The 72089-nt window shown below is 37.9% G+C and overlaps 1 protein-coding gene and 2 pseudogenes across 1 annotated transcript; 1 reads left to right on the forward strand and 2 right to left on the reverse strand.

Annotated features, from left to right (window-relative positions):
- The first annotated feature begins 21425 nt into the window (after positions 1-21425).
- On the forward strand, positions 21426-24073 carry LOC113765657 (rRNA-processing protein fcf2-like). The gene is made up of 5 exons (XM_027309891.1): positions 21426-21798; positions 22019-22079; positions 23019-23096; positions 23346-23461; positions 23752-24073. The coding sequence occupies exons 1-5, from the start codon at positions 21515-21517 to the stop codon at positions 23858-23860; spliced, it is 648 nt and encodes a 215-aa protein (XP_027165692.1). The 5' UTR covers positions 21426-21514; the 3' UTR covers positions 23861-24073.
- A 982-nt stretch (positions 24074-25055) lies between these two features.
- LOC113766364 lies at positions 25056-34880 on the reverse strand (annotated as a pseudogene).
- A 14560-nt stretch (positions 34881-49440) lies between these two features.
- Positions 49441-50567, reverse strand: LOC113766365 (annotated as a pseudogene).
- Positions 50568-72089: the final 21522 nt, after the last annotated feature.

Here is a 72089-nt window from a genome sequence, read left to right on the forward strand (position 1 = left end):
TTTATTTTTCCGTTTGATCCTCGTACTCGCATAAGTCCAAGCTAAACACAAATAAATAACATTCATCCACCAATATAGCAAGTATATACTAAAGTAATGTATAACATACACAAATGAGGAAACACATCCTTGAATTCCAAGTTTTTACAACTCAAAAGGGATCACCGAATCCAAATACATTTAGGGCTTTCATAATCGAGGAGCTATACACACAAAAAAATGCCTAACTAGCTCAACTCGCCTCAAAACATTGTTCCAAAAGTTGTTCCTGTAAGGAAAACAAAAGTAACGTGGGTGAGCTTGCGCTCGTGTGGTACCACGAAGACACACAAGTACAAGCAGACTGCATTATAGTCAACCAAGGCACATAAGGAAGTAAACCAATATAAAAAGGATACAATTGGCTCTCAAGAACCACTTTTCACTTGCCGCACTTGATCTCATATTCGTTGACACTCCATCAACCTTTGAAGAAAAGGACAAGACCGTAGATCCCACTTTACCCCACATTCATTCCACCAATCATTCCCCTTGCCGGACCCAAACACCTCACAGTAACAGAGGGCAATACTCGAGTATACCACAAGGTCGAGAGAACAATATTCCACTCGGCTAACAGTAAACCCATAGTTGGTTATCGAATCGCCCAGGCCCTTGCCGGCTCGACTCGAATAACAACCAATGGGGTATGAGCTCGGATATCACAGTTAAGTCGTTGGTCATAGTCCCAAACGACGTTAAATCATGCACAAATACAGTTTCGCAGTTAAACAATAACAGTTATACAAATAAGGGAATGAGAGCGATGAAGTACACTCTCGTCCCAGTCAGGCCAACCAAGTTCACACAACAAGTATAAACAGTCATTTAAGCAACAAACCATATAATGGTACACTCACCGAATCAAATAAGCAAGTTCACAAGTTTGCTTCAGACGTAGGCCCCGGATCACCAGCACGACCAGTCGTTGGTCACAGCAAGAAACCACCATTGAGACTCGAACACAAGTCAAACTACGATAATGAGCTACTAGTATAATATAACTCAAAAGTAAAATGGAGTGGCAGTGGGTGTTAGGTATGAACAACCTCAAAACCTCTTCAATTCTACCTAAAATCACTCCCCACTCAAGATTACCAAATCTCTATAACATTGGACAGAATTTCCCCTTGGATTTTCACGTTTCCAACCTATCATTCATCACCAATATTCACACCAAATGATCATGAGAGCAAACACGGTTGGTAGGCTAGTCATTACACCTCACTAGGGTCACAATACCCTTAAATTTCAACCAATTACAAGCTCATGAGCAAACCATAGAAAAGCCCCAAATATATAAAGCCTAAACTGAAATTTTCCGCAATAAACCACCATTGAGATATAGAGGCCCTATATTACTCAATATAAGGCTATCATTCCATGGCTAGCTTGTCATATACTATATAAAACAAAAAAATCCTCAATAAATAGAAAAATTGGACAACTCAACCGTAATCCATGAAATAATCCACAAAATGACATGCTTCCCCACTAGAATCCCTTAATTGATCATTACTATCATGAAAGAGAAGATATCTTGACAACTCACCTTTGCAACTACAAGAAACAAGGTAGCTAGTGGTTCTTCTTCACAAGTGGCTCCACCAAAGACCTTAGCCTCACCTAACAACTCACTTGTGTGGAGAAATTTGGGAGATTAATGGTTGGTTTCCAAGATTAAGCAAGAAAGGAAGGAAAATTGAAGAAACTTTTCTCTCTTCTTTGTCTCCAAGATGCACGGCCAAAAGGAAGGAAATGAAGATGTTTTTGTGGTCAAAATTGATTTAGGAAAGGTAATATACTTCTAGTCAAAGTCCAACATCCATTAGGAGAGCGACAAGTGGCAATTTTTTGTGTTTATCTCCTCTTACTACTTACCAAGGGTTACTTATCTAGATAACCTCCAATTAGCTCATAATACCATGTAATAAAATCTATATATACAAAACTTCTCCAAATCACCCACATTTATCGCACCTACCGCCTTAGTGGGTCCCACCTCCACTGTACACCACCATTACCACAAAAAAAAACTTATTTTGGAAAAATGATTTAAAAATCATATTTTCTCACAAAATCCCCAGAACAGTCATATACTAAAGAAAATATAGAAAATATGCACAAAAGGACAAAATAAATGCCCAGGAAAATTCGGAATCTCACAGTCCACATGACCTTGCCTTTATTCCTTAACTAACGACTCAACTTAACACTTAAATTAACTCTTAACTATTGACTAAGAATGCTGGAAATTAACTAAACAAAGAGACAACATGAATTAAGCTTAAACAACTTCGAATCCTCAATGAACTTGATCACTTGCTTCACGTGAAACTTGAGCATGCGAAATCTTCATGGACTAGAGTAGAGGGGGATCCGGATCATATCATTGATTTCCCTTGAAAAGAGAAAATTTTCAGTTTTACACCTTTGATAGTCTCATCCCCATGTGTAGATTTATGGTGTGCTTCCCTAGGTCCTCATTCATCCTCACTGAATTCCCATTTCGAATTTCAGGAGTGACTTGTGTATGCACTCGCACTCGTGTTTCATTCAAGTGTTAAGTCACTCTAATAAGCTCACCAAGCAAGTCTCTTGGTCGTTCATCTCCTTACTTGAAGAAATCAGAAATTTCTCAAGTAATTCAGTGACTTATCCAAGAAGGCACAAGGAAGTGACGTATATAAATCTGGTTCACTTGACACAATGTGCTGATTTTATGAATTTATGATGCAGAAACAAGGCTAGAAAATTTCCAAAATTTTTGCACAAGGATGAACCCTACTTTGACTCGATGAAATCCTACGCGACAAGATGGAAATCCGAACTGATTATGGTGTTTATTGTGTGGATTTTGGACCAGATTGGACTCACAATGACACTTGAAATATTGCTGGAAATTGACACTAGAAAACCTAATTTGACTTGGACAAGAATGTTACAAAATTTGGAAGACTCAAATTAGGAAACTAGTGACTCTTAAAGTCCAAGACTGATTTTGGACTTGTATTGGACTAACAAGACTCGACTATAAACTAGAAATAAGACTCAAAAACAAGTTATTTGTGGTTGGACAAATTAGGTTTAGAGCTGGAGCAACAAGACTCAATTCGGCGGAATCTTTGGAAACCTAGAATGACACTCTACACAACGTGTATGTTGCTGGAATTTGAAAACTTTGGTTCATTGGTTCTTGGACTGATTTTTGGAAATCAAGATACTGATTTTAAGGAGCTTTCCTAAGGGTATTCAACGGCTAACACAAACCAAATGGGACAAGGAATATGTGACCAGAATTGGTAACAAATCCAAGTCAACTTTGGTTTCCAAGTCAAATTGTCTTCTTGTTTCCAAGGCTCGAGCTATGATCCGTTTGTCTTTCTTGCTTTCTTCTTTTTTTTCACCATGGATCAAATTCTTTTCTTTCTTTCTTTTTTTCATCTTTCAATTCGGCTGACCAGCTCAAGAAATAAGATCAAGAGCAACTGCAATTCACAAGTCCAAGAATATGAACTAGTGTTTCCAAGAACTTCAAGAATTGGAAACTTTGATTCAAGTTTTTTTCAAGAAACCCTTTTATGTGTTTCAAGAACCCTAAGATTTCCAAGAAAGTTCAAGAAATCCAAGATTCTTGGTCTAGAAAATCAAGAACTACTAGTACTTTCGCGGACTAGTGATCAATGGCATCAAGTGAAGGTCTGATACGAGCATGTGATCAATGGCATCAAATTCTAAAGATGATTCAAGATAAAAGAGTGGTTGATCCATTGAAACTCAACAAATCCAGATCCCTTCCTTGGTTTGGAGTAGTTTTCCATAGTTTGTCATTATTTTAACTTATAACTATTATGTGTCGTTTGCTTGAAAAATTTCGGCCATGTGTGTTTCGCTATTTCCAGCAAATAGTAGGTGGTTAATTAGTTAATGTTGAGTCGTTAGTTTCATACAATAAAGGCTAAGGTCATGTTGACCATAGTTATACCAATTTGAGTTAGTTAGTTTCCTATTCTAGTCGAGTTAGAGTTTTAGGAAAGTAGTTAATTGTTTTCAAATTGGTTTAGGCCTTTGAGTCTTGTAAAAGGCTAAAAATAAGCCTCAAGTGTCAACGTTCTTGATAGCAAGTCAGATGATGAATAAAATAAAAGGCTATAAATAAGCATCAAGTGTCAACGTTCTTGATAGTCAAGTCAGATGATGAATAAAATTTGAGAGTTTTCTCTTTCTTGTTCTTTAGAAATGTTCCTTGATACAAAGTGAGTCGTGTCTCCTTTGTTCAAGTTTCTCTGCTTTCTTTGACATCTCCTATAAACATCAAATAAAGGATGTTTATATTCTCCGAAAAATCTTGTCTGGTCAAGAAGGTCATTTTATCTGTGTCTCCAAGACTGATCCACCAGTCTTTTAGGATTCCTGAAAAATGTGCAGTAAAAACTGATAAGATTTCAAAGTGAGATTCTTCATGCAAGTTTTGTGCAATCATCCAAGCATGATTGTTGAGGCATGATTTTATCTATTTTGAGGAGTGTAGAATATCATCAAGGAATATAACCTTGGAGGATACCTTCTTACTCCTTAGATAGCTATCTATTTTGCGTCTCCATTTGTATCAAAGTGTTGATTATATCCTGAAGGATACAGGATTTCTTGCAATTTTCTTCATATGCTCCTAGATCAATTGCTTCTTCCTTTGGTGATTTCATAGGAACTTCTGCAAGTAAAATAGATAAAGTATACCATGTTGAATTGCGGCACCATTCTACCAATAAGTCTTGGTTTGCTAATTTGTTAAATTATGGGTCACAATTAAATTCAAGATTCATAATTTCGGTGGTTAGATGGGTCGAGATTTTTCCATCAACTTTTGTTCTATAACCTGATCAAGATAGATCCTTCCGCTGTTTGTACAATTTGTTTCTTCAAGAGTAGGAGTTTGGAGATTCGAGTTCGCATCAGTTGGTATCAGAGTTTCAGCTCTTGATCTAGGTTAATATCTTTTTCTTTTCTTATTTTTCTTTTTGTTCTTCTAACCAAACCCTACCCAATTCAAAAAAAAAAGTTCGTTCATCATTCTAGGGTTTGAATTTCGTGTGATCATCTTTGTTATCGTTTTTTCAATTCTTGTTTCTTGTTGAATCATCTTTGTTTGTGTTTTATTGAGTAAAAAAAAATTGGTACTGTAACATCGTAGTACTATTCATCAGATACTATAGCATCGAACTATTTCATCGAGTATTGTAGCATCGTTACTATAGTCATGCTACTGTTCATCATTGCTGTAGTAGTTACTATTCATCGAAAAAAAATTTTCTGTGACGCCCCCACTTTTCCCTAAGGCAAACCAAAGGGTATCAGCGGGACACCTGTCTAACTCTCGCTAGGACTCGGTACAATTCAAAAGTAGAGAAAGGAAGGGTATCTGGATAATACAAGTCCAAGTAGAGAAAGGTCACTTCCTTAAATAAACTTTCAAGTCTTACATCACCAGTTCTCAAAAGTACATCAACATTCCCAAAATATATAGTCATTATCATTCGACTAGCCAATTACATCCCATGATTCTAACTAAAAGTGATCAAGTCGGCTTTTCTCCCCAACTTGCAATCCGATCCTGTTAAGGAAAACAAAGTTAATGGGGTGAGCGGATGCTCGTGAGGCCAAGAAAACATGCAAAACACATAGTTCAGGTAGTGATAACATTTAAGTAAGAATTAAAGCTGTAACATTCAAGTAATTCAAAATTTTCAATTAAACACATTCAATGAGGGTACAGGATCTCTCAAGAGTTAATTTCCACTTGCTTTGCCAAAGTTCAATCCAATATCTCCTCGTAATGACACTCCGTCACCCGGGTAGGTAATTAAGTCCGTAGAATTTCACTTACTCCATTTATGGTTCTGAGTCGACATGAGAGGTACCTCCCACCCGAATCGGTGTGGCACATACTATCGCTCAGGGAATCGATTATACGTTTATGGTTTTGAGTCGACATGAGAGGTACCTCCCACCCAAATCGGTGCGGTACATACTATCGCTCAGTGGTCGATAAGACATCGCTCCAATCGACTTATACTTTGTTTATAGTTCTGAGTCGACATGAGAGGTACCTTCCACCCGAATCGGTGTGGTACATACTATAGCTCAGTGGTCGATGAGACATCGCTCCAATTGACTGAGAATGGTTTAGGGTTCTGAGTCGGCATGAGAGGTACCTCCTACCCGAATTGGTGTGGTACATGCTATCGCTCAGAGAACCGATTATTTGTTTAGGGTTTTAAGTCGACATGAGAGGTACCTCCCACCCAAATTGGTGTGGTACATGCTATCGCTCAGGGAACCGATTATAGCACTGAGATGGTATAAGAGACACCTCCCACCCAAATTGGTGTGGTACATGCATCCGCTCAGGGTTTCCGAGTTAGACATGTTTATGAACAATTACTGATCATATGTATTCCAGTAACAAGTATCGCATAATTAAAAGAAAGAGAGGACGAGGGCGTCCCCATGAGTATACACATAATAAGTCGAGGAGGTTCACTCCACTCGACATCACAACACAAATATGGTTTGCAATAGCAACACTTCACTTAATTCATATAGCACAATTCAATTATAGCATCACTTAAGGGAGAGCGAGTGTAGTAAAGTACACACTCGTCTCAACAATTTCATAATACTCAATTAACAATTAAAGCATTTATCAACAATTCATGCACTTGACACTCACCAATCAAAATAGGGAGTAAGTGCTCAAATAACTCTTAGGTGCCCGCTTTGAGATCCTCTTGAAAGTCCCCTTGAGTGCCTCAGCAAATAACAATTGGCTATAACACACTATTACTTATAAATCCCTTATTAACAAGAGAGATTGTGATGTGTACATAGATCAGGGCCCACGCAATGACCCAGTCCGAGTCCCATTGGGTCCAGTCACACGTGCACTGGCCAAGCTCTTCAAAGAATCCCTCCAAGCCCTTGTTCGAGTTGTCCAAGACCAACATGGAGGCCATAGAAATATTGAAGGATTAGAAAGAGACAATCAAGTAACTTACACCTTGATCCAAGCCCGTGAAGAATCGAGTGGGCCTCCTTGTGCGTCAACCGAGTAGGGTCTTAGTCTTTATTACTTAATTTAGTTGGATTAGTTGCTTAGTAGAAGGCATGGGCTGGCCCATCTTGGAGTCAAGATGGCCGACTCCCCTCTTAGGGTTTCTTTAGGGTTTTCTGTGTTACCTTTAGCCTATAAATAGGCTAGCTTTGTAAGATTGAAGATACAAGTTTGATGAATAAAGTTCTTAGTAATTTCGTTTTCTTCTTAAGAGAGAATTCTAGCCTTTAACTTGCTTTGGCAAGGGTTATTGAGCAATCTTGTGTCTTGTCCATGATTGTTCGTCCGACCTATCCCTTGGAGTAATCACCTTCATTGGAGTCGTCGTTCCACCGCTTTAAACCAACTCGTGTCGTCCGTGTTGATTTAAGGCCCCGCAAACCAAGCGTAGGACAACCTCGCTAGATCCTTGGGCAAACGTGCTACGTGTCTCGAAACAAGTTGATCGAGGAACGAATCAGTTGGTATCAGAGCTTAGGTGGAGGTATCTTTCGTTATATCCATTGTTTGTCCTTGTTTATCATTAGTTTCCTTTGTGTCCGCTGCAATTGTCTCAAAAAAAAAAAAACAAATGTGACCGAGTAATTTCTTGTTCCAAGTCGTGTCCCTTGTCATAAAATTCTGGTCGTAGTTGTTGTTCTTGTTGCACCATTGTTAGTCAAAAAAAATTCTGTTTTGCGTCGCGTTTGTTCTTGTCGTTTGAGCCTTGCTCCTAATCTGTCCGAAATTCCTTTGGTGTGTCGTTTGCATTCTGTCCGATTAAAAGAAAAAAAAATTTCGTGTGCTTCCTTGTGTTGCAAATCTGTCCGCAAGTTGTCTAGGTTTTGAGCCGTTGTTGCCATCGAATCTGGCCGTAGTTTTACTCGGTGTTTTGGCCCAAAATCTGTCCAAGTTGTTAGCCATAGCCAAAGCAACAAGCGAAGAGGAAAAAAAAAAAAGGAAGGTGACGGCTAGGGTTTTGTCTTGGCGGCTAGGGTTCCTTATGTGCGGTTAGGGTTTTCTCTTTTCCTTTTTGTGTCAAGTCTGTCCAAATCTCTTTGGTGTTATTCAAGTTGTCTTAATTAGTTTCTAAACTGATTTGGGGTTTAAACTTGTTGGTGTTGTGAATCTTGAAGGAAATTTACAAGAATTTTGGGTTACTTGAGGTTCTTGAAACTAATCTTGAAGTTCTTGAAAACTTTGATACGTATCTTGAAAGTTCTTGGTAGATTGAAGGAGAACTTTAGAGGGCTGACCAGATTGCTGGAATTTTATTCTTTTGGCCAAGTTGTTGAGTGGCTCCTTAAGTCAAAAAAAAAAAACAGAAACGAAAAAAAAAATGAAAAGAAAGAAACCAATTCGGCTAGGGCAAGGAGGCCGAACAAGGAAAGAAAAAGGAAGAACGTGGTTCTTTATTCCCAAGTCAGATTTGTTACATCTTTCTTCTACCCAAACCAGAAATTTAGAACCCAAGAAAAAGTGCTCAAAAGTTTTGGCCTACCTCTTCTTGGAAATCTTGATCACCTTGAGCCTTGATCACTTGCACCACCCTTTGAGGTTCTTGGGGTTCTTGATTATCTTGAGCCATAAAAACTTGCAACTCCCTTCGAATAAAAAGTTTCTTGTACGCTCTTGCATCCATACGAGGCTTCCTTGGTTTAGGAATAAATTTCTTGGGAGCTTCTTGAGCAGCCCGTGGAGGAGAGGCTTGAGTGAGGTTACTTACGTTTTCTTGGGAAGCCATTGACGTGAACAAGGACCAAAACTGTCTTGTGTGTCGCACAAGGAGGAAAGGGGGGGCCGAATTGCTTGTGTCTTGAGGGTAAGAGAGCCGAATTTTTTGGAGAAAGGTGCGGCTGTGAAGAGAGGGTTTATAAAGGGAGAATAGCCGACTTTTGGAAGGGTTTTAAGAGGGAAAAAAATTCTAGAAATTTTATGGGAAGGATAGGTTCCAAATCTGATTGGTAATCGATCTTGGATTGGGATTTGGAAACTAATTAAAGTTGTTCAAGGAAAGGTTTTCTAAACGGCTTCCAACACTAACTTGTTTTCCAAATCAATTTAGGAAACTAAGTACAACACTTGGATAACCCTTCCTATATTTTCTCATCCTCTTTAGGAAACTCTCCTATATTTTCTCATCCACTTTAGGAATCTTTCCTATATTCTCTCACCCATTTTAGGAAACTTCCCTATTTTTTTCTCATCCACTTTAGGAAACCTTTTCTACATCTTGGGAAATCTAGGGTTTTCTTCCTTAGCGTTATTTCCCAATCTGCCCGCCACCCATAAGCCTTCAAATTCCATCCACTCCATCTCAAAATCTCACCCAATTGAGTCGTACACTCTTACTTACTCTTGTGGGGAAAAGTTAGTGACGATTATTGGACTTGAGCAACATTTCTCAACTACCTAATCCAACAGGTAAAGGTATTTGGTAAGTCCATTACAACGCTTTGAGTGCTATACACGAGCGTGAGTGATACACTAAGGGAGTGAAGTGAGGACACATTTGCACTATTCCTTGTGCTACTAACCTTTTGCAGGGCGTAAGGAGAGACATGGAGCAAGATCAACAACCACCATCCAAAGACTATTCCCTGTTGTTCACCGCCATGAGGCATGAGCTCAAACGCATTAGTGAGCAACAAATGGAGGAGTTGCACACCCGGTTTGATGAACTCGCCAAGAGTCTCACCCCAGGCTCTCATTCTGGATCACACAACCGGAGTAGCCATGGCCTCAAAGGAGCACCCAGTGAGGACTACTCCGCCAATGAAGACGACGAGCAACCCGAGAAGCCTCGACGGGACACTCCTAAGAACGAACTCAAGGGGCTTAAGATTCAAGTCCCCGCATTCAAAGGCAAAAGTGACCCTGAAGCTTACTTGGAGTGGGAAGGCAGTATCGAGATGGTTTTCGACTGCTACGACTACAGCGAGGAACAAAAGGTTAAAGTTGCCACCGTGGAGTTCACCGACTACGCACTAGTCTGGTGGGACCAAGTGAGGACCAATAGGAGGAGGATGGGAGAATCGCGTGTCCGGACTTGGCGAGAACTCAAGGCACCGATGCGCAAGCGATTTGTTCCTAGCTACTACAATCGCGATCTCCACTCGAATCTTCAAACCCTCACTCAAGGCAACATGAGTGTGGAGGACTACTACAAAGAGATCGAGATGGCCATGATGAGGGCCAACATTCAAGAGGACAATGAAGCCACGATGGCTAGGTTTCTTAGAGGTCTCAATCCTGACCTTCAAGAAGCCTTGGAGCTCCAACATTACTTGGACATGCACGACCTTCTAGAATTCGCTATTAAGGCCGAGCGGGGGAAGAAATTAAGACGAGGAGCACGTACTTTCCAATCTTCTAACACCACTTCATAGAGGGGCAACCAACCACGAAAAGCGACCCCCGAAGTTGGAAGTGCGGCGACGCCAACCTCTTCTAACCGAATCCAAGGTAACGCCTCTAACCGTAATTCCTATTCTACCCCTAACAAGGTTTCCGATGCATCCAGGTCCACTTCGAAGGCACCGCATGAGACCCCTAAGACTAGGAGTAGGGACATCAAGTGCTTCAAGTGCCAAGGGTTTGGACATATTCAGTCTCAATGTCCAAACCAACGGGTCATGCTCATCACTCACAATGGCGAGATCGTGTCTGATGATGACGATTGTGAGGAGATGCCCAAATTGGTCAAAGACGACTGCCTGGAAGAAGAGTCGGCTGAGGAGGATTGCTCTCCTACACAAGGAGAAGTAGGGTGCTTGGTGGCACGACGAGTGCTAACCGCCCGAGTTAAGGAGGATGAGCAACTGCAACGCGAAACCTGTTTTACACCCGCTGTAAGGTAGGAGACAAGGTGTGCAGCCTCTTCATCGACGGTGGGAGTTGCACGAATGTGGCAAGCCTACTCATGGTTGAGAGCTTAGGGCTCCCCACTACTAAACATCCACACTCTTATCGCCTCCAATGGCTGAGTGAGGATGGAGAGGTACGTGTCTTCAAGCAGGTACGTGTTCCTTTTTCCATTGGAACTTACACTGATGAAGTTGTTTGTGATGTCATGCCTATGCACGCAACCCATGTCATCCTGGGGAGACCCTGGCAATTTGACAAACACGTCACATTCGACGGAAGGGCAAACAAGTACACACTCTTGCATGATGGCAAGCGCAAGGTCCTCACCCCACTAACACCTGCACAAGTGTATGAGGACCAACTTAAGTTGCAAAGAGAGTGTGAGCAAGACCGTCAAAGGAGGAAACAAAAAGCGGTCGACCCTGGCAACGACTCCACTTCTGCAAGTAACCCATCGATCAAGGGTCAAGTAAGCACACCTAGGGTTACATGTGACAAATCACCCACGACACATACCACTAGGAAGCAAAACATGATTATTAAGGCTAAGGATGTTAGAAAAGTTGTGAATTCTGACCAGCCTATACTTCTCATGATTTGTCAAAGATTTTAGCACCATTGCCGCCCCGTTGACCGCCGTGACAAAGAAGAATGACAAGTTCCACTGGGGAGAATCCCAAGAACAAGCATTTCTCGCCCTCAAGGACACACTCACACATGCACCTGTGTTAGCATTACCAAACTTTAACAAGACTTTTGAAATTGAATGTGATGCTTCTGGTGTAGGTATTGGAGCAGTCCTCATGCAAGACAAGAGGCCTTGTGCCTTCTTTAGCGAGAAGTTGGGAGGAGCTGCATTAAACTACCCCATGTACGACAAGGAGTTGTACGCATTAGTGAGGGCCTTGGAGACCTGGCAACACTATCTTCGCCCTCGGGAGTTTGTGATACACACTGATCACGAGTCACTAAAGTTTCTCAAGAGGCAACCCAAATTAAGCAAGAGACATGCCAAATGGGTAAGCTTCATTGACACCTTCTCATATGTGATTAAGTACAAGACTGGCAAGACGAATGTGGTAGCTGATGCCTTGTCACGTAGACACTCCTTGCTTGCCTGTCTTGATGCTAAGTTATTAGGGTTCGAAATGATTAAGGAACTCTACACACATGATCATGACTTTGGGACCATATATGCTACGTGTACTAAGAACCCACATGGAAAGTACTTTTTGCATGATGGATTTCTATTTTATGTGGATAAACTATGTGTGCCTAATTCTTCCATCCGTGATCTCCTGGTTAGGGAAGCACATAGTGGTGGTCTCATAGAACACTTTGGCATGGTTAAGACTCTTGCCATGTTACAAGAGCATTTCTATTGGCCTCACATGCGTCGAGATGTGGAGCGCATGGTTGGTAGATGTGTCACTTGTCACAAGGCGAAGTCTAAGACAAATCTGTATGGCCTGTATACCCCATTGCCTATTCCCCACTATCCTTGGGTAGACTTGTCCATGGACTTTGTTTTAGGACTCCCTAGGTCGCCTAGGGGAAATGATTCCATCTTTGTCGTGGTTGATAGATTCTCCAAGATGGCTCATTTCATTCCCTATCACAAAACTGATGATGCATCCCATATTGCTACTTTGTTCTTCAAAGAAATAGTCCGTCTGCATGGCATGCCTAGGACCATTATTAGTGATAGAAATGTCAAGTTTTTTAGTTACTTTTGGAAGACTTTGTGGTCTAAACTTGGCACTAGGTTATTATTCTCTACCACCAGTCATCCACAAAGCGATGGGCAAACTGAAGTTGTCAATCGCACACTCGGCACACTACTTCGGGTTTTGATTAAAAAGAATCTTAAAACTTGGGAAGAGTGCTTGCCTCATGTTGAATTTGCCTACAATCGAGCTGTTCACAGTGCTACCCACTACTCACCTTTTGAGGTTGTTTATGGCTTTAACCCGCTGACCCCCCTTGATTTAGTGCCCTTACCTTCCCCTGAGCACACAAGCTTAGATAGGAAAAAGAAGGCTGATTTTGTGCGCAGGTTACATGAAGCCGTTCAGGCAAACATTGAGCGGCGTACTCAACAATACCTCCAGCAAGCCAACAAGCATCGTCGCAAGATGGTTTTTCAGCCTGGAGATTGGGTTTGGTTACACTTGCACAAGGAGAGATTCCCCAAACAGCGACAAAGCAAGTTGTCTCCAAGAGGTGATGGACCCTTTCGAGTGCTCCAACGAGTTAATGATAACGCTTACAAATTGGAGTTACCCGGGGAATACAATGTGAGTGCAACCTTCAATGTCGCGGACCTGAGCCCATTTCTTGATGAGGAGGATCCAGATTTGAGGGCAAATCCTTCTCAAGAGGAGGGGACTGATGTGTGCATGGATCAAGGCCCACGCAATGACCCAGTCCGAGTCCCATTGGGCCCAGTCACACGTGCACGGGCCAAGCCCTTCAAAGAATCCCTCCAAACCCTTGTTCGAGTTGTCCAATACCAACATGGAGGCCATAGAAATATTGAAGGATTAGAAAGAGACAATCAAGTAATTTACACCTTGATCCAAGCCCGTGAAGAATCGAGTGGGCCTCCTTGTGCATCGGCCGAGTAGGGCCTTAGTCTTTATTACTTAATTTAGTTGGATTAGTTGCTTAGTAGAAGGCATGGGCCGGCCCATCTTGGAGTCAAGATGGCCGACTCCCCTCTTAGGGTTTCTTTAGGGTTTTCTGTGTTACCTTTAGCCTATAAATAGGCTAGCTTTGTAAGATTGAAGATACAAGTTTGATGAATAAAGTTCTTAGTAATTTCGTTTTCTTCTTAAGAGAGAATTCGAGCCTTTAACTTGCTTTGGCAAGGGTTATTGAGCAATCTTGCGTCTTGTCCATGATTGTTCGTCCGACCTATCCCTTGGAGTAATCACCTTCATTGGAGTCGTCGTTCCACCGCTTTAAACCAACTCGTGTCGTCCGTGTTGATTTAAGGCCTCGCAAACCAAGCGTAGGACAACCTCGCTAGCTCTTTGGGCAAACGTGCTATGTGTCTCGAAACAAGTTGATCGAGGAACGTATCAGATTGTACACTTGTACAATCTAAGAAAATGTCATGAAATAGAGCTTTGCTTGCTCAAAATTTCATGTTCAAAAGTGGTGTTTAATAACACAAGGAAAAACTGATTTCCTTCATGAAATCAAGTCTAAAACGGTCAATCAATATCAAAGGATAGGGAAGAGTTTCCAAAACTCATTTTCCAACAGGTTCGAAAATTCAGCTTTAAGGAACAATCTTTGAAAAATCTTATCTTGCACTCAGTAGGTCCATAATTGGAAAAATTTATACCGTTGGAAACCAGTTTCAAAGTACTAAAAGTTCCCAGAAGACACTTTTCCAAGATTCTAAATGAAAGACATTCAAATTTCAGCTTAAAATGGCTGACTTATACTTACAAGACAGTTTCAGTCTTAGTTTTCGGTAAACTTTAGGAATTCGGCAAAATTCACAGAATGTGAACTAGCCTCCGAAATTCATAACACAATAAGAAGTCCAATCATGGTTTCAAACACAACAAACAGAACTAAAATCGGGGCTTTGGGTGTCGAGATACATCAGTTCAAAGTTGGTCACACGTTATAAACTGTTCTGTCATTTTCCAGGTTTGAAAGGCTATCTTTGAAGTATCATTTGACCATTGATTTTGCATTGGAAATACACCAAACTTGGTACGATAAATCTTCCATGTGTGAACAACATTTCTACCAAGTTTCATGCAAAAACTCCCTCGGGATGGTAGTCATTAAAACAACTGAAGTTCAAGAAATGTTCCAAGGCTAATCTGCCTTCTCACGTTTCCTTCCTTTTTAAAAGCTTTGTTCCACACAATCAACCTCAATTAATTCAAGCATTGAAACCAATTTCCATAAACATCCAATAACCAATTTAGAGGTAATTGACATCAAGGTTTCGAATATAACTTTCCAAATCAGATTTGACCATTCGGCCAAGACAAAAGGAAAAGTTTTCCAGATTTAAAAAGCAACTTTGGGACATCATTTGTATATCAAAATGGTCTTAGATTGACACCAAAATTGGTACAATTCAACTTCCATATGAAGACTACTCCCCTATCAAATTTCATTTGAAAATTCATACGGGAAGGTAGTTAACAAAACTACCAAAATTTAAGGAACTTCCAAGACAAATCTGTCTTCTTGCTTCCTTTTTCCTTTTCAAACATTTTGCACCACGAAATTAGTCCCATTTTGGTTCATTTGTGAAACCACAGTCCAAGAAACATTTCATAAGCAGTTCATAGTTGGTTGACATCAAAATTTTCAAAGCAAAGCATCTCAAAAACAACCAAATCAGTTGGCCAGCAAAAAGTAGGGTTTTCCAGCTCTGCTGCAGTTTACAAATTGCACCATATCTCACTCAATACAACTTGGAATTGAGAATGGTCAGTGGCGTTGAAAACTAGATTCAAAAGGCTATATTTTATCAGAACAAATTGTTTTCAAAATAAATTCCTAAGTGAGAGAAAATAGAGCCACAAAATGCAACTTCTACCTTTCTCTCGGATAGGTTAACAGAACAGGGCAGTCAACTTTGATCAATCACTACAGATGCCTCAGTTCAAATTAGAAGGTGGATTTACACCGTTAGAAAACTACGGATGTCTAGTTTTGAATGCCACTGACGGCACTCAATTCTGATGTCCGGATAGAGAGATATGTTCATTCAAAGAATAGTGCCAGAGGACCACTGATACACGAATTTTCCAGATTTGTTCTTGCCAAAACTCAAATTTTTCTCAACCAATTCAAATGATTTTTGGTAGAAACTTTCTACACACACTATATAACACATATATATCAATTTCACAATCATTTGAGCAACAAAAATTCGAACTAAAGCCACGGCAAAACAGGACAGATTTTCGGTCAGCAGCCCAGAGGAAATTTCCTTCGATTTTCCTTCGATTCTCTATCCAAAATCATCTTAACCAACACTTAAACAGCTCAAACCAACAATTATATCATCATATCAGTCCATATATCCAAGGTGGGAATTCACAGAGCCCACTCCAACCATTTAAATCCAAATAACAACAACTATAATGAAGCTACAAGCTTCATAGCAATGATTAAACCCACTAAAGCTAAGATTAAGTGATTGGATGATTACCTCCCAATCCTTGAGAGAAACCAAAAATTTTTGCACTGCTAGAGCCCCAAGAAAACCGTGAGATGATGTCTTTCTTCTAGTTTAAGTGAATCTCCAAGAAATTTTGAGGTTGGATGCAAAGTTTAAGGTGATTTGGAGTAGGATTTGGAGTGAAATGGTGAAGAGTTTTCTTCTTCTTCCTTGGAGAGCTTCAGCCGGCACTTGAGGTGAAAATGAAGGGTTTGGTGTGTCATGAAGCTTCCTTGAGAAGCTTGAGGTTTTGCGGTTAAGATTCCTTCAAAAGTCAACTAGGAATAGTGCGCGCACGCGCGCGTTTCGTGTCCTTTTTCTCTTGGGTTTGTTTCACTTGTGCACCAAATCTCTAATGTACTTCCTTTAACATTATAATTATTCACTATTAGTAGTCTAGTATTAGTTTCTTAAATCTTCACTTAGCCGTTCCGGCTCGATATACACGAACTTCCAATTCGCGTGCGATAAAGCGAAACTCAAAAGAAATTCTTATAACGATAATATAAGTAACTAATACTAGGGTAATTAATCATAAAAATAACTATTTTAAGATTAACTCATGAGTTCTCAAATCTCCAAGGCCATTGCACTCTTAGGATCAAATACTACCTCGAAAAACATATTTTTGCTATTTCTCACTAAACAAGCTTCCGAAAATTAAATTTGCTAACGGAACGTTTTAAAAATATATGTAAAGTATAGTTCCATGTAAATGGTTTTAAAAGGGTTGAAATAAATTATTCGGAGAAATCGGGTGAATAAATATTTAAATAAGCCAGTAATATGAGATTAAAATAATTAAATTTTTGGGTCCTCACATTTTCCATACCTTGTTGTTCTTGAGTCTTGTGATTTCTTGATATTCTTGAATCATACAAAAACGGCTTCTTGAAAGTCTTGAATAAAAAATTTTCAATTCTTGGAATTCTTGAAACCCTAGTTCATTTTCTTGGGTATTTGCTGCTGATTTTTGTCTCTTGAAGTGACAAGTTGAATTGAAAAAAAAAGAAAAGAAAAAAAGAATCTGATTGATCCGTGAAAAAAAAAAGAAAAAAACAAGCTCTTGAATTGGATCATAAGCCATCAAGAAAACTGCATAGTGTTTTGGAAACCAATTGTGACTTGGATTCGTTTCCAAATCTGGACATAGAATCCTTGTTGGATATGGTTTATATTTTCCAACTGCAAAAATACAAAAATACACTTAGGAAAGCTCCTAAAAAGAGCATCTTACTTTCCTAAAGTAAATCCAAAGGTCATTCGAATCAAGTTTCTAAATTCTAGCCATCAAATACTATCGGGTAGAGTCATTTGTTGTTCAAATTTTCATTTGTAATCTATGTAGCCACACTTTGTCATGTTTTGAGTCAAATTTTCCAATTTTATACGAGTATAAATAGTCCAAATCAATCAGGTTTACAAAGAGTCAACTAGTTTCCTAATTTGAGTCCTAGGTTTCCTAAATCGAGTCCTCCTTGTATTGTGTCTTTCTTGGCTGAATTAAGCACGAAATCAAATAAGGTTTTTGGTGTCTATTTCCAGCAATAAGTCAAGTGTAAATTGTGTCTTAAATCTGGTCCAAAATCCGCACAAACTAGTATCAAATCTGTTCGAATTTCACCAAATTTTGTTAGGGTCTTCGAGTTCCATTCTCCATGAACCAAACTTGGGAATTTCCAGCCTTGTTTCAGCACTTTTGAGTCATTCAAATCAGTCCTTGTTGTGTTCAAATTTCAACTCAAGTGTATCAAATTCGTTTACGTCACTTTCTTGTGCATTATTGGATAAGTCATTGAACTACTTGAGAAATTTCTGATTTCTTCAATTAAGGAGATCAATGACCAAGAGAATTGCTTGGTGAGCCTATTAGAGTGAATTAAATACTTGAATGAAACACGAGTGCGAGTGCGAGTGCATACACGTGAGGATGTGTTGTGAGGAAACTTTCTTTTATTTTTTGCTAACCATTTTTTACAGGTCAAAGATGAATACCAAAGGTAGTTCACACCACTTTGATCCTATACATATATTGAAATCCATATTAGGGGAAATTGAAAGGAAGTTAAACAAATCAGCCCAATTCATACATAAAAGGTTTGATAGAATCGAGAATGAATCTATCAAGAGGAGGGGTCCATGCAATCTAACCATGATAATGTGTCAAACCATGAGTTTCAAACCCTCAAGGAGGGGATGGATCGTGATCGTGCACTAAGTGCTTATGAGAAATATAAACGCACTTGTGATGACCATAAAGAGAACTAAATGAGGACATGCCAAACATCTAAAAGAAACTCATCCTCAACTAAATCAGCTTTTACCTTTGAGGAGTTTCATGACCATAATCGCAACAGATCGACATATGGTGAATCAAAGGGGAAAAGACTGCTCAAAGGGGATGAAGTATGTGGTAGTATATGGGATACTTACCAATGCTTGCTTCAAGAAAAAACAAAAGAAAAAATAAGTTGAAATGACCAAATTTGAGGAACTTTTAATTGAAGCTGCCAAGTGGGAAGATGAAATTGAGTGTGGGGTAAAACTTGAGAATGTACTTGAGGTAAAAACCGAGGGCAATGAGTTAGAAAAAGACGTGAAAAATTCTGATGAGATGAGTGCAAAATTAAGTGAGAATGTGAGAGTTTATTGTTTTCCTAACAAACTTATCTTTCCTTTGTTTAGTGTTTCTTCTTTTGCACAAATTAAATGAAGTCAAGTGGAGTTAGTCATGCAATGTTCCATTCCAAAGTCACTTGTACAATTCACTGATTTCCATGGAGTTTGTCTTTTAGGAGTTAAATCTATTTGGTGTCGATTCATAGAACAATTCCAATTCAAATCTGTTCATACCCATGGAGAATTAATTCAAACTCATCATAAAGGGAGAATTCCAGATTTTGATTGTTATTTGCTAACTTTGGGTTATTCATCATCTTTACCTTATTTTGAGCATAATTTCAATCCTTTTTATGCAGATTTTGAAGGAAAGTGTAAGGAGTCAGCAATGAACTCTCAAGTTGAATCGATTGGTAGGAGGAATAATGAAGTGTCAAAGGGAGTTTTTGCATTTAACTCTTGTTCTACACCTTCTTACCACTTAACTAATAATGTTCCATTGCTTATATATCCAATTTTTGGTTCAAATCAAGTTGAGATTTATTTTGTTTTTATAGGTTGTAAAGCTATCCGAAATTTTTCAGCATTGATTAAAGGAGTCCAACCAGATTTTATGCTTGTTCCCACAGAATGTTGTGACCTTTCATGCTTATTCCAACATCCAAAAGCTAGTTGAAAAGAGTTCAGTTGGCCAACTTCAACTTGTGCTAGTTCGTGTGCTTCTAATGAAGTGGAATTCAATTGTTTGCTGCCTCATATGTTCGAAGATGTGAACTTATATGTCAAGCAAGATCCATAAGCTGTTCTTACTTGTTGATTCATGCTTCTAAGGATGTATAACAAGTTGCTTCAGTTTTATTCGTCCTAGTAGATGTAAATGAGGTTGTTTGTGATGATGATTTAAGAGCAAAGTGGCGTTTCCATCAGATTCGTGCGCATTGGTACATATCATGATTGAAGTTTTTGCTTGTGAGTTTCTTGCAATTGCATAAACGCCATGCAAACATGGCATGCTCGCATGAATGTGTTGCTCGAAGTGCTGCATTTTCTCAATCTGTCTATTTGTGGGTACATCGCTTTCAAGAGGAGGAGAATGATACAAACATGTGATTAATGGCATCAAATTCTAAAGATGATTCAAGATAAAAGAGTGGCCGATCTATTAAAACTCAACAAATCCGGATCCCTTCTTTGGTTTAGAATATTTTTTCATAGTTTGTCATTATTTTAACTTATAACTATTATGTGTCATTTGATTGAAAAATTCCAGTCATGTGTGTTTTGTTATTTCTAGCAAATAATAGGTGGTTAATTAGTTGATTAAATTGTTAGTTTGGTTGAATAAAGGGTAAAAAATAAAAAAATCCCTGTGGTAAATCTAATATACTGAAAAGCCTCCCGTAATTTCAAAATGTACAACACGAGACCTCATGCTTTGAACTAAATTGTAAAGGTAACGGAATCCGTTAAACTTAACGGAAATAGATGAAATGACAAAAATACCCTGATATAATTAAACAAAAAACAGCTCAATAAAATCATTTGTTTTATTCTCTAAAGAAAGAAAATTGAAAACTATGGGGTAGAACAGGTATATTTGTTAAAAATTAGGTGTAATTTTTTTTTAAAGTTCCAATAAGTCATTTTCGTTAAGTTTAATGGATTCCGTCGCCTTTACAATTTAGTTCAAAGCATGAGGTGTCATGTTGTACATTTTAAAACCACGGGAGGCTTTCTGTATATTAGATTTACCACAGGAGACTTTTTTGTTTTTTACCCTTGACTAAATGGCTAAAAGTCATGTGGACCATTATTGAACCAATTGAGTTAGTTAGTTTCCTATTCTAGTCGAGTTAGGGTTAGGAAAGTAGTTAAATTGTTTCCAAGTTTGAGTAGGTTTTTTGAATCTTGTAAAGGCTATAAATAAGCCTCAAGTGTCAACATTTTTCATGGTCAAGACATGATGATTAAAGAAAAATTCCAACAAAACACTTTGGGTGTGTTTGGATTAAGAAGATTGAAATAAAATAATTTGCTTCACAAATTTCAATCACCTTTTTATTTTTTCAATCACCTTTTTATCTTACATATATCACATCACAAAAAGTGTTACAGTAATTATCTCAAATAAATCATCCAAATAAACTCCTATCCAAACAAACTCTTTGTGTTTAGCAAGTCTCTTGTCTAAGAGATCTTTTCTCCATTACTTGAGAGGATTCTTAAATTTTCAATCGATTTATTAATTCAAGATCACGTTGAATTGTGACATCATTCTACCCTTCTAATTGATCTCGAGCGATCTTTGATCATTTAGAATCCATCATTTTGTATCCATAACTTGATCAAAATAGATCCTTCTGCTACCTGTGCAATTTGTTCCTTCAAGAGCGAGAGTTTGGGGATTCGAATTCGCATCATTTCATCCGCCCTCATTGCTTTGATGATTTCCTAACTATTTCACATTTGTTTAAATCACAGGGTTGCATGTATGTTTTGAAATTATAGAGGACTTTTTTGTAAGTTGACTTAACTACTTGGGCTTTTCTATATTTTTCCCTTAAAGAGAAAAGCGCTAGCGCGCACAACACACCTTAGAATCCCTAATCTGCCCATTTTTCCCTCCGTACTAAAAAAGCGTCCCTTTCTCTCTTTGTACTCCGGTTTTTTCTTTTTGGATCTGGGAATTGGAGAGAATGGCAGCAGCATCAGGAAACGAGAACAAGGCACCTGCAGTAATTGGTTTAGCGTGGGAACCCAAGCTACCTCGGCTTCCAATTCCAGATACAGCTTCAACTTCTTCGTCCAGAAATCGCCATAACCACCATCGCCATTCGCGGGCCAAAACTAGCACAGGCTCTTTCTCCTTCACCTCCCAACAGGACAACCTCATAGATGGGCTCTATGTTCCGCCTAACGACCCCAAAAAGCTCAATAAATTGCTCAGGAAACAACTCCAACAAACTGCTGGCAAGCATTGGTAACCCCCATCCCCATCAGTCCATTACCCTCTTCTTTCTTTTCTTTTAACTCCTGTATGACTAAATCGTACTGGTACGTATTTATTTGTTTTGTGAATATCTCAATTTTGAACAATTAGGATTTTACCCAGAGTGAGCGTCACTTCCTACTGCTATTATTGTTATTTTTATCGGTATTGGTTTGTGTGACTGAGTTGGTGATTTTGATTCCTGAATTAGGTTTGACATGCCTGCTCCAACTCTCACTCCCGAGTTAAAGAAAGACCTCCACCTCTTGAAGGTACTTTCACCCTTTGCCTCCTTCCCTTCCTTTCTAATTATCCTTCCTGCTTTTTCTTTTACTCGTAAATTAGAAAGTTTTCTTTTTTCCCACTCGTAAATGAGAAAAGAAAGAAAAGCAAGGAATCCCAATAAGAGGAAAAGCAAGGCATCCCATTTCCCACCCCATCTTCCAAGTTCCAACTCCATCCATTTTCTCTCTATCTTCAGGTGCAACTACCAATTTTTTGTTGCTTTCCTACAAACTCATACAACTACATCCTAGCAGCAGTTTTTTTCTTCTACCATGGACCCAAAAAAAAAAAAGTTCCTCCTTTTGGCTCCTGTCGGATGCCTGACCTAAAGGGAGAAGAACATGTCTTTGCTTCAATCTTTTTTACATCTCATTAGTGCAAGTGTCAACATCTACCAACATGAAAAGTTGTTCGCTCTTAGTTTTAGGTTCATAAAAAAACTTAGGTCTCTTGACATCTTCTTCCCAGCTTCTTCTTCCTCTTCTCTTGCTTCTTCGCCCTTCATTCAACACCTTGTTCTCCTTCCACTTTACTCTTTCACAAATAAATGGCACAATGCAGACGAAGACCTATATTGATGTTTAATATTCCAAAATGAGATCCCGTCTTTCACGAAAGAACAGTGAAATCACGGAGCATCACTGCTGCATCTTGTTTTGTTGTCTGAACATATGACAACATCTTGATTTTGACCTAATGCATTTGAAAACTGTCAGCTAATTCTCATATTGTTCTTAAGTCAGTGTGTCTAAAATCTCTTTCCTGTTATCTTCTCTGTCTACTTCTGCTAATGGTTTAATTGTTTTTCTTGACTCTGCAAACAGCTGCAAGTGGATTTAATGTTTCAGAGGAATGTTAAAACGCTTCTTTTTTCCCTGGTAATTATATTGAAATTCGTGTAAAAGGCTACTTGTTTGTGGTTTCAGTTAAGGAGTGCCATGGATCCCAAGAGACACTACAAGAAGGGTGACTCAAGATCAAAAACTCTGCCCAAATATTTTCAGGCATGTCTATAATGAGGCCCGTTCATCTTTTCCTTACTGCACATTTGCATACACTGTCCAACTACCTTGTCATTGTTTTTTCATCTTGGATTATATTAAAAGGTGTATTACAGGATATTCTATCGACTATAGTGTGGATATGCGGTCTAATAGTATAGATATCTGTACCTCCTGGTCCTGGACGCCCTATAATTGTACTAGTACTTGTCAAGGAACATCTATAATTGAGCCCATCCTATATTTGATCAGGTGGGGACTGTAATAGAGTCTGCTTCAGAATTCTACGCAGGTAGACTTACCAAGAAGGAGAGGAAGGCTACCCTTGCTGATGAGCTACTCTCTGATTCTAACCTTGCACAGTACAGGTATGGAAGGAATAAACAATATCTATGCCATTACACATCATACTTTCTTGTCTGGATTATTATTGTTGGTAACAATCGTACGCTAAATCTACACTGGCCACTGTCCTTGGACATGTTGCTGCTAACCAAGGAACGTCTGTAGTGGTTTTGTTTTGAATGATTAAGAGACCAAGAGACTAGTTATTTCATAAATGCCCAGCTAAGTTCTGCCAGACCGGTTGCCATCCTCCTTTTGTTTCGGTCTTTTATGGCAATTTTTCTAATCTTTTTAACCTGACAACATTTTTCAGGAAGCGCAAGGTTCAAGAGATTGAAGAGCAAAATCGACCTGCTGGGTTTGACAAGTGGAAAATAAGAGGACGGAAGTCCATGAAGCGTGCTAAGCAAAGAAGGCATTGATTGAGTTTTTATTCATCTAGAAAGTGAAGAACTATTCAGCTCCTGTCATTTTTGTGGAAAGGAAGAGAAAACAAACTTGTACGAAATTTTGATAGATTATATTGCTACATCCCTTGTAGAATTCGCATTGGTTTTGGCCGACTGATGAGATACAAAGTGTCATATTTTCATGCCTAGCTTATTTTGGTATTTGCCAATCCAGTTACGGGTTTCTTTCTGGGCTCAGATGTTATGTTGATTCATCATTATGTGCATTCATGGGAAGTGAGACTCAGGATACAACATTGAGTAGACTTAATTCTCAAGATGAGTTGTTCACTTTTTAAAGAAAATCACGACCTCAACGGATATGATTGATGAGGCAAGTTTGTTTGGATAAGAGTTTATTTGGACGATTTATTTAAGATAATTACTATAGTACTTTTTATTATGTGATATATGTGAGATAAAAAGGTGATTGAAAAATAAAAAAGTAATTGAAATTTGTGAAGCAAATTAATTTTTTTGAAATTATCTCAATCCAAACACACATTCAGTTTTACATAATTATCAAAATAACTCTACCGTATTATTGTTACTATCTCAAAAGAATAAAAGAGCGAGGCATGGACAATAGTCAACGAGCTCCAACACATGGAGCCTGCGGAGTGCCACAACCTACTACATCAAAAGCCTGTTAAGTTCATAAATGATTAGCATCAGATTTAGCACTCAACTATGGAGCGCTTCTGTAAAATTGCAAGAATCTCAGTTGTCTTCATTCACCTAGACATAATTATGTCTGATGGTAAGTGTATCGGAATTACAATTGAAGTACATCTGAACAAACAGCACTATGTTCCTTGTGCTGCAAACTTGTATTTAATGAAGCTATGCAGCTGCATGGGAGTTTAAAGTTTTAATCATAGTCCCAAACTCAAGGCAACGGCTCCTATCCTGTGAATCACCAAGCTGAGACAAGTGAAAGTACGCATCCATCCCTGAGATAGTAAAACACCAATATTCAGAACATCAGAGCTACAGTTTGAACTTAAAAATAACACGAGTAAAATAGCAATTTACAGCAAAAAGAAGCACAATATTGTATAAGAGAAACTGGTAATGCAAAACACAACCCTGTCATTCTTCAGTAAACATCCTACCCTTCTTAAACTTGTAAAGGACAGGAACTTTAACCATAGTACCTTTTAGTGACTTGAATGCATTCTGACAACAGGGGTGTTTGGTCAGCTGATATCCCTGCACTATCACATTCTTAACATCGTCTAATCAAACATTCCTTCATCATAACAGCTTAAGCCGTTACAGAGTAAATCTCAAAAGTCCTAAAGCAGAACTGCAGGACTACCAGCAATCAGCAAACTTAAAACCAGTTGAAGAGCTACCAGTTGCAAAAGAATTTAACAGTTACACACCGTATCCCTCCATAGATATAATCTGTAAATCACCACCAAAATACCGAGCGTACAAGCGGCTTATTGGAAGTCCATATCCATAACCAGCCATAGTTGTTGTATCGAAAATTCCAAGGTCCACCTGCTCATCAAGGGGATTCTTGGCAGTACCGTAGAGATATGTAAAAATTTTAGCAAGGCCGCTTCTTGGAATTCCTCCCCCTTCATCAGAAACCTGTGTGTCAAAAAAAAGGTCAATGATGGATGCAAATGGAACTATTTTGAAACACAAAGGAAGAAGAAAATGTAAAAGGACATGCCTTAATGGTAACATCCTCTATTCCCTCAGTGACGATTATACGAATAGGGGGTGCAACCTCATCGGAATCCATAAACTGCTCTTGAACAGCATGCAAAGAATTCTTAACCAACTCAAAAATCACAAGATGCAAATGTGTAGGTATGTAACTGTAGCCAAAGCAGAATGCATCAATCAAGAGTGCAAAACAAACAGGACCTCAAACATCACATTTCCGACTCGTACTACAAAATGCAACATACTGCCATAATACAGACTTTTGAGATAAAAGGGAAGAAGACCATGAAGTTAGGAAAAAGGGATCTGGCAGAAGGAAAAAAATCCAAGCAGCAAACGTGAAAGACGTGATCAAGAGCTAATTAGTCAGAAGCAAACAACTTACAGAAAGGAAAAATTAGGATCCCCATAAATATTAAAATCTGGAACACTGCTGTACTCCTGGAAACAAATGCAGCAGGCATCCTCTCTGACATGTCAAGCATGAAGCAACCTCCACAGTAGACATCTTTGTATGTATATATCCTACACAGTCAGGAGGAGGATTGGGATCATGCAAAGCCACGTGCTGCCCTGAGTTGAAGCATATTAGGAACAAAAGAAAAAAAAATCGATTTCAGTATAAGTGTGGTCAAAGATAGAAGAGAGAATGATCATCAAATGCTGCCAGAATTAGCCATGCAGCAGCCAAATGAGACAGAGTAGGCATGTAAAAATTAGGATGCGCGGCTAACTAATGAGCATGCGGATCCCAATTCTTAACATATAAAAACGGTCTAGAAACTGGTGAATCTCATCTAGATCCTGTCCACCTTGGGTTTTAGATAATTCTTCAACTGCTGGGTGCCCAAAGGCATCGTGGGAACGACATTGTTGTGACTCACCTTAATCATCTTGATCATTTGAGTGAATTCAAGCTCATCGTTCTTGTCTTCTATCTCCAAAAAGGATCTAAGATCACAAAAAGAATCCAGATACCAATCTCACAACTAAGGTGGAAAAACAATGACATTATTAAAAGCGGAATAATTTTGGGGAAGATCTGAGTTTGGAACTTATGTCGACAAATGGAAATTGATCACCAGCCTGATTATGTTTCCAATTCAGATCATGATGCCATGACAATGACTAGTTATGAGCAACAATATCAGTTCAAAGGAATTGAGCTACATTCAAGGACTTACTTGCAAAGCCACATTAGTAGTAGCTCCTTGTTACTCTGGCATTAAATTCTTATTCTTACAGAGATGCAGTATGCTCCAATAAGACAGAATTAACAGCACATTTCAAAATCTTTCCTTCAATGCCTCAAAGAAACAATAGTGGGGTAAGGTTGGGGTAAATGTATTTCCTTTCTTACTTTCTTTTTCTTCCTTTTAATTTTTTTTGGGGAATAGGCAAGGCATTAGGTTCATAATCAAAGAAGTGTAGTAGATAAAGACATAACCTGATAGCACATGGCGTTTCTTGTAAGTCGCAGGTTGCGATATTTCCTTGGAAGATTGTCCTGGTCATAGTATTGTTATGTATAGTAGGAAATGACAAAAGGAGCTTGAAAGAAGTCAATACATCCGTACTTGGAGCCAATAGTCATATCAAACAAATTCCCATCATTTTTCCTACAATTGAACGGTAGCAACAGCAAGGGGACAGTGATGGGAATATACAACTTTTTTTTTTTGGGGTAAAACATTTTACTATTACTACTTCTAATGGAGAGTAGTATCAAGTTTTTTTTTTTTTTAAGTTTGCACAATCTAATTGATATAATATGTATAAACAGTGGAATATCTGAAACTCTTGCATCTGAAAAGTGTAATTGCTTGCCGTTAGACATAGTTCATTGACGGTGAAAGTCTTGTATCACTTTATATGCTATCTTGTTCAGATGTATAAGTTTGTAGCCTGGAAATAGCTGGTTATAGCTGGCCTTAGGGCTGGAATTGAATTGAGTGAAGTAGAATCTGATAATCAGGAGAATCTGAATGTCTTGAATTTAAACGTAAATTCAATTAAACCTTAATCTTTATGCTCGAGTTGAATTTGATACTATATTTGTTAGCCTTATATCCTCCAACTTTCTCCTAACCTTGTTTACATTGTTGAAATCTAATTTTAGGACTACATGTTTCATTAAGATCCTTCTGCTGCACCCCTGTTTGTTAGTTTATAAAATTAAAAAAGGGAACTGATTCTTGTGAAATTTCTATAGAATGAAAATCTCTGTCTAATTGCTAATTTTTCAGTTTAAAGTTTCAGTTGTCAAACTTGAGTATGAAGCGTTAAAGAATCTAAACTTGCCTCGTGCCATTAGGGATAAAATGGATACACCCTTTTTTTTATTTTTTGGTGTTGGGTTTGTTCACATTCAGACTGAAGTCAAGACTGATAATCAGTCTATCGAGTGAATAGTTCGAAAACAAGATACATCTGGTAGCAGCTCTACTTGTCCTACAGTCCTTATTGAGCAGGATCACCATAGGGAAGATAAGTGCTAAGTTAACTGGTTGATATACATTCTATCACGTAACCATCCAGGCTTGAATATATGCTGTAGAAAAGAAAAGGGACCCCCCGAAAAAGAAAAGATGAGGCATAAAAGGAAAGGGAAAGGGTACCTACTTTGAGAACGGCAGGTTTAGAGGATAAGCCATAGGTGAAGGCCGGAGCTCAAGAGCCCTTCTGGCAATCCTAATGGGGAGGTCGTCGTGGAGGAATTGAACAGAAAGGAGGAGGTTGCGGGGGGTGAGTCGGGAGCCGAATTCCGTCATGTACCTAAGACTGACTCTCGGTTTGCTTCATTCAACCATTTCTATGAACTTCTTCAAGCACCCCCTTTGACACCGTCTCCTGGAAGCTTCTTGGCCGCCATGATTAATATGCCTCCGAAGCCCCAGGGATCCCAGTACTTTCTCCCAACCAACCCAAACAACTTTTTTTTTTGGGGGGTTTCCCCAACCCTCCCAACAAACAATTTCTGATGTAAACGAAACAAAGAAAGAAGAGGCCCCCAGGGGGGATGGGGGGCTCCCCCAATTTCATCAAACAATTGGGGAGACAGAGAGAGACGTCATCCTCCTCCTCCTCCTCCTCCTACTCCTAAGAAAGAAAGAAGGAAGTTGGCAAAATTAAACATGCAGCCGGCAGAGTGAGAGTATTGAGAAGTAAAATAAATAAATAAATAGCAGTAGGTAGGGGAGGAAGAACGGAGAGGGGATACGGGGCAGGAGCGGTCGTCAGAACGACCGCTCCTGAACGGTCTCCTCACAAGACCCAAATGTGAGGCGAGAAATATTCCACGTCAGGAAGCCTTCAACAGGCCCCAAAAACGACGGCGTTTCAAATAAAAAATGTTTAGCCAAAACGGGAACATGACGGACCAAACGGAAGAGTTTGAAATTTGAAAATCAAGTTCAAAATTTGAATCAGCCGCATAAAACAAAACTGAGAGAAAAGAGGAGGTATCCTGCTGAAAGTAGCAATTGACAGAAAAGTGGGTGGAGAGAGCTGGGGTATGGTGTTGAGTGAATAAGGAAGAAAGCAAACAAAAAAGTGGAGAGCCACACAAAACAAAACTGAGGGAAGAGAGGAGACGTCCTGCTGCAGGTAGCAATTGATAGAAAATTGGGTGGAGAGAGTTGGGGTATGGTGTTGAGTGCATAAGGAAGAAAGCAAACAGTGCAGTGAGAGTGTTGTATGCATTTTGAAGCTGGGTATGAGAGTGTTGTATCCATTTTGAATGCGTGCAAGGCAGGCGGCAAGGTAGAAGCAAACAGAGGAAATTAATCATCTCACGAAGCCAGATTTTGTCGTGCAACTTAATAGCATAAGCAACTGCGCTCTCCGAATTCGGTGAAACATAAAGCGTATGGTGAAGACCAAGGTAATGTTACTGAATACAGTCTGTTAAATGAGTAATATGTAGTTGGTCTATGCTCATCATGCAATCTTAGTTTGCTCCTCTCCTGACCATGCAGTGTGTATAAAATGAAGACGTAAAGTTCATTGAGGTGAAGCAGATGAAAAGACATATATGTGAATAATAAAAGGGTGTACCTGGTGTTGTAAGTTAATTACATAATGTAAGAAATATATTACAATGAGTAGAAAATACTTTGTTTGGCCCTCAAAATGTAGAAATAGTAGAAAATGCGCAATTGGCTTAGGCGCTTGTTATTAACGAATGATATAAGATCCAGTGAGCTAAAGAACCTAGAACCTAAATATAATCAGCAGAGTGGATGTACATACAGTTAAAATAGACTTACACCGTGTGACCAATACGTTACAGTCTATATAACTTAGTGTACATGGAGTTCTATTAGTACATAAATAATGCCGTTGTCTTAGAATAAAAGTAAGGTGATGTGATTCATTAATCGTATTGATAAGTGTAATAATAGGATTTGGTATACGAGTAATGTGTGATTCATAATACATTATGAATGGTAATATACATTTATCTTGTCGTTTATGTACATACAATTCATGAAGTGTTACAAATTATGGTGTTTGATGCATAATTGGTAGGAGCAGAAATAATGAATTGCAGCAAATTGACAGAAGATAGGATCCCTGAGTTGGGAATGGAGTTTAACAGTGAAGAGGATACGTACAAGTTTTACAACAAATATGCCTTTAAAATGGATTTTAGTATACGCAAAAACTATCTGAATAAAGATAAAGATGGCGTGACCACGTCTAGGAGATATAGTTGCTACAAGGAAAGTGTGAAGTGCAAGTACGAAGGTGATGTGATGCCAAAGAGGACACGAGCGCCGACGAAAATGATCTGAATGTGGAGGAACGTGATAAGATTCAATTTGTGAATGAAATGGGAGAGGCAGTAATCGCAAGAGGATTTAAAAAATGTACCAGTGGGAAGAGAAGTAAAGTGATGCGAAGTTGGGTCGATAAATTTGACAGATTAAAAAGAAAATCTAGATTGTCAAGAGCTACACAGACTACGGTAAGGATCCAATAACTATTATGGTAAACATTTATGCTACAACAATGTTATCGTAATTCCCTATCTACAATCCATAAGTACCATTCACTATAAAATAACATTATTGTCGTGTCAATAATACAGGTCTCAGAATCGGAGCCGACATCGATTTCATTTGATGAACACATGTTTATGGGATGCCGTTCATCAATTGACTCAGTTTCGGTTAGTATAAAATAAACATGGCTTTAACTTTTATTTGGATGTTTCTTACAGCACAATTAGTTATGATGACGTTACATTGTGTGATGATTTTGTTACGGCTGACATCCCTCATGATATACTCTTTTTGTCTGTTTTATATAATTATTTGACCCATACAAAATTCGTAGATGCATTCAATGAGTTAGTCAGTGAATGGCCCTCCAAACACTGTTGCTCCCGAAATCGAGGAAAGTCTAACGGTATGCATACATTTAGTAGATAAAATAAGGTCCTTTTTTCGTATCGTAGAGCTACTTTTTCTTTAATTGTAATGGTGGGCACCCGAACGCTATCGAAACATGCATATTTTGTAGTTAACATATAATGCTTTAATGACATATTATTTTGTATTATCCGAAAGTCCACCGATTGGCTAATCAGGGGCCTCATGGCAGTGTCCCTACAGAATGGATGCACCCCAAATTTTTTATATTTTTCAAACATAACTCCGTCAGAGATATTTTAATGGTTTGAAATATCATTTTTTATAGTGTCTAGTCCAATTTAGCTTTGGAACTGAGCAATATAGGCATTGCTAATGAGTTGTTGATAATTGAATAATTATATTGTACAACGTAGGCGGAGCGTGCAACAATTTCAACACACTGTAATAAGGATGCATATCATGTATTTTCACCATCACCCCAGGTGACAAGCTTTTATCATTACCCCATATATATATGGTGTCTTGTTAATTGGATATTTCGACAGCGTATATCATTAACCGTATGTATCATTAACTATATTGACTGATTTGTCATCGTTACATATTTCAGGAAAGAAATAGCACCTTGGGATTGCGACTAACTATTGACATCAACTCCCCTCAGTTGCAGGTTGATGAATGATGTGTACCTACAATTTTTATGAATACAAAACAATTGGTTATTCCAAACAATTGAGTTTGTTGCTCTCCGTCCCCAAGTTCACCTCATTTACTGATGTTCGTACTTGTCCAGAAAAGATATTGCTCAATTTCGATCGGTTCCGTATTGTAAGCTTGTTTTAATGTACAATCTCTCAATGAATTATGCTTGTTGATTGTAATTCTAAAATTACTTCAAACATTAGGTGTCTAGCACCAGATTTGCAGTGTCTAGCACCAGATTTTTCAGACATGAAGGTGTCTAGAACCAGATTTGTGGTGTTCGTGGACGAACATTTACTAAATGCAGCCATGTCGTCCCTACCAGGGAATGCCGCATATGTACGTTACAAGAAGTTAATAAACTGTTACAACTTATTGATGTGCTTGTACAGGCACCTTGTCATGTTCGTCTATGTTAAAACTTAGATATGTGGCTTATAATTGTGTTAATGATGAGTATTACAGATAGTATTACAGGCACTTCAATAGGTATTACTCCTTTAGTACGGAAATGAAGTTACAATTGGCGTCTCGGATTGGTTCCACACGACCACATGCCAAGTAACAGTTTCGCAAAAGAACATGATATTTCATTGGGACAACTAATTTGAAAGTGGGGTAACTAATATTTAAAATGCAACAAATAGTCATAACGAGATGTACAGATTGAGTTACAACGAGTTACGTGTATGTTACAATTCATTACAACAATGAATTGGCAATCGGCAGCTTTTCGTCTTCTCTAGTTAAAACTAGTGATTTTACAACTAATGATATTTCCCGATATTACAACTAGTGATACTACAGTTATTTAACGTCCGATGAACCTTTCCTCTTCTCTTGTTTGTGCAATTGCTCTTGGCACCAACAATAATTCCTTCTCTCGACACATTAAATTTCTTAGACACTTAATATAGAGATGATCATTTCGAACCCTACAACATTACATGTAGCGAGGCCTTCTCGAACATCTCATTAAAATAGCGAGATCTTCCCGAACATTAAGCAAACCTGGATGCGTTTAATTGGCTCCCAAGACTTGGTTTAAAACTGAACACTGTATTGATGAGACTGTAATCCTTGTTGTAGGGAGGTTGAAGATAGCAAAAAATGAATCGAGTACACAGATCCATTGCCACTTTAATATGAAGAGAAATTTGAAGTGTGAAATTGAATAATAATACGGACGAAAATGAAAGGGGGACGAACAAACTGGAGTCTTGTCTGTGTAAGGGATATACACCTGCAAGGGGGTTCTTTTATAGTCCGCAATACCCTCTAATATGGTAAAATATCAGACCCCAACATATATGAGACCAACTAGTACATCACAGGAATGGAATCTGTTTACTCAAATACAGCGCATGGACCATACAATCTTGTTAAGTTCAATAAACATAATATTTGGATGTAGCAAGGTGATTATGTTACAAGGCTCCGATGTTACAATCTCGAATGCAGTTACATTTTTATCATACAAGCTTACTGTCACATGTGCTGGTAGAATTTACTTGACTGATTGCATAATGGTGCTCTTCTTTGTTGCATGTGTAGACTTGTGCTTTATCTCAATGTCAAGGCCTCCTAAAATGCGAAGAACATGTATTTCATATGATTTCATATCTATTGTTGTGTAACAAATTGTAAATCAATTTGTAACAGTTTTCAAACACACTGTAATTAATAGTCTTCAAGCACCACTGTATTAATTTTCGAACACACTTTAACATTCTATTAACTATTTTATAACAGTTTTCAAATACACTGTAACTTACCAATAACTATTTTGTAACACTCTTCAAACACACTGTAACTAATAGTAAAAATAACAGTTCTGTATTAATTTTTAAACACTGTAACACTACAAAAACTATTTTGTAATACTCTTCAAACATACCGTAACTTTCCAATAACTATTTTGTAACACTCTTCAAACACACTGTTGCTTCCTTGCTCAGTTGTTGTCATGGTGGCCCCTTGTTGCAATCCCTGACTGATGTTATCAGGCACAACTGATGAGGTATAAATTGGATTCTCCATGTCCATTACATCTTCATTCAGCTCTGGAAGTTCTCTGGTTTCAATATTTGTCCTCGTAATTGCATCGTTTTCTTCATACTGCGCTGCATTATGCTCATCTTCTTCAAACCATTTCTCATCAATTTCATCAGCATCATCATCTTTATCGTTGCCCCCTTTTTCAGCAGATTGAAATTCTAGCTCTTCTTCGGTATCAGGACTCGTGTACATTGTATAGTTCTCATGTATAGATTTTTTTCCTTTGTCCAATGCTTCAGGCCCAGAAGTGGAAGCTTTTGCTCTCGAATGAGAATACAATATTTCTGCAATCTTTAATATCCTTCATTGGTTATTAACAGCAATGTTATACAGCTCATTTAACTCAGCCTGTAGTTACATCACAACATTACCAATCCATAAATGAGCCACTTGCTCTCAAGAATGGAAAACAATACATGTATATACATATATGAACAACTTCGTTAGCTTGGCAGATAGGCTGATATTTGAAAGTGATTCCAATTTTGGCATTTTCAAAATGCCTTCCTGCGAGCATCAAGGTGACACACAGGGTTGGGGATTTCAGTTCCATTACTGATCCATTTATGTTCACGTCGAAGCAAACTTCAAATCTTGGGTTAAAAAATAAATTGGCCGATACATGGCAAGAGTAATTTAAAAACTCACAACTGCTATGGGTTCAACGATGTAACGTTCCATCTTATTCTTTGCGACACCTTTCCCACCCCAATTTAGCAGGCGGGCCAACATGTCAATGACCTGATCCTCAATCGATTTTTTTCAATTAAATATTAGCAAATAAATAATATAGAGGTACTGTATCATTGGTCACAAGGCAACTTGGAAAAGTAAGCTAATCATGGCCATCAAATTTAAATTCCTAACCCGATTCGAAACATGCATGCCATTGCCAAGTGTCTTCAAATCAACGCGTGTTAGGGAAAACTGGAACATTTGAACCAATATGTCCCTACCATTGCATTACACAAAATCTTACAATAATTAGTTGGTACAATAAGCAACTCTGTACAGCTTAATAAAATGATAGAAAATGCTGATATCGGACTAAAGCCTTGGTGAGAAACTTACTTGGGATTCTTGTTTGGGTCCCATGCGTAGGCAGCAACCCTTTTCTCATATAAGTTAACTGTCACATGTGCCGGCAGGATATACTCGGTCGACCTTAACATCGTGCTCTTCTTCATTGCTCGAGTAGGCCTTTGCTCAACTTCCTTCCCTGACACAATCGAAGACAAGGATTAAGGATTTCAGAGCTTGTGTTATAACTGGAGACTGTAAAAATGGGTGTTGTGCATGTAACTTGAGGTCAACGTATTTGTAATAACCAATGAACACTTTGTAACTGTTCATTAGATTATATATCTAATATATGCAAGTAAATTCTCAAAATACTCTCTAAAACTATTCTGTATCGTACATTTATTTATTAACCATGAAAATATAGACAAAAATATTTAACCAACCTTGTCGATTTCGACCATATGAACGTAGCCTTCTCGGAGTGTTTGCATCAAATGCAGGATTTTCATGCTGACTGGGATTTGACGGTTGTTCCTCTAGACAATTATCTTCACCACATTCACGGCTGTGACTATTATGCAGCTCCTGTTGTTGTTGATCTTCTATGTTCGCATGCAGCTTCTTGTTCATCTCTAAGAAATTATTGTTTACTTCAGCTGGACGTCTACTTTCAACACCCGTGACTGTCCTCATTGGTGTCACAGTGCTCGAAGATGGGCAAGGACCTTCATCCGTTTGCTCATTGTTATTTGTCACTGTACCTTTACCATTTCTGTGGTCCTCTCCCTCACTCTGTCCACTCACATTCATAGCATCATCTGTTGCTCTACCACCTCCTTCACCATCGCTAGCCTGAAGGTTTTCATTATGATCTTTGGCACCCGCATCTTCATTATCATCTTTCTCGTTTTCTTCACCATCATGTCCTTCTTCTGCAGATTCATATTCAGATCCTTCTTTGCAATCGGTATCCCGGTACATTGCCACTTTCTGGTCCTTATTTTTTTCCTCCGTATACAATGATTCGACCAGATCGCATGCTGCTTTTCCCTGCTTTCCCTGACGTGCCATTTCTTTCTCATATGCTTTTTTCTCTTTCAGGTACTCCTCTTTTCGCTTCATCATGTCTTCCTTACTCAACTCATTGTATGCTGCTCGGACAATATTATTATACTGCATTGTAATATCACCCACGTTAAACTCATCCACTTCTTGTGTCCTCACTTATATTCCATATACTTCTTTCTAAATAGTAGATTGCTTGCTTTCTTTATTATGATGGATATGCATACCTCTGTCACCTTCACTCCTTTCGCCAAAACCTTACATTGATACTCTTTCCTGCCCACAAAGTCCAGTGAAACAAATTTAATACTGCTGTTAAATAATGATTGCTATTTTCTATTACCTACAATCCGACCTGAATTTCATCCATGGATTCAACGGTGGAAGTGGTTCCGCAATCTCACTTGTTCCTGCTACCTCCATTTGCTCATCTTCAGCTGTGTTTGTGGCCATTTTTTTCCTTCTTTTCCCTGCCTTCTTCCCACTGCAATATGCCGATAAATTATCACCAACTTCACTTTTTGAGTGCTATACAAATTGTGAGACACAAACATTAGCCACTTACATATTAAGTGATTTAGATGAAGCCTCGGGTTCTTTGCCACCAAACTCTCTTACTGGCTCATCTCTACCACCTTGGCCACTTGAAGTTCTCGATCTTTTTCCTGCCATCTGAACTAAGAGTTATACAACTGCACTTCAGTTCTATTATGCTTCCCAGATTATTCTGAATGCATTACAAAGTAATAACATATATAATACATCATTCTCAAATCTCAATAACAATACTTTTAAAAACTTGTAACTTTCCTTCCACACTATGTTTGCCAAAATTAACAGTGAGTTAATTATTCTACGGGGCAAATTCCACTTATGATCTACTCTCACTCATTTATCATTTTTTACACAATCGACTTCTTCTTCTATTTCTTGTTCTACTGTACACATATGAGTTATGTATCAATTGTGAGTTACCAATTGAACAATTATGTAATATACTATTTTACAGAGTAGTTCTTATATTGTAATTGCTAAGTCACTGCGTGTTACACTTATCCAACTTCATGTTCAGTCACACAAGAGGAGCAAAACTTGTAATCTTTTTTTCACACTCAGTATGTCAAACTGAACACTATATAAATCATTTTTCGTACCTTGTTCAGCTTGTCGTCGGCTGCCCTACCTATCAACAATCGACTTCTTCTATTTATCCTGTGATTATACAAATATGAGTTAACTAACAAACAATAGCTAGAAAGTTCACAATATGTTCATGCAATTTTACACAACAGTTCTGTTACTGTAACTTCAGAATCACTGCATGTAACAGTTATCCAACCTGCTGTCCAACATGCCTGGTTAAAATAACTTGTAACCTTTTTGCCCACAATGCATCTATCAATCTCAATGTTATATGCATTCACGCAGCTTAACAATTTTACTCTGCGTCACTATTTATTCATATCAAATGTCTCCTTATACAACACTCTGATATATACTTAAGGAAACTATTTTTGTAACACTTTTTTTCGCTTTGTATGTCACCATCAATAACATGTACAAACCACAAACAAACAAACTATAATCCGCCCACAACCATTGCTAGCCAACAAAATCTGCAATAAGTTCAAAGCAATAACTAGTACAAATGTTATATTATTACCCAAGCAATTCCACATTCCATTCACACGATTTTGCAAACACTTGGCGTACTAAGTTTTCTGCACCTGTCCTCCTCAGTGTTGGCCACCAAATTACATACCTTATACTATTTAGTACCAATAAACATTCTGTTCTATCAAAATCATTAAAGATCAATTAACCTATTCATTTATGACGTTAACAACAACTCACATCGCTGCACCACCTTGTTAAGTTTCGAAAGTGATGTCATAACATTGTTGTTTTGTTACCTGGGTGTTTCCTACTTTTTCTCTTCTCCAGATGCCCCAACGTTCCACTTTACAATTTTGATTCACTTTTACCAAGCCCTTCCAGATTTCAAACCGTGACAACTCTGCATGTTGGATTGCTCCTTCATCACAAATGTATTTTTCCCTACTTTCCCCTTTCCCTAGTTTGCCCCAGCCACTTTCTTGCCTGTAGCCACTTGCTTGTTCTGCCTCCAGCCACTTTCTTATTTTCTCTTTTTGCTTCCGTTTTCTAGTGTTCTGTGTGACTGAAATTTGGCAATAGTCAGTGTGGAGGGAAACCAAAAGACTTTTGTGTTTGACGATGCATTTGTGTTTGACGCTTTGTTTGCGCGGGATTTTGTTGACTGGAGCTGACGCTTCATGACGGGCTCCGTTAGTAGCTTCATTTTCTTTTTCCCATTACTAATTGAAACACTGTCGTTTTTGCCGCTTCCCAAAACTATTCGACGTGGCTCGTTGTGGTCCTTTCGTCTACCATTGTGAGAGGACCGTTCAGGAGCGGTCGGCCTGACGACCGCTCCTGCCCCGTATCCACGGAGAGGACGTACTTTTGCCTAGTACTCTACTAGGGACGGCGTTGGGGGGCGGGTGCCAGCGGGCAACCGCCCCGTGGGGGCTATCGGGGACGAGGGATGGGCGAGGGTGGGGCGGGCGGGGGGAAATTTTTTCCTCCCGTTTAGAAACGGGGCTACCCTGTCCCATCCCTCGCCCCGCCACTCACAAAAAAAAAGTATATATATATAAATAAAATAAATATATATAATATGTAATTTAATTAGTTATAAACTTATGATAATGATATTATTAGTTAGATGTATTATATAATGTATATTAGTGTATGTAATATAATTGATATTATCAATTATATGAATAATTAGACATGTCTACTAATAGAATTTATTAATTAGTTATACTAAATTTACTAATACATTTATACTAAATTTCTAATTACACTTAATAGAATAACACTTTTTTCTCAAAAAAAAAGCACAAACACAATAATGAATTAGTGATTGTATTTGTACCAAAAGTGAAAACTTGACTATTTTAGTTGTATTTATTTCATCATGTTGAATTGTATTCAAATAACTTGTGTTTGATTGTTTTTATGAGTTTCAATTATAAAATTACAATGAATAAGAACTTGATGATGTGTTGATATTTTAGTATTTGATTATTTATTAAAATTTAACTATAATAAAATTTTATTAACCCCGCGGGGGCGGGGCCGGGCTAGGACGGGGGCGGGGCGGGGGACGGGGCGGGTGTCGGGGGGAATTAATAGGCAACGGGGCGGGGGGTGGGGGAGGGGTCCCCCGCCCCAACCCCGCTCCGTTGCCATCCCTATACTCTACCATTACTCACCACTCATGAGACAAGAAGTAGGAGAGATGGTGGCAGTGGGCGATTGGTGAGAAGGAAAACAGAAACGGCGATGATGATGAGATGGAGCTAAGGAACGAGGAGGCTCTATAAGTGACAAAACAAAACCAAACCAAACCAATGTTTTTAAAACTCAAACCGTTAATTGAATCGATAAAGTGTTGGGATCAAGGTTTAACCGATCGGACCGATTCAACCCTGGTTCAATAAATTTTTTAAAAATAATTTATATAAATATATATATGCACAAAATAAGACATCCAATGGACTAATTTAAAACTTTATATAATGAAAAGTTTAATATTTTCAAAAAACTTGGATTTTCAAAAATAATTTTTTAAATTATAAGTTGAAACAAATAAATTTCAACTCAATCTCAATTATATCTACAAAAAAAATAATTTTAAATCCAACCAAAAAGTATCACAATATTTTGAAATTATACAAAATTCACGTCTATGGGAATTAAACATTATGAGTTTAAATTTTAATTCACGTTTTTGAGATTTAGAGATTGCATCTTAAAAAAAAATTTGGACTTTGGAATTTGAAGGAATTTAGGAAAATCAAAAAAAAAGATGCAAACTTGATAAGAAGCAAAAAAATAGATGAAAGTGAGTGGTTGTGGCATTTAATAATTAGTTTTTAAAGTTTAAGAAAAACAATTATTTTTTAAAATTTTAATAGACAAAAACAAAATTAAAAGATGGAAGAAAACATCAATAAATGAAAACTAAAAAGGGTGACAAAAGAAAAGAGGAGAGAGAGAGAGAGTTGAAAATTATAAAGAAAAAGTTATGAGAGCACGAGATTTTGTAGGGAAAACGGAGGAAAGAAAGATGGAGATTTATTTTTGGGCAAATTATCCAATTGGCCCTTGAATTCTTTGTCTAAGTAAAAATAAACCCTTCATCTATTTTTTGCTGACTTTAAGCCCTCGAACTTGTAAAATTGGGCACCCGTGATCCTTTTAGCCAGTTTCTCCGGTTTTGCAACCGCGAAAGCCAATTCACACGAATGCCAGTGTGCTTGTTCAAAGGGCATTTTTGTCCGCATTTTCTAAGCAAAAAGGAACAACTCCTCCTTCTTCCCTCTTTCTTCCCTCAACAAGAATGGATGTAACCCATCTCGTTCAAATCTGAGCCAGCATATACAAATTTAGATAAAAGTCATAGTAGCTAGTAATAGAATATTGTCAACCCCAAAGATCTAATGCTACCTGCACAACTAGTAAACTTAAAAGAGGAAACTCGTTATGGTTCATAACATTTTCTTATTTGTAGACACCAAATTTTTGGCCTTTCTTTTATTTACTTACTTATTTTTTTTAATTAGTTTTGTTTTAATTTTTCCTAAGAAAATTATTTTGCTATTATTAATTACTTCATCGGGAAAAACGGAAAATCATCAATCAAACACAAAAGATTTTTATTAGAGTTTTATTTTATCTTTTATTTCGTAATTGATTAAAAAGAAAAAAAAAGAAGGAAAAGAAGAAAATTGTTCACAAAACTTCCTTTATTTTCTTTTCAGTTCAATCTTTAGCATTTATTTATTTTTGTTTTGTTTTTATTGAAATTTCATTATTTAAAAAAAAAAAAAGAGGAAAAGAAGCCGTACATGCAGCGGCATAAAATGGTCATTTTTCAGGGGAGTTTTTGGCCGGATCGAAGGGCTGGAAATTTTGGTGGGAATCAACCCTTCATCCTCACCTTTGAGGTGAGGGTTTAGGGGATATAGTTCCCCATATAAAAGCAAAGAGAAAGAGGGCAGCAGAGAGAGAGGAAAAAATGACGGCTGAGGGAGAGTTTGAGACCGAGTGACGGCAAAAGAAAATCTGGCGAGGGGACTGAGGGGAAAGTGAGGAAAATCGAGAGCTAGGAAGAGGGCAAAAGAGTAGGAGTGTGACGACTAAGCTTTGGAGTGAAGGCTAGGTCTTGGGAGGAAACTTCAAGGAGGCTACGGCAGTGAAGAAAACAGAAAGAGGAAGGAGAGAAAAGATAAAGCGAGGGGAGGAAACAAGAGAGAGCAAAAGAAAGAAACCGAGGGACTTAGTGACGGGGGAAAGAAAAAGGGCTAAGTTTTGAGAGAGAGTTTGGAGAAGCTTAGGACGGCGGGTTGAAAGAAATAGAAAACAGAAACCAGAGAGGCTAAGGAGGAGCTCTCGGGGGGCAGGGCAGTGGGAAGGATAGGGAGCAAGTGGGCCGAAAAGAAAGAAAAACAAGGAAGGTGGCTGAAAGAATCAAAGGAATCAGCAAGGAATTGCAGCTTTTCTCAGGTTCACGAATTCACCATCATCATCTGCAGAGCTTTGTAAGCTATTTTTCTGCCTTTACGTTTCAGTTGTGAAGTACGGATGCTTGAGGCTCTCTGTTGTGTTTTATCGCAGTTCCTTGGTGGAGTTCCTACGTTTGTTCTAAAAGTTACAGCTTTATTTGTTGATTGAGTGGAAATTTCTGTTTTTTTTTTTGGATAATTTTGAGGCTAACCGTGACTTCGTTGGAGTGGAGAAATCTGTGAAACCTTCGTTTGATGTTTCGCCGTGAGAATGAGTGATGTTTACTTTGTTTTTCTTGCAAGCAATGCTCATATTCCTTTTGTTTTGTGGTATATAAAATGACTATTCATACAGACTGTTCGGCTGGCCTATTATGTTTGAGAAAACAAGTAAATAAGATGAACTCCTAGCCTGGGCTCTGTGAAATGTTTTGAAAACGCATGTTCTGGCCCCTCTCTATCCTCAAATTTCCTTTGTTGCCTGTCCAAGAGTGTGTTCATGGTGAACCTAATGAATGTTGGGCTGTAAGTCTTTCTGTGTTTTTCTGAACATGAAGACCCGAGTAACCGAACACTGTCCAGATTTTTGTATCCTCTGGCTCTCGGATTTTCATGTTTAAAACATAGGATTTTACGGTTAAAAATGGAAAGAATGCTGAGTAATCTTGTTGTTTGGATCCAAGTTTTGTTGGTTTGGTCATTAGATGTGTTTGGATGGCATTCAAAACCCACCAGAAAATTGAACCCAGCATGCAAGAACCGAGTACAAGCAACAAAAGATGTTTTCCGGTCTTTGCAAATCTATTTGGGAGGAGGGATGTTGAATCTTTGTTCTCGTGTCAATGCACGATCTTTGTTGGATTGCGTTTGTGGGATTAGTTGACAGGTTTGCAGGTTTCGTTTGAGTTAATATTCATGGCTGTTTTTCCCGTGTATATGGAAGCCGAAAATTGCCCGAAATCAACCCATGAATGCATTCGAACTTGTTAGTTTTGTTGGCCGGAGTTGGGTAGTTTAGTTCGTATTCTTGATTCTAGTTCATGTTTAATTCATACTAAAGGGATGGGTAGTTCAGTTTCGTTTAGTTGGTTCATGTTCTTGTGGTTATTCAAAGGATGTTGCATGAAGTTATAAATGTTTATAGCTGCAAAGTTGCAGCAAAGAATAATAAGGCTTTCAAATCATTGTTTTCATTTTCAGAACTTGCTTAACCTCATTTAAGTTGTTGGCCCGTTGAATTTTGTAATTGTTTTTGGGTTTAATGTCGAGGCTTTGATTGATTTGGCTGAGATGTTAGTGGCATTAGGATGGCATTTGAGAAACTCAATAATGCAGCAGAGCTTGCCGAAAGAAATTGCAGAACTTTGTCATTTACCTTCGGTTTAATTTTCTGGAGTATAAACATCAAGATTTTAGGATAAAAGTGGGAAGAAAGCTTTGTTATCTTGTTGCTTTGATTCCAGTTTTTGGTTCGGTTGAAATTGTTAAGGGATGTTTGAATGAAAGGAAGTTTGCATTTGTTGCGGAAAGCTTTCAGCAGAAATGTTTGTTGCAGAATGTTTCTTCATAGTATTTGCATGAAACTTCGCATGAAATTCTGCCAATTATTTGCATTTTTAAGGGGTGTTCAGCCATGTTAATTGGAGTAATTTCGAAGCTATTGTATGAATCTGCTTTGCTGAAATTGCGGAACTTTGTGCATGAAAATATGCGGCAGAACCTTGCCAAGAGCTTCATCAGTTGCTGAAGTTTTGTTGTAAAATGTCTTCCCACGTTAATTTGCATGGAGTGTGCATGAAATGTTCCAAAACAATCGCACTTTGACCCTCCAAGTCTCTTTTTGTTTCACTATGGCCCAAATAATTGGAAAAACCAATCAAATTGACCCCTCAAATTTCTTTAATTTTTGCAATTAAGTCATTGCTTGCTTTAATTTTACGTGGGTTGATCACCTTCCTTTTAAACGCCTTGGATTGATTCAATTTCATGATTAGTCTCGTTTCATGTGATTATTTCTTGATTAAAGTGGTGCCTTGACCCTTTTATTGTTTTGAAGCTATTTTTCCTTCATTTGATAACCATTGCGAGGGAGGTACACTCTATCCTCTATTTTTGACTTTATTTGACCCTACGTGCATATATGTGTCTTATGTGTGCAATTGCATAACTTTAAGTGTTTATTTCATTTTCACTTTATTTATTTCTTTAGTTTGCCTAGTTTTTGCTTTAATTTTAGTTCAATTTTATCATTTGGGAGGCACTTGAATGCCAAGTTGTAATAGTTAGGTTTATTTTATTTATTCCTTCTTATTTCCCCTTTTAGATTGTAGTAGGCCTTCCCCCCAAAATGTAATAGTTAGGGCCTTAATTGCCTTATGTGTTTTGCATGTCTATGTGCTATGTGTTTAACCGCTTTCTTAGGTTTTGGCATCTAGATATGCATGCTTATGTGTTATATGAATTACGTGCTCACATGTCTACGTGCTTTAATTATGCACATTACTTATATATGTGTATGATGGATGCAAATGCACGTAACCGAGGCTAGTCCAATGCTAGTCATGGTTGTCCCCTCGAGCTCTTGCAAGTCCAATGCTTGTGAGAGAGCGTAGATATGGGCTAGTCCAATGCTAGACCCTTAGGAGCCCATCGAACGTTAGATCATGGTTGTGTGATAAAATCATTTCATCTCATGCATATTTTCACTTTGTAAGGTCTTTTATCATTTTTTGCATGACATCCCTCCTTATACGTATATCCCTTCCCTCATATTTTTCCTTATATGTATATTCCTTGCCCCTTTGTATGAAACATGACATTAGACTTGCATTTCATCTAAGTATTAGACCTAGGATTAGTACATTTGCTTGATTAGACTAGAAAAAACTCCTTGGGTATGGGATATGGACGAGTTTGGCTTTCTAGCCTTAGCACGCTCGTATTCCCTCTATTAAAGGGAACATTGAGTCACGAACATTAGTCCCCCGTGCCCGACATGATGCATTCCTTTAAGACATGTATATTTCTATAATTATTTTATTCTCTTCCTCTTCTTAGAGTCTCATATTTTTGCATTATTCGTGACCTGATACGTTCCTCGATCAACACGTTTCGAGACACGTAGCACGTTTGCCCAAGGATCTAGCGAGTATGTCCAATGCTTGGAACTGCGGGATCTAGAACCAAACGGACGACACGATTTGATTCAAGACGGTAGACGACACTCCAATGAAGGTGAATACTCCAGGGGAATAGGTCGGTAGAACAATCTAGGACAGGACGCAAGACTGCTCAAAACCCTTGCCAAAGCAAGTAAAGGGGTCGAATCTCTCTCTCAAGAAGAATCGAAAATATGCAAATCTTTATTGATAAAACGTCCACCCTAAAACCTTACAAAGCAAGCCTATTTATAGGCTAAAGTGACTGAAACCCTAAAGGGACTAGGAAAGGAAAAAGTCGGCCCATGGTCTTGGGACAAGATGGGCCGGCCCATGCTCTTACTTAAACACTAATCAATTGCTAAATAACTACTAAGGCCTAAGGCCCTATTCGGCCAACTCATTTGGAGGCCCACTTGACTCTTCATGGGCTTGGGTCATGGTGTAGATAACTCGATTAAAATCCTTCAAGCCTTCAATATCTCTATGGACTCCATGTTGGTTTTGGACAATTCGAACAAGGGCTTGGAGGGATTCTTTGAAGAGCTTGGCTCGTGCACGTGTGACTGGGCCCAATGGAACTCGGACTGGGTCATTACTTGGGCTAAGGTCCGTGCACACATCAGTCCCCTCCACTTGAGCAGGATTTGTCCTCAAATCTGGATGGAAATGAATGACACGAACAAGGGTTGGTATCATGGCTCCAGTGGCTCCTCTTGTTCGTATCATTCCCCCCCTCTTGAAAGCAATTTGCCCACAAATTGAAGCACGAATGGTGACAAGACGAGTTACATGCCTTCGACTCAATCTTGTTATGATGGCTACATATGTCATCCAATGCAAAGCCCATGGGCTAAGTTGGAACATAACCCTTGTCGAACCTTGAATCTCACAAACCATCTTCAATGTATGCTCAACTTGATCGTTTGTGGTCATGAGGTAAGGGTCCTCAAAGTGGTATGAAGTGTATCCCATGAAATCGAACTCCGGGTCGAACACACTTGCAAGGCACCAAGGCGGATTTAGTGATGTTGGAGCTTCATGTGGACTAAGAGCAAGACGAAAATCATAATGGTCATTGAGGTACTTGTTCTTTAAACGAACCCTTGGTACACAACGATCCCCAAAATGTGGAGTGTTCCCTTCAAGACGAGCTCGAATCAACTCCCCTTTGGTATGGACTGATTTGAGTTGATATTGTTCAATGAATGGATACCAACGGGGTTTAACTCTTGGAGTGCCAACTTCATGGAGCCTTGCAAAGTCTACAATTGATTTTGGAATGGAACACACCAAGATCAACTCAACTTGCCTTTGCTTGATCTGTATAAAAGTAGAAACACTAAACAAAGCGAAGGTAAGTTTGTTAGGAAAATAATAAGCCTTCACCGGGTTGTTCAAGATCAGCCCACTTTCTCTCCTTTCTTCCTTTTTACCACCCATCTCATTAGATTTTTCCATCTCTTTTTCTAGTTCAACAGCTGACCCTTTCATCTCATTACTTTCAACTCCCTCGGGTTGTACCTCTTCAGGCACAATTCCCTCATCTAGCTTTTTCTCCATTCTATAACGCTCAAGCTCACTTTTCATGCATGCTAGATCAATACAAAGTTGGTCATAAGTAAGTGATACAAGTGCAAGACGACGACTATTAAATAAGAAGGAATACTTATTAGTATGTCCGTCATATTTAATTTCTCGCATCGACATCCATGCTTTGCCCAACAACACATGTGTCACTTGAATTGGGACTACATCACACAACACCTCATCCACATATTTACCGATTTGAATAGGTACAAGTGTGTACTTAGTAACCCAAACATTACCATGAGTGCTCGTCAACTTGTATGGTTGAAGATGATCAATGGTTGGAAGATTTAATTTCTCAACCATGATAGCACTTGCAAGGTTGACTTCACAACTCCCATCAATGGCCAAGCTACAGATTTTATCTTTGACACCACAACGAGTATAAAACCAACCAAGCAACTGAGATTTGACGATGTCCAATTGCTCATCTACACCACGTAATGCCACTTCTTTGACTCCCTTAGGATCAGGAAGCCAATGTGGTGAGCTAACTTTTATGCGTCTTGTACTCGCCATGAATGTATGAGGGAACCTGCAAAAAGTTAGCAACGAAACCGAAGATATTGCCTTTCACGCTCCCTTACGTGTATCCACTCGCACTCGTGTATATGGATGTCACTCTAATGGACTTACCAAATACCTTTACCTGTTGGGTTAGGTAGTTGAGAAAGGCCGCTCAAGTCCAATAATTGTCACCAACTTTTTCCACAAGAGTAACCAAGAAGGTAAGACACAAATATGGGTGCAAAATGAAGTGGAAATGGACGACTTTGAAAAGCCAATAATAGCGGACAGAAATGGAAGTGCGCCAATGGGGACACAAAAGAAAGAAACCCTAGCTTCCTAAAATGTAGGAGTGGGTTCCTAGAATGTAGGAGAGTATTCCTAAAATGTAGGAGTGGGTTCCTAGAATGTAGGAGTATTCCTAAAATGTAGGAGAGAATGTAGGAGAGTGTTCCTAAAATGTAGGAGAGAATGTAGGAGAGTGTTCCTAAAATGTAGGAGAGAATGTATGAGAGTATACCTAAAATGTAGGAGAGAATGTATGAAAGTATTCCTAAAATATAGGAGAGGATGTAGGAGAGAATGTAGGAGAGTATCCAAGTGAGACAAGAGTAATCCAAGTGCTTTACTTAGTTTCCTAATTGACTTTGGAAAGCAAGTTAGTTTTGGAAAATTTATTAAACAACTTGGATGAAGCAAGCAACACTTGGACAGATTTGAAACAAAGAAACCCTAGCCGCAAGTAGAAAACCCTAGCCGCAAGGATAACCCTAGCAAGAGAAGGAAACCCTAGTAGCCGTCATGTTATTGTTCTTGCTGCCCAAGCGACAACCAACTAATGAGACAGATTTGGGAGCAACGTTGAAACACCAACAACCAGAATTTTTGATGCAACAAACGACTCAAACGCAAGAAACAAGTTGTGGACAGAAATTATCAACAAACTAGACACAACACAAAGGAGATAACACACCAACAGATTTTTGTGTTCGGATGAACAGTAACGTGAACAGTGTCGGATGAACAGTGTCGGATGAACAGTAGCGGATGAACAGTGACGTTTTTTTTTTTTTTTTTTTTTTGTAAAACAAGGCACAACGGACAGTTTTGGACTCGACTTCAACAACAAGACAATGACCAGAATTTCTTGACAACAAAAGCATGAAACGGCACAACAAAGCAACAATGCTAACGAACAGATTTTTTTATTTATTTATTTTTTGAAACAAGGCAGCGGAAATAAAGAACTCTAAGACAAAACTACGGATATAACGGAAGATACCTCTACCAAAGCTCTGAAGCCAACTGATATGTTCCTCGATCAACACGTTTCGAGACACGTAGCACGTTTGCCCAAGGATCTAGCGAGGATGTCCAACGCTTGGAGTTGCGGGGTCTAAAACCAAACGGACGACACGATTTGATTCAAGACGGTAGACGACACTCCGATGAAGGTGAATACTCCAGGGGAATAGGTCGGTAGAACAATCTAGGACAGGACGCAAGACTGCTCAAAACCCTTGCCAAAGCAAGTAAAGGGGTCGAATCTCTCTCTCAAGAAGAATCGAAAATATGCAAATCTTTATTGATAAAACGTCCACCCTAAAACCTTACAAAGCAAGCCTATTTATAGGCTAAAGTGACTGAAACCCTAAAGGGACTAGGAAAGGAAAAAGTCGGCCCATGGTCTTGGGACAAGATGGGCCGGCCCATGCTCTTACTTAAACACTAATCAATTGCTAAATAACTACTAAGGCCTAAGGCCCTATTCGGCCAACTCATTTGGAGGCCCACTTGACTCTTCATGGGCTTGGGTCATGGTGTAGATAACTCGATTAAAATCCTTCAAGCCTTCAATAACTCTATGGACTCCATGTTGGTTTTGGACAATTCGAACAAGGGCTTGGAGGGATTCTTTGAAGAGCTTGGCTCGTGCACGTGTGACTGGGCCCAATGGAACTAGGACTGGGTCATTACTTGGGCTAAGGTCCGTGCACACATCATGACCTCTCCAAAGAATCCGCATTGGGCATCACAATTAATGTGATTGGCACCACTCAAGTTTTGAAGAGAAATTTTGCCCCCCGATGCCCCCCTAGGTCTAGGGTTTGCATTCATATAGTACATCAAAATGTGATAAATCTTTTGGTTAAAAATAAGAAAATCCTTGACTAAATCGCGCAACTAGCCTTGGCTAGGTCGAAGGGGTGCCTTGGATTTGTATCCTTGCTTTCCCCTTCGGCAAATGTGACTCCCGAACCTTTTTCGTTGGTTTACGTGGACAATGAGTCGTTTAAAAGGGGTTTTTCCTACTTTTTCCTTTAAAAAATTCATTTTTAGGTGATTTGGTACACCTTAACTCTATACCAAGTGGCAACTCCGATTTTTATTTCAAAAACCCTTTTTAAACTATATTTTGGGTCAAATCGTCGCATTTTCAAGTCCCATTTAGACCCATATTTTTCATTTTCTTTTTAAATCAAAAATTCACTTTTTAACCATTCTAATTTATTTATTTTTCTTATGAAAAATGGGGCGCGACAGGAACAACTCCTCCTTCTTCCCTCTTTCTTCCCTCAACAAGAATGGATGTAACCCATCTCGTTTAAATCTGAGCCAGCATATACAGATTTAGATAAAAGTCATAGTAGCTAGTAATAGAATATTGTCAACCCCAAAGATCTAATGCTACCTGCACAACTAGTAAACTTAAACGAGGAAACTCGTTATGGTTCATAACATCTTCTTATTTTGAGTAGTAGTAAAATAAAAGCTCGCTCGAGGAAAAGGCTTTATTTTTTTTTTAAGTCTCAAGAAGATTAGTGTCATTAGCTCTCCAACCCAGCGCCCCTATTTAGCATTTCCTTGTACCTTAAAATCGAATCCAACCTTTGCAGTTTCAAATGCTATCTGAAATGATTTATGAAGGCATCCACTTTCTTGTCCACATGTTCCTCCTCCCCAAACGTCAACGTTTCAGTTTCACTCGAAGACCTCCCATCTCTCTCCCTCATCGTCGCCGGCCGCCGCCGATCTACCTTCTCCCGGTCCTCCAATACTGCCGCCGCCTATCTACCTCCTTCTTCATCCTTCTAGCAGGGCTACCATTTGCCCTCGGAGCCTCCACTTGCGTCTCCAACTTGCTCTTCATCATGTAACCATCATGATGATGACTCTCCAGCAAAGCTTCTTCCTCCGCAATGTTTTTTTGCTCTTGCTCTTCACGTGGGTCGGATTTCTGGGTCACGGCGTGAAATGGGTCGGGCTGCTCGGAGACGTAGGAAAAGAAGTTAAAGGACTTGACCCGATCGAGAAATGAGGGGGCTCGGACGAGCTGATTCTGGTTGGGAGGTGAGTTGGCGGCGGGGTCTGGTTTGTTGTGGGATTTTAGGCGTGGGTTAGGTTAGGTTAGATGGAGGGAAGAAAAAGGAATTGTTCCTTTTTGCTTAGAAGATGCGTACAAAAATGCCCTTTGAAAAAGCACACTGGCATTCGTGTGAATTGGCCTTCCGGTTGCAAAACCGGAAAAACTGGCTAAAAGGGTCACGGGTGCCCAATTTTACAAGTTCGAGGGCTTAAAGTCAGCAAAAAAATAGATGAGGGGTTTATTTTTATCTAGACAAAGAGTTCAAGGACCAATTGGATAATTTGCCCTTTATTTTTATATAAACGTGGTATAATAAAAGACTAAGTGGATGTGATTGTGTAATGGTTACTATGTTAGTCTTGTGTAGCAAAGGTCTCGAGTTCAATTCTTGTTAGCCACATTTTGCAAAACTTATAAACTTAAAAAAAATATTGAGGGAAACTAAAAAATCGGAAATTAGCGGTTCAACCCGGTTTATCGGGTTTGACAGTTTTGACCGGTCTTGACCAGTTCTTGGACAATTTCTACTGTAGCATAGAATTGGACCGGCGTCATGACCGGTTTGCGGTTTAATCGGTCGAACCAGCCGATCCGGTTCGGTTCTTAAAACACTGAACCAAACCAAACCAAACCTACCAAGGGCAAAGAGTGTAGCAAGAATTACGGACACGGACCTCTCTACCAAATATATGTTTGATAACATAAAAAAGGAATAATTGTGGAAACCTCCCCTGAGGTTTCTAACACTTGCACTGACCTTCCTTGTAGTTTGAAAAATTGCATTGACCTCCCCTGAACTTACTAATTCTTTGCAAATTCAGTCCAAACGATTAAAATATTGTGTTAGGGAGTGAAATTAGAATTTTGTACCAGATTTGCCCTTTATGCTACATTCCAATGAATGACAAAGTACTACAAATCAATTAACAATTAATAAACTTTAAGGGGTGTAGTTTATGGGCAAATACGCATTACCCATTTAAAGTACCAGGTCTTTATGGATATTTACATTTAATTTATGATAAATATATCAATGTTTGTAAGTAAAATTCAAAAAGTGTTACAGTAATATTCTTACAAAAAGAAAATTGGTAGGTTATCTATTTAATATAAATTAAATATTTTTTAAGAAATGGCCCATAAAGTATTAATTCTTTATGATTTTCATCCATTAAATGAATAAAGTATTGGCTCTTTATGGGCATTGTATTCTGAATTATTTAATTTATATTAAATACATAAATGTTTATAACTAAAATTGAAAAAGTGTTACATTAATATTTTTACGAAAGGGAAACTGGTAGGTTTTGTATTTAACAAAAATTAAATATTTTAAAGTAAATACAAATCTTTGTACTCTCAAATATTAGTAAGTTCAGGGGAGGTCAGAGCAATTTTTCAAACCACATGGGAGGTCAATGCAAATGTCAGAAACCTCAGGGGAGGTTTCTGCAATTATCCCCATAAAAAAAGTGCTTAAAAAGGTGGTGAAAGTGAACTTTTCCGTACATTCAAATATTTTGGGTATTCCATAAATAAAAATTCGTCTGTTAAACTTGTGTGTATTTATTTTTAATATAAGAATTTAAATGCTTAATTCTAACAAGAATCAACAGATTTATTTCAACTACCTTATCTTATCTACAAAATTTACCTTTATTTGTTATTTACGTTCAAATTCCTTATCTATAACTACCTGATATTCTCTATTCAACATGTGAGAACCCTCACTTTAAAATATAATTTCCCTAAACTACATGACTTGTCCTAAAATTTAAACCATTCATTATATGCCCTAGCATTGTATTTTACATGTGTTACAACAATTCCCTTGTATTGACCCTCATTTTAAAACACAATTTTTTTTTATTTACATGCCTTATTCTAAGACTTAGACCACTTATAACATGACATTGCATCATATTCCCTATGTGTTATAACATTTCCTATGCATTACATTTCATTTCCTTTTATTTGAATTAAAACAATTTCTTGAGTTGGTTTTAAATATTTCACCACTTACATTTTTTTTAATATAAGAATTTAAATGCTTAATTCTAACAAGAATCAATAGATTTATTTCAACTACCTTATCTTATCTACGAAATTTACCTTTATTTGTTATTTACGTTCAAATTCCTTATCTATAACTACCTGATATTCTCTATTCAACATGTGAGAACCCTCACTTTAAAATATAATTTCCCTAAACTACATGACTTGTCCTAAAATTTAAACCATTCATTATATGCCCTAGCATTGTATTTTACATGTGTTACAACAATTCCCTTGTATTGACCCTCATTTTAAAACACAATTTTTTTTTATTTACATGCCTTATTCTAAGACTTAGACCACTTATAACATGACATTGCATTATATTCCCTATGTGTTATAACATTTCCTATGCATTACATTTCATTTCCTTTTATTTGAATTAAAACAATTTCTTGAGTTGGTTTTAAATATTTCACCACTTACATTTTTGCCAAATGGCTTTTATTTGTGGTAGAGACTTTATATGAGAGATTAGAGGTGTTAAATAGGTATTGGTACATTTGGAATGGTTAAAACATCATTAGTCAAAGAATTAAGAGAAGTTGTTGTGGACAAGAAAGGGCTATTTGGCAAAACCCTAGCCAAGTATTTTGTTTGACCAAAGGTTAGAAGACAATTTAAACTAAGGTTAGCCTTTTCTTTCCTCATAGTGGCCGAACTCCTTGAGGCTTGTCAAGGAAGTGAGAGAACTCCATATTCTTGCATTCTAACCCTAGTTGATCAAGAGCAAAAATCAAAAGAGAAAGATCTTGAGTTAGTGAGAAACTTTCCTCCAACCCTAGTGCTTGATTCAAGCTTGGAGATTTCCTTTTGGTGGATTGATTTGGTGGTTCAAGCTCATTACAAGAGAGGTAAATAATCTTTAGATGAGAGTTTTATGATGATTTATCATGAACTTTCAGTTTTAATGGCAAACTACAAGATGTTTTGGTTGAGATTTGGGGTTAATCTCTTGAATGAAACAAGTAGTATTTGAGTTAGTTAGTATGCCTACTAAGTGTTTGATGAAATGTTTGGACTTTGCTCATGTTTGTTTATGAGGTATTAACATGTTTTAAACCTCTTTAGAGTTAGATCTACCACTTGATATGTTATTTAAATGAAAATCATGGGAGGGTGAAGGTTGAGTGAATATGTGAAAGTGTGAACTGTTCTTCTTTGCCTTGGCTGACCGGTTCTTGAAGGAAGGGTTTCTCCTTGATTTTTGTGGTTTTATTGTACCCTAATCAAGCCTAAAAAACATGGCAAGACATAGGTTAAGCTCATGTGTGAGTTGGAATAAAATTTGAGCAAGTAAAGTGGTGGTTTGGTCTATAGTGGACTGGTTTGGTTTTTCTTGATGACTAGACTAATATTGTTATTCTTAATCAAGTTTACGTGTTACATTTTGAACACCAATGGCCCTAGGTGACTTGACTCCCTGTAAATGAACATTTGAGGACTGATTTGGAAAAATTTGAACCAAAAGAAATGAAGATAGCACCAAGAACTCATGTAGTTTTTGTGACGCCCCCACTTCTCCCTAAGGCGAACCAAAGGGTATCTGCGGGACACCTGTCCAACTCTCGCCAGGACTCAAGTAATTTACGTTCAAGCTTATAGCGGTACTAGACGTCATAACCAAATAATATAAATGCAATTTGTGCGGAAGCGTTCAAGCTTAACAATATTTAACAATTATCCAATCCATACATCGGGTTTCCATAATACAACCCAAAATACACCATAGTTACAAGTTCTAGTAAAAAGAATTGGAACCCTGTTACAAAAGTCCCCAAAAGTACATAAAAGGAAGTTCCCTCCGAGTCTCATTCCAAGCCCAATCCTGTTAAGGAAAACAAATCTACAGGGTGAGCAAAATGCTCGTGAGGCCAAGAACACACAGGCAAGCATATTGTTGAAATAACAATCCCAATTTACAAGCCAAGCAATAATAATTCAATAATTAACAATTTACTGGAAAGATAAACAGAAACAACTCAAGGATACTGGAGCTCTCAAGAGATATATTCCGCTTGCACGATCAATAACTTCCACGAATTGACACTCCATCAATCGGGTAAATTTAGTCCGTAGAACTCCACTTAACCTGTCCCCTTTCACCTTACATACCCCTGTATCGGGCCCGCCTGTCATTTGTTTGTGGCGATACTATTCGAGTATGTCAAGCAAGACCTCTCAATAGGTCAAGCTTCTTTATCTCATGGCTCACCAAGATTCCCGACCAAACCCATGCAGGCTCGAGTCCAAGGTCGGCCAATGAGGTTTGGGCGTACCCATGTGCATTTGTGTGTCGAGGAGATTCACTCCAATGACGTATGCAGCCATAGCATACCATATCATGTATCAAGCATTGATATATACAAGCAATCGATGTATTCAAGCAATCGATATATTCAGGCAATTTGAGCACGAGTTAAATCATTTCGAATGAGAACGAGTGCGATAAAGTACACACTCGACTCCATTTTCCAAAATCTCAAGTCATCAATAACAAGTAAACGTACATTGAGTTCACAATAGTTCAAGTAACATGTACTTGACACTCACCCAATAGCAAGAAGAAATGGCACTCAAAGTTCAAGCATCCACCGAGGAATCCTCTTGAAGTTCCTCTTGTGTGCCTGAACAATTTAACAATAGACTATCACTGATAATCCCCAAGCGATGAGGAAGGTTGTACACTAGTACGGTCTAGAAAATATCTTAAAAATCGAGATTGGGTTCCCTTTTAAAATCGAGACTCAAAAGAGTTACAAAATTGAAGTAAAAACGGCTTATTATCCTTAAAATCATTGGACGGGAACAAGTACGTGCGAATAGATTTCAAAACGAACGACCGAAATCGGAAGAGGGCTGGCCACGTCACAATCCGGCCGGATTGGAGGCAGTGACCAAGCCTCTATTTTTTTCAATTTCCATCACCAATCTGGCCGACTATCCGGCCAAGAACTGGCCAGATTCAAGGCCGAATTCTAGTGAATAGTTTCGCGCGCGGATTTCCTTTCAAATGGTCACAATTTTTTATTTTTGGTGCAATCTTTGAAAAATCATAACTTACTCCCTGGTTGTCCAAAATTAGAAAATTTGGTACCGTTTGAAACATCTTTCAAAGTACTAAAAGTTCTTGGAAGACACCTTTCCATGAATCTAAGTGGAAGGCATTCAAATTTTGGCTTGAATTTGATAACTTGAGTTATCAAGACAGTTTTAAGTTGGTTTTTGGCCAATTTTGAAAATTCGGCAAAATTCACTCAATTTGAACCAGCCTTTGCAATTTGGAACTGTATTAGAGTTGCAATCCATGTTTAGATAAAAATAAATGGAACGAGAATTGACTTTTTGAGCACCAAGATATGGTGACCCAAAGTTACCAAAATTTTCTTGTTAAACAAGGGTTTCCCAAACTCAAATCATGAACTTTGGAAATCTAGTTGAACAACGAAACGAACTCGGAATAGCACCAAATTTGGTATGATTATTATACCATATAAGGGATATTCCTCTACCAAATTTCATGGATAAATAAGCACGGAAAGTCACTTAACAAAATCACTCAAGTTCCCAAAATTTCAAGGCAAAGCTGCCTTGTGCATGGAAATTTCTTTTTCTAAACTTGTGACCAAGGAAAATGCCTAAAGCATGTCCCATTTAGGATAATCAAATATAGTAAGGGTTCAAGACATATTTGATAGGTAAGTTACACCAAGAATTTCGAGTACAAGTCCCAAACCAAGATTAGTCAATGATTAGTCCAAAGTAAAGGATTCCATTACTGAGTCAGTCCAAAATTTTGGCCACAACTCCCTCAATTTATCTCGGAATTGAGCATGGTTGATGGTGTTGAAAACTAGATTCATAGGGCTATATTTTCTCAGAGAAACTGTTTTCAAAATCTGTCCATACCCAGCTCATTCATGAGCATCAAGTTACAGCTCATGTGCTGCCTTCCATGAAACAATGAAACAGGACAGCAATTTTCAAATGAGTGTTTTGGCTCATTCAGATGGAACCAGAACGTGCATTTTATACCGTTGGAAAGCTGGGAATGTCTAATTTCCAGTGCCACAAACGGCACTCGATTTTGACATTGGAGTAAAAAGATATAGCCGAAACAAAAACACTGCCTAGGTGAATACGAGAATAGTTTCCAGATTTCTAAGCTTTCGTAAATCCAATATTTGGGTAACCAAATCAAGTTATTTTTCAATGAAACATTTTACACACTCAATATAACATGTAAACAATATAAGAAAGCCATTAGAACCTCAAAATTTTGCACCCAAATGCTCGAACAAAGCAGGGGTAAAATGGTCACTTTTGGTCATTGCACCATCCTTGAGTTTCTATCAACAACCCAACATTAATCCACTATTTTAAGCACTAAATAAATATTATTACCATCAAAACATCACAAATCAGTCCACATATCCAAGGTGGGAGTTCATAGAGCCCACACAACCAAATTTTCCTCAAAATAATGCTACCCACTAACATGCATGAGTATATATGAGCACTAGAACTTCCATAAATCAAGTTTTCAAGGTTTGATCGTTACCTACTTCACTTGGTGTGCAAAACAGAAATTTTCGGTCCCTCCTTGCTCCAAGAAAACCGTGAAAAGCTCCTCCTTTTTTTAGCTAGATACAATCTCCAAGTGTTCAACTAGATGTAGTTCAATTTTGGTTTGATTTGGTTGATGATTTGTGCAAGATTTGGAGATGGAAAATTGAAGAGCTCTTGGGCTATTTTTGCAGCTTGATGGCCGGCCAAGAGAGACTAGGAGAGAGAGTGTATTGATCAAATGAAGCTTCCTTGAGAAGCTTTAATGTGTGGCCCAAGTTGGTGCAAAAGTCAACTCTCCTTCGCGCGTGTACGCGCGCGTTTTATGTTCGATTCCTCTCGAGTTTATTTCACTAGTGCACTACACCTCCAATACACTTATATTCATGTAAATATTATTCACTCTTAATTGTCCCAAAATGAGGATCTAAAGTCTCTCAATTAAATCGCGCATGTGAAAACGCGTATTTCCAAATTAAACGCGATAAAGCGAAACTTCCAAGAATTTCTTATAACGATAGTACTAATAACTATCACTTGAGTACTTAACATAAAATTACCTATTTTAGGACCATTGTATAAGTCTCCTATTTTTCAAACTTGTTATACTCTCAATCGATTAAAATTTCCAAACACGTTTTCACTATTTTCACTAAACGAGCTTCTAAAAATTAATTTTTGAAACAAGTCACTTTAAAAATATAATGAAACTATAACTCCATGTATTTAGGTGTAATAAGGTTAGAAAATATTATTTGGGGCAAATATCCAAACAAATAATTGAATGAGCCAAAAATAGGGGTTTGAAATAAGAATTTTACGAGTCCTCACAGTTTTGCTTGAGGTTAGGGCTGATCCAAAGTTGAAAAATCAGCCGACTTGTCTAAGCTACTGGTACTCATAGGAGACGATCTAGAGTGTGAATTTGGTACCGTTGGAAAGCGCTTCGAGTCTAGTTTCCAACGCCGCTGACGGCACCTAATTCCGACCTTCCTACAGTGAGATATAGCCGTTTTCCCAAAACTGCGCGGGCGCGACTGTTTTACCCGTGAAGAACCTTTTGAGCTTGAATGAAAATTTTCTTTTGTCAAACTTTCATGCACCTACCAAACTTGTTCTCTCATGAACTTTCACTGTAATTTGGACCTCATTTGCATGATGAATTTAGTAGTTTTACCTACTTACTTGGTCACTTAATGAGCCTACAATTGAGTGGAAAATGAACCTAATTTGTTACCAATTTCACTCGTTGCCCTAGGATTGGGAAACGATGGTGGTCATAACCGAGACACTTGATGTAACCTACTACCTACTATGTGAAATATCTGAATATCTGAAATACTTGATTTATGACTATTAGAGCCAAATACTGTTTTGATAAAATGGAGGCGAGTGTGTACTTTATCGCACTCGACTTCCCTTGTTTTTCACTGAAGCTCTATATACTGTTTTTATGAGATATGATATCTCTATATATGACTGTGTTTGAATTATTTGGGTGATATCCCATCAACTACTGCTACTGTTTGGGTACCCAACCTCATAGGTGAGTCGGTCGTATCCAGCCACCAAGGGTTTGGTCAAGAAGGCCGACAAACCTTGGGGACTGTTTACTAATCACTAGAAATCGGTATACTCGAGTATTACCAAACTACTATTTGTGGCGTGCAGGCCCGGTAGGGGGTTGATTGGTGGACGGAGATTGCTGAAAGCGGTGTTCTACGGACTTACATTCTGTGAATACAAACGTTGACGGAGAGTCAACGGATCCAGTTATGATCAATCTCAAATGGATTTGGCTTTTGGAAGCCACCCGTATCCTTGAATTGAACTGTGATTAAACTGTTATCCTATTATACGGTATTTATTTGACTATTTCGGTGCCCTTATTTGGCTATGTGCTTACTTGTTTTACTTGGAACCTCACTGGGTTTTAGCTCACCCCATTCCCTTTGTTTTCCTTAACAGATCGGGGATGGATTCGATCAAGAGCTTTCTTAGTTTTATTTTGTTTTGAACTTGTATTTTGAGATTGTAACCTTTTGTTTAAGAAGACCTTACTTTTGACTTCTGTAAGTTTGAACCTATAAGTTCGACTTATGTTATGTAAGTTATGTGTGGAATGGTAAGTTGACATTTAGCTATAGGTATACTAAGCTTTTGGATTGTTGGTGTAGTGATTGTGTTTAATTGGGGTTACACTCCCATGCTTGGAAGATATCTCACCCGCTTCATTTGAGTTATTAGTACTTTGATCGACTGAGCTCCGGTGAGAGTTGGGCAGGCAGTCCACTGATACCCTAGGGTTCGCCCTAGGGAGAGGTGGGGCTGTTACACAACACCCATTTCCAATTAAACAACCTGATATTTTTTATTCAAAATCCTCTTCTAATTAAACAATTTAGCTTATTAAGCATTCAGTTATGAATATTTATCAAATAATATAAATAGATTCAGACATTCATATATTTCTTCTCAGTATTTAAAATACAACAAATTAATTGTTTCAGTATTCAAATTTCAGAATTCGAATTTTAGAATTCAAATTAAATTTTATCAAAGAGAACCTAAGTAACTACAGTAGTATTAACTTATTTTGAGTGTGTCTGGATAGTAGATTATTTGGAATATTATATGATTTGGATTATTGGTTTTTTCTGATTCATTTTACTACTAGTTTTGGTTTGTTAAAGTAGGAGTTTAGATTAAAAAAAACAGCATTAGATTTCTTCTTACGCACCAATTACAACTATCTCTAATACCTTTAGGGTTTGTCACGGACCAAATGAGATGGGGTAACTCATTCTCGGATTATTAATCATGGGTTGAGTTATCATCGGATAAATAATCCAAGTTATTTAGTATTTGGTTAATTCTGGGTTAGATAGGATATATTGAAAAATAATCTATTCTATGTTTGGTTGGAAATTGAATGAAGTAGAATTACTATTTTAATGACCAAAGCACCCTTTATTTTGTAGATTCTTTTTAATAAAATATTAATTTAATAAAAATTTAATATTTATAACTTTTATTAAAATAGAGTAGTTTGAAACTTTAGAATTATAAAATAAATCAAGGGTTTTGATACATAAAAATTGGCATTCACTCAAACTCAGCCCCTTTTGGGCCTTAAAAATAGATTTTGACCAAGTTTTTGAACCTAGATTTGAAATTCAATTAAATTACAGGCAGAGTTTTGGCTAAGTTAGGGTTAAATTGCTTAAAACCTAACCCATTTGAGAGTTTTAAATGAGCCGAACTCAAACTAATATAGAAGGCTTTTCTTTGGATCGAGTTTGAACTTATTGAAATCGTCATTCACAAAACCCAATTGATAATGTTATATATTTATATAGAATTTGATTTAGAAAATAAGGTTAGTAAGGGTAATTTAGTCCAAAGGCAATATAGTCCTTCTATTATGTTAGTGTGGCAAATTAGTCAAAAAATTAAAATTAATTAATAGGCATAAATTAGTCAAAACTTTTAAATAATGAATTAGGGGCAAATTAGTCAAAAATTTTAATATAATTAGTAGGGGCTAATTACTCTGTTTATTATCATATTATTATGTGAGAGTATAGTTATATAATAATCAGTATGAATTTGAATCATTCATGAGGGTAAATTATTCCAAATATTGCTATATTAATAGTAGGGACAAATTAATCAAAAAATTTTAAAATTAATTAGTAGAGGCAAATTAGTCCATTCATATTATATTATCGCGTGGAAATAGGGTTATATAATTATAAGAGTATAATTTTGTATTTTTTGTAAGGATAAATTAGTTTAAAATTTATCATCCAATCTGTTAGTTATTTCGGGATGACTAATACCACCTTTCCGATGGGATTATTTTATCCCGTGAACAAAAGATTAATTTGGTTGGGTAGGATGCATCATCTCATGTATAAAATGCAACCAAACATGAGATGAAAAGAATAATTAGTTCAATCCTGTGTCATCCCAATGAACCAAACGACTTTTAGAGTATAACAACAACAATAATAATTGATTGGATAAAAATGCACACAAATCCTTTCCTAGGTATAGATGCAATAATAAGAAATATTATTGTAATTTTAAAAACTTGTTTAAGGTTGACTCATGGTTTGTTGGGTTGTGGCGGAAGAGATTAAGAAAGACTACTTACATAGGTAGAGGATTTGGAGAGTGGAAAGGACCAAGGAGTTCACACACAATACTCATAGTAATATGCTTGGCTCAAGAGACGTTTTAAAGCTTCAAGATGGGATATAAATAATGGGGAATGGGAAAGAAAATTGTCAGGTGCATACATATATGTATTGTTTTCTTTTCTTTTCTTTTCTTTTTGAAGGATTTCTTTTCTTTTCTTATTGTCACTAGCTCAACTAATTACTTCTAGTACTGCATACTACTACTATTTTTTTTCTTTTTTTGGAAGGAAAGAAAAGCCATGCTCTTTCATTCAACTTAGATCAGCAATAGCAACGTTGATAACATCCTTGGGGAAGTTTACAAAACAAACTCTACTTCCCTCAAGAGAAGCGACAACAATGATGACATTTTAGACAATAAATGTGCAATACATTGTTTGATCTTAGATATCCCTCTTGCCTGGCTGTTCCTTCTAAGCTGTGATTACTAAAAACTGACAAGTCGGCAATGGATATCAATTAGTGGTCTGGGAGACCACCACTAGTCCTAAATGCTCCACACCAATACTCAATTACATTTTATTATTGTGCATTTTATTTTGCCTTTTTACTAGAGTATTATCACAAAACATTTTCGCTAAATGTGTAATTTTATGATACCATTTTGTAGGTGTTGAAAAAACTATTAGTATAAATTATATCTTATTAAAGACATGTGTTTTTTACCATTTAATTTATGAACCAAATCTAACCTCTTAACTTTTCTTTTTAAATTCATTCTAATTATACAAAGCTTTTATGTCATCTTGTCCCTTTTTTATCTTTTGGGCCTGTGTCTAATTCTACTCCATAAACCAATAATACGATTCTGTAAAATGGAATAAGCCAACACAGTAATTCGTGTCCAACCAAATAAGGGGAGGGTCTTGGAAATGTTTTACAGGCTACCAGGCATTTATACTCAGGCATTGCACGATAGTAGAAGATTTATGTCCACTCATCTCTATAGAAATTGTATATAATAACGGTACACTTTTTCTTTGAGGGCGAATTATATAGGTTGTTGCAAATATCAGTTGTTGGATAAAATGGAGGACAAATAGTTGGTGTTAAATGTTATTTTGCGTATCTAATTATGCATGAATATATGCAATAAAAGTCAGTAATTAGTAATATATAATAGTGAAATATGAAAATTAGACTTTTTATTCCAAAAAATTATAATGGATAAAAACATAAATCTACCTAGCCGACAAAAAGAGCAGCAATCTAATAACTACTACTTTACAATTCGTACAGAGCAAAGGACGAAAAATTCACCATATGTGATGATGGACCCACAGGTGATCAAGCTTCTCAAGAAACAAAGGTTCGAAGTTTGAGTGGTCTGATGACGAGAGCTCGTGCTAAGGAATTTAGAGAGTCATTCCAAGTCTTAGTTCGAGATGTACAAGATCAAGTTGGTGATATAAGAGTCATCCAAGAAGTTGATCAAGATGAAACAACACTTTACACACTTATTCAAGTCATTGATACAAGTGAAGGTGGTGAAGTGCAATCGAGTTCAAGCCCTTATTGAAGATCCGAAGCTATTTTATATTTAATTCTTCTTGTCGTTTGTTTAGTTAATTTCCAACAATGATTGTTAGTTCATTAGAGTTAGTTTTGAGTTATTTTAAGTCGTTTGTTCGAAGGAATAAAAGGCTAAGGTTGTATGACCCTAGTTGAGCCGAATTAGGGTTTAGGAAAATAGTTAATTGCTTCCATGTTTGATTAGGATTTTTGAGTCTTGTAAAGGCTATATATAGGCCTTAGTCCCAACGTTATTTTCATGATTAACAGAGTGAGAATTTTCCAGCAAACACTTGTGTGTTTAGCAACTCTCTTATCCAAGAGTCCAACTTGAATACTTGAGAGAATTCTTGAGTGTTCATCGACTTATCAACCAATAACCACAATCAGTTGTGGCGCCTTCTACCAACAACCTTGGTTCACTAGCTCTGTTAACTTGTGGGTCACGATTAAGTTCAAGGTTCATAATTTCACGGGTTAGAAGGGTCAAGAGTTTCTGTAACTCCAACTTGATTTTTCATCTAGATCTGGGGTTTTGTGGGATACGAGTTCATGCCATTCTTGGTAGGTTCATATTAGCTGGGCATTAGAGTTAGTTGACAGTATCAAGTATATCATTTCTTTTGTATCTTTTCATCATAAGTTTTCTTGTTTCCAAATCTATTCATTTGTGCTTTAAACCTGTTTGTGTTCCTTGTGTTGTGTCGCTAGGGTTTGTAGTCATACCTTGTTATCTGTGTTTTGTTCCCTTGTTGTCTGCTTCTTAATTCTTGTTTAAGTCGTTGTTTTGATCTTGATTTGTGTCTTGTTATCTTGTCTTGGAATCTTGGGTCATCTAGAGTAAAAAAAAAAAACTCTGGTCGTTAGTTTTGTTGTTGAATCCGTGGCTATCCTTGTGTTTTGAGCCAATCCGTGGCTAGTTTCTCTTGTTTTCTTGGAAGTGCTTGAAGTTCTTGAATTTCTTGGCAAAAATTTTGAATTTTTTGGGTTACAAAGTTGGGTTTCTTGAAAATTTTGAAACAAAAGTTTCCAAATCTTGAACCTAATTGAAACCCTAGTCATCCTCTTGAACTTGAGAACTTGCAGCTATTGTGTTTTGATTCAGCGTGCTTGAACAAAAAAAATGGAAAAGAAAGAATCTGATCCGTGAAGAAAAAAAAGAAAAAAAGGAAAGAAAAGGAAACGGATCAAAGTCATAAGAAGTAGCTCGCAATTTGGAAACCTAAGTTGACTTGGATTGTTGCAAAATTCGGTCACGCAATCCTTTTACAACCTGGCTTTTGTTAAGCCGCTTGAACGCACACTTAGGAAAGCTCTTGAAACAATATTTTTCTTTCCAAAAGTGAGCCCAAGAATTAATCAAACAAAGTTTCAAAATTCCGCTCACGAACGTCGGGTAGAGTCTCCATCTAAGGCTTCTAAATTTCTGCCGCATCATGTCTTGTTGTTCCAGTTTTAATTCTGTTTTGTCCAGCCACAATTAATCTACTTTTGAGTCTTATTTTCAGTTTATAGTTGAGACTTGTGAGTACAACACAAGTCCAAAGTAGTCTCGGACTTTAAGAGTCACTAGTTTCCTAAATTGAGTCTTCCTTGTCTAGGTTGAACACTTTCCTATTCTTGTGTCACTCTTGTTCGAGTCAAATCAGATTTTTTATCCTTGATTTCTAGAACTAATTTACGTGTCTGAGTCAAAAGCTGGTTGAAAAATTGAGCCCAAACACCATCAAATCTGTACAGGTTTCGCCAAACCTGGAAATTTTTAGCGAACTTCTACACCTTTAAGTCATTAAAATCTGCCCATATCCATGTCCATCTTAACTCAACTGAACCAAATCTTATTTACATCACTTCCTTGTGATGGCCATAATTCATTGAACTACTTGAGAAATTTTTGATTTCTTCAAGTGAAGAGATCAACGACTTAGAGAGTTACTTGGGGAGATCATTAGAGTGTTTCAAACATTTGAATGATACACGAGAGCGAGTGAAAACATGTAAGGGAGTGAGTGAGGTTATTTATTTTCTATTAACCTTTCTTTGTAGATAAACATGGGTATGAGTGAAGATGAACACATTCAAAAGGCCGATCCTACACTAAAGTTAGAGGCCATGTTGAATGAATTTTACAAGAAAATCAATATCACAGTTGAATCTTTACATGATCGAGTTGACAAACTCGAAAATGTGCAAAGTTCAACAAAACATAGCTGAGGGAAAAATCCTATCAAGGAGTCTGAGGAGAGCTCCAATGAAGACGATCCTCAGAGCTCCAATGAAGACGAATCCGAAGGAATATCTGGCTTTGAGAAGTATGGTAGACGGCTCAAGGGAGAAAAGTGACGACGTAAGTGGAATGAAGAAGCAATTAAAGAAATTAAGCTCAAGATTCCCTCGTTCCAAAGTAAATCAGATCTCGAAACTTATTTAGAGTGGGAACGGAAGATCGAAATGATCTTCAAGTGCAACCATTACACCTAGAGCCAAAAGCTAAAACTTGTAGCAATTGAGTTCACTGATTATGCTACAATATGGTGGGATCAATTTCGCACTAGCCGAAGGAGGAATGATGATCGTCCCGTGAGAACTTGGGATGAATTGAAAAAGTTGATAAGAAAGTGGTTTGTTCCTGGCTACTACCATCGAGATTTGTACCACAAATTGCAAACTCTCGTTCAAGGAAGTATGTCTGTTGAGGACTACTTCAAGGAGATGGAGATGGCTATGATGAGAGCTAATGTGCAAGAAGACTTGAAGGCAACAATAACGAGATTTTTGAGAGAATTGAAGCCTAAAATTGCTAATGTTGTTGAGTTCCAACATAACCTCGACATGAATGAGTTGCTCGACAAAGCTGTCAAAGTAGAACGGCGACTCAAGATGAGGGGTAGTACTCATACAAACTCCACTTTCCAAGCTGAAATTTGGAGAAATTCTCAACCCAAGAGGGAGGAGAAGCTCACGATTGCATCAACTCCATCAAAGTCGAAAGGAGCTGTGGCAAATCTGGTCCAAAAAGGTGATCATAAAGCTGCCAAAGAGACCTCCAAACCAAGAAACTGAGACACTAAGTGTTTTAAGTGTCAAGGGTTTTGGACACATCGCGTCTCAGTGCCCGTATCAACAGACTATGTTGGTGTTACCAAATGGAGAAGTCATAATCAATGAAAAAGATGAATATAAAGGAATGCCACCTCTTATTGAGAAGGATGATGAAGAGGAGATCGAGAAGTAGCCATCACATAGCATGGTTGGATTAGTGGCACGGCGTGCACTAACTATTCAAGCTAGTCGAGAAAAACTCCAACTCGAGAATATTTTCTACACTCAATGCCACATCAAGGATAAGACATGCAGTTTGATGATTGATCCTGGAAGCTGTACCAATGTAGCAAGTGCATTGATGGTCGACAAATTAAACTTGCCTACAAGCAATCACTCGCATCCATACAAATTGCAATGGCTCAACAACAGCGGAGAGGTATGTGTTCGTAAAGAAGTACTTTTTCTTTTCGATTTGGTCATTATGAAGATGAAATTTTATGTGATGTTGTGCCTATGCAAGCTACTCATGTGATATTAGGTTGTCCATGACAATTTGATAGACAAGTCACACATGATGGTTTCACTAACAAGTATTCCTTTGTCTTTGATAATCGAAAGATAATACTTTCACCTCTAACTTCACAACAAATTCATGAAGATCAAACTAGGCTTCAAAGAAAATATGAACTTGAGTGTGATAAGAGGAAACAATTAAGAGATAAGAAAAAGGGAGAGGTTGAGAGCAACAATAAGGAAGAGGGGAAACTAAATTCGGCCATAGAAGCTAAAAAAGAAAGAAAACAAAGCATGTTCACCAAAACTAAACATGTGAAACGAGTTTTGTTAACTAATCAACCTCTTTTCTTACTTTGATGTAAACAGGTTATAGTAACTACTAACGAGTTTGATGTTTCCTTGCCTAGTAGTGTTGTTAATATCTTGCAGGAATAATAAGATGTATTTTCTGATGAAATTCCAAGTGGCTTGCCACCTTCACGAGGCATTGAGCACCAAATTAACCTCGTTTCTAGTGCATCATTACCAAACAAGCCACCTTATAAGACCAACTCCAAGAAAACTAAAGAGTTGCAACGTCAAGTTGAAGAACTCTTGAGTAAAGGTTCGATCCGGAAAAGTCTAAGTCCATGTGTGGTACTAGTCTTGCTCGTAACAAAGAAAGATGGAACTTGAAGGATAAGTTCTGACTGCAGAGCTATTAACGCTATCACGATTAAGTATCGCCATCCTATTTCTTGACTTGATGATATGCTTGATGAATTGTATGTTGCTATCATATTTACTAAAATTGATTTGAAAAGTTGATATCATCAAATAAGAATGAAAGAAGGAGATGAGTGGATAATTGCATTCCAGACAAAACATGGATTGTATAAATGGTTGGCTATACCATTTGGCTTAACTAATGCCCCTAGTACATTCATGAGATTAATGAATCATGTCTTGTGTCTCTTCTTAAGTAAATTTGTTGTTGTATATTTTAATGATATCTTAGTGTATAGCAAGAGTTTAGATGAACATGTTGAACACTTGCGAGTTGTGTTGGAAGTATTTCAAAAGGAAAGTCTCTGTACTAACCTTAAGAAGTGCACTTTTTGCACTAATCAAATTGTGTTCCTAGACTATGTTGTGAGTGTGTAAGGTATACATGTTGATCAAGACAAATCAAGATGATTGAAGAATGGTTGGTTCCTACCACTGTAAGCGAAGTAAGGAGCTTCCATAGCTTAACAAGCTTTTATAAGCGCTTTGTCAAGGACTTTAGCACTATCGTAGCACCTTTAACATCCATCATTAAGAAAAATGAGAAGTTCCAATGGGACGAAAAACAAGCTAAATCTTTTCAATTAGTTAAACACCAACTCACATATGCATCCGTACTTAGTTTACCTAATTTTGATAAGATTTTTGAAGTGGAGTGTGATGCTTCTAGTTTAGGTGTTGGGGTCGTGTTACTTCAAAAAAGCCAGCCCGTAGCATACTTCAATGAGAAGTTAAATGGAACTCAAGTCGCTCAAGCACTTGAAGTCTCAAAACAAGTTCAGCAAGTAACATGCTAGGTGGATAGCTTTCATTGATAGCTTTCCATTCATGATTAAGCACAAAGCTGGTAAGACGAACGTGGTTACTGATGCCTTGTCAAGAAAGTATACTTTAATCACTTCACTTGATGCCAAATTGTTAGGGTTTGAACTTATTAAAGAATTATATGAAACTAACCTTGATTTTGGATAAAGATTGTCGCAAGGGTTCTTGTTCTTTAAAGATAAGTTGTGTATACCAACTTGCTCCTTGCGTGATTTGTTGATCCGAAATGTTCATGGAGGTGGTCTTATGGGGCATTTTGAAATATCAAAAACTTTGTCTATACTTCAAAAGCATTTTTACTAGCCAAGGATGAAGCGAGACGTGGAATGAAGAGTACAAAGATGTGTTACTTGTCATCATGCTAAATCTAAGGTAAATCCTCATGGACTCTATACTCAATACCCATTCCTAGTGTTCTTTGGATAGATCAATCAATAGATTTTGTGCTTGGATTGTCTAGAACTAAGTATGGTCATAATTCAATAATCTATGTGGTAGTGGATCATTTTTCTAAAATGACACACTTTTTCCCATGTCATAAGACTGATGATTTAAAACATGTAACTGATCTGTTCTTCAGGAAAATTGTGCGTTTACATGGTTTGCCACATACTATTATTTCTGACAGAGATGTTAAGTTCCTCAATGATTTTTGGAAGACTTTATGGAGTAAATTTGGAACTAAACTCTTATGTTCTACTTCTAGTCATCCACAAATCTATGGACAAACTAAGATAGTCAATAGGACTCTATCTACTTTATTACGTGCAATTATTAAAAGAAATATTAAAACTTGGGAAGATTGCCTACCACATATTGAGTTTGCATATAACTGCACAGTTCATAGCACTACACAATACTCATCATTTGAACTAGTTTATGATTTTAACCCTCTCACACAATTAGATTTATCTCCTTTGCTTATGATGTGTGCACGGGTGGCGGGGCCTTGAAGGCTTGAAGGATGTTAATCAAGTTACCTACACATTGATCCAAGCCCACGAGGAGCCAAGTGATGGTTGTTAGTTTGGGCTCTAGCCCGCTAGTTAGTCGTTGTAATTTTTCCAATTAAAGGGAGTCAGCCAACTGTTGGGCCTTTTTTTTAGTCTTCAGTCGTCAAGTTATTGTTTGGATTAGTTACTAGTTGTAGGACTTGTTGAGTCATGGATTCGGCCCACCTTGTCCAAGGCCTGGCCGAACCTTTATTTCCTTTTTACTAGCATTAGGGTTTCGTTAGTTTGCCTATATAAAGACTTGCTTTGTAAGCATTAAGGGTAGACGTTTTATCAATAAAGTTTTGCATATTTTCGATTCTTCTTAATAAGAGAGATTCGAGCCTTGACTTGCTTTAGCAAGGGTGTTTGAGCAATCTCGTGCTTGTCCAAGATTGTTCTACCGACCTATCCACTAGAGTAGTCATCTCTGTTGAAGTCGTTGTTCTACTACCTTTAATCAAATCGTGCCGTCCGTTTGATTCTAAGTCCCGCAATCCAAGCGTTGGATAACTTCGCTAGATCCTTGGGCAAACGTGCTACGTGTCTCGAAACGTATTGATCGAGGACCGTATCAGTTGGCTTCAGAGCTTAGGTGGAGGTATCTTCCGTTATATCCGTAGTTTTTGCCTTTGCTTTCCTTGTTCCGCTGCCTTGTTTTACAAAAAAAAAAAAAAAATTTATGCGTTATCGTTGTTGTCCTTGCTGCGTCGTTTTCGTTGGAAAATTCTGTCTGCACCCTTGTTCTTGTGTTTCGTCAAAATTCTGTTTGGGTTAGTGTCTCATCGTTGTCAAGCATAATCTATTCGTTTGTGTTTTGTCCGCTGCCATGTTTAAAAAAAAAAACTGTTCACCGTTACTGTTCACGACTATTCACCGACACTGTTCATGTTACTGTTCATCCGACACAAAATCTGTTGGTGTGTTATCTCTTTTGTGTTTGTGTCTAGTTTGTCGATAATTTCTGTCCACAACTTGTTCTTGCGTTGGAGTCGTTGGTTGTGTCACCAATTCTGTCCGTTTGTGTGTCACGTCGTTGCTCGAAAATCTGTCTGAACTTGGTTGTGTCTTGCATATTCAATTCTGCCGTGCATGTTTCTTTGTTGTGTCAAATCTGTCCGGAATTTTGTTTGGTCTTCGTGAGTCCAATTTCTATCCATTCATCCGTAGTTGTTGTGACCCATCAGTCCGCAAGTTGTTTCGTGGTATTGAGTCGTTTGTTGCATCGAAAATTCTGGTCGTGGTGTTCCAACATTGCTACCAAATTCTGTCCAAGTCGTTAGTCATAGCCGAAGCAACAAGAAAACAAGAGGGCGACGGCTAGGGTTTCCTTGTGGCAGCTAGGGCTCCCTTTGTGCGGCTAGGGTTTCATTTTTGCGCTAGGATTTCTACTTGCGGGTAGGGTTTCATTTGCGCTAGGGTTTCTTTGTTTCAAATCTGTCCAAGTATTGCTTGCTTCATCCAAGTTGTTTACTAAATTTTCCAAAACTAACTTGTTTTTCAAAGTCAATTAGGAAACTAAGTAAAGCACTTGGATAACTTTTGTCTCACTTGGATACTCTCCTACATTCTCTCCTACATTTTAGGAACACTCTCCTACATTCTCTCCTACATTTTAGGAACACTCTCCTACATTTTCTCCTATATTTTAGGAAAACTCTCCTACATTCTCTCCTACATTTTAGGAATACTCTCCTACATTCTAGGAACCCACTCCTACATTTTAGGAAGTTAGGATTTCTTTCTTTTGTGTTCCCATTGGCGCACTTCCATTTCTGTCCGCCATTATTGGCTTTCCAAAGTCGTCCATTTCCACTTCATTTTGCACCCACATTTGTGTCTTACTTCTTGGTTACTCTTGTGGAAAAAGTTGGTGACAATTATTGGACTTGAGTGGCCTTTCTCAACTACCTAACCCAATAGGTAAAGGTATTTGGTAAGTCCATTAGAGTGACATCCATATCCACGAGTGTGAGTGGATACACGTAAGGGAACGTGAAAGGCAATATCTTCGATTTCATTGCTAACTTTTTGCAGGTTCTCTCATACGTCATGGCGAATACAAGACGCATGAAGGCTAGCCCACAACATTGTCTTCCTGATCCTAAGGGAGTCAAAGAAGTGGCATTACGTGGTGTAGATGAGCAATTGGACCTCGTCAAATTTCAGTTGCTTGGTTGGTTTTATACTCGTTGCAGTGTCAAAGATAAAATTTGTAGCTTGGCCATTGATGGGAATTGTGAAGTCAACCTTGTAGTGCTATCATGGTTGAGAAATTAAATCTTCTAACCATTAATCATCTTCAATTGTACAAGTTGATGAGTACTCATGGTGTTGTTTGGGTTACTAAGCATATACTTGTACCTATTCAAATCGGCAAATATGTGGACGAGATGTTGTGTGATGTAGTCCCAATTCAAGTGACACATGTGTTGTTGGGCAAAGCATGGATGTCGAGGCGAGAAGTTAAATATGACGGACATACTAATAAGTATTCCTTCTTATTTAATAGTCGTCATTTTGCACTTGTATCACTTACTTATGACCAGCTTTGTATTGATCTAGCATACATGAAAAGTGAGTTTGAGCGTTATAGAATGGAGAAAAAGCTAGATGAGGGAATTGTGCTTGAAGAGGTAAAACCCGAGGGAGTTGAAAGCAATGAGATGAAAGGGTCAGCTGTTGAACTAGAAAAAGAGATGGAAAAATCTGATGAGATGGGTGGTAAAAAGGAAGAAAAGAGAGAAAATGGGCTGATCTTGAACAACCCGGTGAAGGCCTATTATTTTCCTAACGAACTTACCTTTGCTTTGTTTAGTGTTTCTACTTTTATACAGATCAAGCAAAGGCAAGTTGAGGTGATCTTGGTGTGTTCCATTCCAAAATCAATTGTAAACTTTGCAAGCCTCCATGGAGTTGGCACTCCAAGAGTTAAACCCCGTCGGTATCCATTAATGGAACAATGTCAACTCAAATCAGTCCACACCAAAGGGGAGTTGATTCGAGCTCATCTTGAAGGGAACACTCCACATTTTGGGGATGGTTGTGTACCAAGGGTTCGTTTAAAGAACAAGTACCTCAATGACCATTATGATTTTTGTCTTGCTCTTAGTCCACATGAAGCTCCAACATCACCAAATCCGCCTTGGTGCCTTGCAAGTGTGTCCGGGCCGGAGTTCGATTTCATGAGATACACTTCACACCACTTTGAGGACCCTTACCTCATGACCACAAACGATCAAGTTGAGCATACATTGAAGAAGGTTTGTGAGATTCAAGGTTCGACAAGGGTTATTTTCCGACTTAGCACATGGGTTTTGCATTGGATGACATCTGTAGCCATCCTAACAAGATTGAGTCGAAGGCATGTAACTTGTCTTGTCACTATTCGTGCTTCAATTTGTGAGCAAATTACTTTCAAGAGAAGGAGAATGATACGAACAAGAGGAGCCATTGGAGTAAAGCCATGAGTTTTTCTTGGCTGGTTGTGAGCATTTTCAAACAAACCAAGAGACATGAGCACCGAATCATAGTATGCAAGTATCATTCAGTCTAAGAGGGCCAATATGTGGTGGCGTTTGGTTTGAGGATTCATA

This window comes from Coffea eugenioides, chromosome 3 (genome assembly GCF_003713205.1).
Source record: "Coffea eugenioides isolate CCC68of chromosome 3, Ceug_1.0, whole genome shotgun sequence".
Lineage (NCBI taxonomy): Eukaryota > Viridiplantae > Streptophyta > Magnoliopsida > Gentianales > Rubiaceae > Coffea > Coffea eugenioides.

What these genes read in the sequence shown, in the direction of transcription:
- LOC113765657 (XM_027309891.1), top strand. Translation starts at nt 21,515, where the DNA reads ATGGCAGCAGCATCAGGAAACGAGAACAAGGCACCTGCAGTAATTGGT. An exon ending in CAAACTGCTGGCAAGCATTG is followed by an intron (nt 21,799 to 22,018) that starts GTAACCCCCATC and finishes TTCCTGAATTAG; the next exon opens with GTTTGACATGCCTGCTCCAA. An exon ending in AAGACCTCCACCTCTTGAAG is followed by an intron (nt 22,080 to 23,018) that starts GTACTTTCACCC and finishes TTGTGGTTTCAG; the next exon opens with TTAAGGAGTGCCATGGATCC.